Source organism: Vicugna pacos, chromosome 9 (genome assembly GCF_048564905.1).
Source record: "Vicugna pacos chromosome 9, VicPac4, whole genome shotgun sequence".
Lineage (NCBI taxonomy): Eukaryota > Metazoa > Chordata > Mammalia > Artiodactyla > Camelidae > Vicugna > Vicugna pacos.
Window position 1 is genome coordinate 11,781,153 of NC_132995.1, and position 54,865 is coordinate 11,836,017.

Sequence of the window (54,865 nt, forward strand, 5' to 3'; positions counted from 1 at the left end):
TTTCTTACCTAGTTCAGCCATATGATTTAAAAGTTATCAGAAATTTGTACTTGTCATAAAGTCCTTTCTATAAATCTTCTTGAGGATGAAACAGTTTTCAAAGGCATCAGAGTAAAGCCATAACTGCCTATGAATGACTAAAGACTTAAGAAGCATGGTTAAACACCTGGTTACTCTGTAATTGATAAAGAAACCTAGTTACAATAACCAGAATTATGACTGGTAACATTTTAGACATACCAGATTTTTAGGAATTCCATATAATTTTTAGAATATCCATATTAATAGTATTTCTGATACAATATAACTTAAGCAGATTTATTTTTTATTTTTAATACTTCTCATGCAATTTAACATACCAAATGAACCTACTTAGTTTAATATCTCTCTGTGGGATATTTCAGGGACTCTCTGAAGCATCCCAAAGTTAGCTGGAGGTCAAAATAACTGTTTATTTAAATAGACTTTATTTTTTATTTGTCTTTTTGGGGTTTTTTGTTTGTTTGTTTTTTAATGGAGGTGCGAGGGATTGAATCCAGGATCTCATGCTTGCTAAGCACGTGCTGTACCGCTGGGCTATGCCCTCTCCCTAGGTCAAAATAACTTTAATCAGAGTCTGGTATTGGGAAACTTGTTAAAAAGTTTTAAAACACTTGATCAGATAAGATCATAGGTCACTGTGAACCAACACTTACTCCCCAGATTACAATAAAATATTTCAAAGGCAAAATACAGAACAGATCACTTAAGTGGTAAAAGAAATTTTACAATCTGTTGCCAAAAGCAGATTAACATTTTAAGAAAACTTTGTCCTTTTTATAGAGAGAATCAAATTCTAGTTTTACATTAGCTTACTTTTAATAACCAAATCCATTTACTCATTTAAATCAATCTAAATTTAATCAATCATGATCATTAACAAAGCACCTTTTTTCAGGATACCTCTTCCACAAACTTTCATCACTTTCTGCATTCATATTAGTTTGTCCTTTATTTTTTCCATCCAGAAGCAACCAACTCTTAGGACAAAAATATTCCTTTTCCCTTTAACAAAATACAATTCCATTCCTCATAACCTTCTTTTACTGAAAATATTCATCTTACTTTCCTGGCATACTGAGATGTTTCTCTTATTATTTCAGTAGCTTTAATTACATATATTATAATTTTAACCACTAAAAACCTTAATTTCTAATGAAAACTTTAAGAAGTAAGCAATTATGAACTGTCTTTTACATTAGCATTCTGTAGACTGGCAAACATAAATACCAATAATAATTTCTATAAACCATGAGCTTCTTTTTTAATAGAAAATATTTCACTTTGGCACTAAACATATTCATCAACAGTCCCAAATACCTTTAGTTTCTCTGCAAAGTGAAACCAATTCATGTTATAGTACCTTATTTTCTTTGAAAATTATCTAGCTAATAAGCCTTCATCATTTAATTTAATTTAACACAATTCTAAAATTTAATGTTACTAAATATCTGGAGAAATCATTTTTGAGTAGACAATCCTGAAATAATTATCCCTAAACAGTTTACCCAAAAGCTCTTTCTCATTTGCATTTAAGTTACTTACAAGAATTTCATCATACCAAGTTATTTTCCTTGCTGAAAAAATTGGTAACAGATATAAAATTGGACTTCCATTAAACCTAGGTACAATAGAAGTTTTATGCTTAACATTAATGACTCTAAAGACATGTCTATATTAATCAAACCAATAGGTTTAAGCTAGCTTCAATACCAGGTATTGATGACAGGCCAATAAATCAAGAGACGAGGTGTTGGGGCAGGGAATAGCGACTTTATTCGGAAAGCCGGCAGATAGACAAGATGGCAGACTAATGTCTTGGAGAACCATCCTGTTCTAGTCAGAATACAGGCTCCTTTTATACAAAAAATAAGGGGGGGGTGGTTGATTGTTGTAATCTTCTTGCTGCAGGCATTGTTTGTTCTTGCAGCCATCCCTGTCATGGTATCCCTGTAAACCTCCAACAAAACAAAGGTTATTCTCTACTACAATTCAATACTGAATATTTTCTAGATCATGTAAACTTGATTTTCATTCTGGCTAGTTTCTTTTTATATTCTGCATATTTATATAAGCACTTAATTTACATCAGTACACAATGTAAAATCCATCAGTTACAAGAGGTTTGATTCAAATTGGATTTCTGACAGATGGAACAAATCAAAATTGCCTGTCTAGATGGCTAAATATTTTTACTAACTTCTATGGAAGACATCTAAGATTTCTATTTGTCCTTAATAAGCCAAGTTCCAAATTACCTACCCCCTTTCTCAAAATTTACATTTTAAAAAGATGGCAGAAATAAAAATTCCTGGAGAAGACCAAGTAGAACACTTGCATTTCAGAGGCATAGAAAGGTGAGTTCCCCCTAGATGACTTCCTTCCCTTAAGGTTTGTTTGGGTTTTTTTCCCTCAATACTTACAAGTCTCTTAAGTAGGGGAGATTTGGGAGTGGTAAAAGGATCAGTGGGCCTTGGATTATTTCTGGAGCTTCACCTCCTGTCCTGCAAAGACTAGATTTATAAAATAAGGAGGTTTTTCTGTTTTTCTCAAAGAATTGGGTGGTCTTCATGATATCAAAGGACTGACACACCTATTGAAATATGTTGGATTGTTTTACTTTTCCTCATTTAGCTTAGGGGAGAAGGCCTCCCCCAAAATTTCTGTCAGATTCTGAATATCAAGCTATGGTCGATGTAGTCAGACCAGTGGCCTCTCATTCTGGTAATCCATTTACAAACACTTTTCAGGATCCTCCCCAGGTCTAAAAAGTTCTCTAACTATGGCCCTCCGTTCAAGCCTTTGATCTGAAGAGGCTTGTCTACAACCTCACAGGGTCCTATTTAATAGTGCCTTCTGAGTAGAAAGGCAATTCGGAGATTACTAAAATGAGTACTCAAATAAAAGGTAGAGGGGAGCAGTAGTTAAAATTTTAGGTAATTTTTATATCATTGCTTTCATTGGCCTTCTACAACAAATCTTTCAGTGAAGCTGTTTTAGAATTGAGGCTATGGGGGGCTTCCACATACTAATTAAGATAGGTGCAATAGTTTAAGACAAGAGCTTGTTGCCCAAAGATCAGCCTAAATAACTCAGAGACAGGGTCTTGGAGCTTAGAAGAAAACAGACAGCTCTATTACTTAGCTGAGCAAAGAAGACTCACAGCAGGCTGGTGCCTTCAAAGCTGTGCACCCGCCTTGGGGACGGGGCAGGGTTGGTTATACAGCCACAGCTCAAACAATAAACAATCAAAAGAATCATTTTCTCTTCATAAGACTTAGAGAGGTGTCATGATGCCTCCAGGCCAATTCTATAGAAGCTAGAGGTTGTCACTTTTTCAATCTCCTTATCTCAGAAGCATGCAAGGTGTGGTCCTCTTGGTATTGAGCCTACTTTGTAAGGTTACAGTTCTGTGACCTTCTCCCTGGGGAACAACTCAGAAGCCAAGTGTGATTATTACATTTGATTACTGGCATAAAGCAGAAACCATAAAATTAACATTTAGTTTTAATAATGGGCCCGGAGCTGTGAGTAGCAACCAGTCATTCAGGTCAGTTAACCTTTTTAAGGGCAAGCGTAAGAATAAGCAACCTGTTAGTCTAAATGTGGCCATTTTATTAATCCTCCTTCAAGCTCTCTAAAATATTCACAATTTAGGTGTTTCTCCATTTCAAAGGGTCCATGGAGTTAGCCGTACAAATATTTTTCCTTGCTAATCTTATTTTAAAAAAGAGAAAAACACCACTGTTATTTCCAGTAGACTCGACAGGCACAGAAGACTGCCAGCTTTAACTGCATGCTCAAAATTCAGTTTTGGAGTGTCAAAAGAACCCCAACGTGGCCATTTTATGGCCTGATTTCCTTTAGTTCCCAATTAAGTACTTGCAAGCATATATAATTCAATGAACCATTCAAAGGCAGTTATCATCTGATTCTAAGTGATCTTAGCAACTAAAATCTTTCCAACCAGGCAGAATTCATCCAAAGGGCCCTGTGGAGGAACACAAGCAGAATTTCCCATTTTACAAGACAGAAGGGTAATTGCAAAACACAAGACACAAGATACAAAACTCACATGGCCATCACAAATCCAAATGACCAGTTCCGGGTCTTAAACAGACTTTTCCTTTTAAACAAAAGACTCTCAATAGCAGATGCACATCAGAGCCAACTGGCCCAAGTGGCACCCTGGCCCAAAGTGTACTTGATGCCCACATGCGGGGAGCCGATCGTGACGGAGGGCTGCCGAGCACAAAACTTGGGCGTAAAACCCCAAAGTGCAGGGCGCCAGGCTCTGAGATTGAGGCTGCCGAGCACAAAGGTTGGGCCTAAACTCCCACAGTGCGGGGCGCCCGGCTCAAAGGTCAATTGAGTAAGAACAATCTCTGTCCCGCCACCTCTTTTACTAAAGAATGCACCAGGTGCGCTAATGCCTGAGGAAACATCTTTGAGCTATTAAGTTACAAAAGACCTTCGGAGGGAGAGATACAATTGGCACATAAATCAGTGATCCTTTTAGAGAACAATCACCTGAGTTGAATGTATCACCTGAGTTGAATGTATACGAGTCACGAGGTTAGGCTTTATTGCCTACGTGCAGGAATGTATGAGCTAATGGGTTAAAATCATATAAAAGAACCACCTGAAATAAACTCGTCGTCCACTCTTGACCTAGCGTCTCGCGGGCTAGAGTGAGACCCTCTCAACCCCAACTTTTCTTGTCTTGCTGTCTCTTTGTTACGTCTTTCCTTTTCTCAGTCCTGCAGCACAGATTTCTGGACCTGATCGATTGTCGGCTGGCTCCGACAAGTGGCGCCCGAACAGGGACCTGAAATCTGGAAGGAGTTTGCTGCAGTGACCGCCGCGGAAGAGAACGGAGAGCTCTCAGATTTAAAGTGAAAGTGGGTTTCCGCGGGGAGTGTATTTGAGAGTATGGGGCAAAATAATAGTATTTGTACAGATGCTTAGAGTAATGTTAAAAGAAAGAGGAATTCAGGTTACGGGACAGCGTTTGGAGCGATTTCTTGTTTTTGTGGAGGGGATTTGTCCTTGGTTTCCGGAACAAGGTGCTGTTGATTTGGAGGCTTGGAGGGTTGTTGGAGTTCGTTTGAGAGACTATTGTACTGCTGGTGGTCCGGATGGGATGCCGGCTGCTGTTCTCCCTTTGTGGCGGTTCGGCCCAGCCACTGAGGGAGAGAGGTTTGGTACTGTGAAAATGGAGAATGTTGCTGCAGTGGATGCAACCGATGGTCCTTTTGATTCGGAACTGGATCCAGCTCTTGTGTGGGGAACGCGCCATCTTGTTGAACTAGAGTGGAGTGCTGTTTGGCTCCTTGTCGGCCCCTCGCGCGGTCTGCTTCGCAGTGGGGCGGCTTCTCGCGCATTTTTCCGGTTGGGCAGCTCACCTCGAGTCCCTCTTCGGCCCCCCTCGGCTGGCTTGGAGGAGATTTTTAAACTGAACTTTAAAGAAGAAAAGAAATGAAGCTTGGGTGGCTGCTGAAGCTTGATTCCTAGAAGAACATCTTCCGGCTTTGTGAACACCACCTCAGAAGATGATCACAACAGCATCCCAACATGCACTCAAAAAAAGATTGGAAATATCTTGGATATCTATCCCAAAAATTGTGTAATTGGACTATTGATGTTACATTCATTTGTAAAAAACTGTTTCAGTGGCCGGGATCTGATTGGGACTATAAATCTGGACATCGAATAGCTGCACCTAACGGAACAAAATGGCTTTGTGGAACTAATATTTGGCCTTGGTTACCTTGTGGTTGGGTAGGACGCTAGGATTTGTTATAGCCCCTGGTAGAATTGTAAAATCTGTACAGGGGGTTCCTGCTAATATGCCTAATTTACATGCTCGATGGACTCGATCAGCATTTAAATGGTATGACTATCTAGCTGCTATCTTTGTCCCTTCTTTAGGAACTGTGGATATTATGACAAAAGTTAATGCTTTGACTAGCTTTGTTTAAGAGTGGCTGGTGGAAACATGCTTTGGTGATTGTCATAATAATTTTGATCCTGATTTGCATGGCCCCTTGTATACTCTCTTGCTTATTCATCGTCCTCCGCCATATAGCACCTAGGTCTTTATTTAATAAAAATAAAAGGGGGAGTTGCGGGGAGCCGATCGTGACGGAGGGCTGCCGAGCACAAAACTTGGGCGTAAAACCCCAAAGTGCAGGGCGCCAGGCTCTGAGATTGAGGCTGCCGAGCACAAAGGTTGGGCCTAAACTCCCACAGTGCGGGGCGCCCGGCTCAAAGGTCAATTGAGTAAGAACAATCTCTGTCCCGCCACCTCTTTTACTAAAGAATGCACCAGGTGCGCTAATGCCTGAGGAAACATCTTTGAGCTATTAAGTTACAAAAGACCTTCGGAGGGAGAGATACAATTGGCACATAAATCAGTGATCCTTTTAGAGAACAATCACCTGAGTTGAATGTATCACCTGAGTTGAATGTATACGAGTCACGAGGTTAGGCTTTATTGCCTACGTGCAGGAATGTATGAGCTAATGGGTTAAAATCATATAAAAGAACCACCTGAAATAAACTCGTCGTCCACTCTTGACCTAGCGTCTCGCGGGCTAGAGTGAGACCCTCTCAACCCCAACTTTTCTTGTCTTGCTGTCTCTTTGTTACGTCTTTCCTTTTCTCAGTCCTGCAGCACAGATTTCTGGACCTGATCGATTGTCGGCTGGCTCCGACAAGTGGCGCCCGAACAGGGACCTGAAATCTGGAAGGAGTTTGCTGCAGTGACCGCCGCGGAAGAGAACGGAGAGCTCTCAGATTTAAAGTGAAAGTGGGTTTCCGCGGGGAGTGTATTTGAGAGTATGGGGCAAAATAATAGTATTTGTACAGATGCTTAGAGTAATGTTAAAAGAAAGAGGAATTCAGGTTACGGGACAGCGTTTGGAGCGATTTCTTGTTTTTGTGGAGGGGATTTGTCCTTGGTTTCCGGAACAAGGTGCTGTTGATTTGGAGGCTTGGAGGGTTGTTGGAGTTCGTTTGAGAGACTATTGTACTGCTGGTGGTCCGGATGGGATGCCGGCTGCTGTTCTCCCTTTGTGGCGGTTCGGCCCAGCCACTGAGGGAGAGAGGTTTGGTACTGTGAAAATGGAGAATGTTGCTGCAGTGGATGCAACCGATGGTCCTTTTGATTCGGAACTGGATCCAGCTCTTGTGTGGGGAACGCGCCATCTTGTTGAACTAGAGTGGAGTGCTGTTTGGCTCCTTGTCGGCCCCTCGCGCGGTCTGCTTCGCAGTGGGGCGGCTTCTCGCGCATTTTTCCGGTTGGGCAGCTCACCTCGAGTCCCTCTTCGGCCCCCCTCGGCTGGCTTGGAGGAGATTTTTAAACTGAACTTTAAAGAAGAAAAGAAATGAAGCTTGGGTGGCTGCTGAAGCTTGATTCCTAGAAGAACATCTTCCGGCTTTGTGAACACCACCTCAGAAGATGATCACAACAGCATCCCAACATGCACTCAAAAAAAGATTGGAAATATCTTGGATATCTATCCCAAAAATTGTGTAATTGGACTATTGATGTTACATTCATTTGTAAAAAACTGTTTCAGTGGCCGGGATCTGATTGGGACTATAAATCTGGACATCGAATAGCTGCACCTAACGGAACAAAATGGCTTTGTGGAACTAATATTTGGCCTTGGTTACCTTGTGGTTGGGTAGGACGCTAGGATTTGTTATAGCCCCTGGTAGAATTGTAAAATCTGTACAGGGGGTTCCTGCTAATATGCCTAATTTACATGCTCGATGGACTCGATCAGCATTTAAATGGTATGACTATCTAGCTGCTATCTTTGTCCCTTCTTTAGGAACTGTGGATATTATGACAAAAGTTAATGCTTTGACTAGCTTTGTTTAAGAGTGGCTGGTGGAAACATGCTTTGGTGATTGTCATAATAATTTTGATCCTGATTTGCATGGCCCCTTGTATACTCTCTTGCTTATTCATCGTCCTCCGCCATATAGCACCTAGGTCTTTATTTAATAAAAATAAAAGGGGGAGTTGCGGGGAGCCGATCGTGACGGAGGGCTGCCGAGCACAAAACTTGGGCGTAAAACCCCAAAGTGCAGGGCGCCAGGCTCTGAGATTGAGGCTGCCGAGCACAAAGGTTGGGCCTAAACTCCCACAGTGCGGGGCGCCCGGCTCAAAGGTCAATTGAGTAAGAACAATCTCTGTCCCGCCACCTCTTTTACTAAAGAATGCACCAGGTGCGCTAATGCCTGAGGAAACATCTTTGAGCTATTAAGTTACAAAAGACCTTCGGAGGGAGAGATACAATTGGCACATAAATCTGTGATCCTTTTAGAGAACAATCACCTGAGTTGAATGTATCACCTGAGTTGAATGTATACGAGTCACGAGGTTAGGCTTTATTGCCTACGTGCAGGAATGTATGAGCTAATGGGTTAAAATCATATAAAAGAACCACCTGAAATAAACTCGTCGTCCACTCTTGACCTAGCGTCTCGCGGGCTAGAGTGAGACCCTCTCAACCCCAACTTTTCTTGTCTTGCTGTCTCTTTGTTACGTCTTTCCTTTTCTCAGTCCTGCAGCACAGATTTCTGGACCTGATCGATTGTCGGCTGGCTCCGACACCCACAAACGATCCTCCATGGCAAATGCACATCAGAATCTATTGGCCATAAAGGAAAAGCTGCCCAAGCGCACTCTGGTAGATGTAACCTGTTCCTAGAGCTCATCAGCTTGTTCCAAATGAGATGCAGCCCAAAGTGACTCACCCCGAAACAATACACTCAAAAACACAAACAGCAGATCCAAAGGACTGTCCAATGGAATTGAAGCAGTACCTCACATTTTGATCTTTTGTGGGCATACGCTCCTACACACACCATGAGATCTGAACCTCAGCCAGGAAATGGAAGCCTCAAACCTCAAAGCAGGCACAAATTCAGTGCTGACACAAATCAAAACAGCAGCTTCCTAGTTTCACTATGTGACTGCTATCGATCCAGTCAGCACCTATCAAATGGGAATTCTCTCAAGCAGAGAGCCCCGTCAAGTGGGAATCCCTTGCCTGCCTTAGGGAGTCCCCAGATAGGGTCGAGGCGGCCTCTGTCATCACCGGGAAATTTACCCTAGTCCTGGCTGAGGAGTCTCGATGTCCCTAGCATTCTTTTCTCTCTCAAGTTTTCAAGTAGCCAGAGATCTGGACTGAGTTTGGAAGAAGGAAGAGTCCTTGAAGCAAAGTCTTCAGCAGTTGCTGGGGCTCATTCTCCTCTGCTCCCGTCCACCTGCCTCAGAGTCCTGGCCATTGGTTACAGCAACCTGAGTAACTGACTTGGACACAGACCCTCTCCTCTCCTGTTCCAGATTACCAGGGTGATCTGGCCTCGCAGGGCTCCTTTAGCTATCTGCCTTCCCAAGGGAGGGTGGTGCAGGGGTTGCCCTTAGAGCATCCAATCAAGCTGAGGTGTCTAGGGGTAGGAAAGAGGAAAGGGGATCCCTTTGTGATTACCAGAAATTGTTGCAGAAAAATCAGCCTCTGTACCCCAATAACTAAATTGAGTCAGAGGCATAGTTTTGGGAGGATAGAAAAGAAAAGCTTTATTGCTTTGCCAGGCAAAGGGAGTCATAGCAGGCTAATGTCTTGAAGACTGTGAGCCCATCTTGGGTTCGAGGTCTTGAGATTTTATAGAAAAACTGGATGGAACAGAAAAGGTGATAACAACAGGGGCATCTTACAGGGTGCTACATTCCCCTTAACTTCAGTGAATCTTTGGGGGGAGCTCCAGAGGATTTGTCCATTCTGAGGTTATCAGCCTGTTACCTCCTTCCTGGAGCATAACCTCTGGGTTAAAGTTATTCTCAGTAAAGAATGAATCAGCAAACATTTCTGGCATCAGGGAAGTCAGTTTGTTAGTTTGCTTCATAATCCTTCATTGTCACAGAGTGTAACTACTCGTGACACATCACTGCTTGCTCAAGTCTTAAAAGTCTGCTGCTAAAAGTGCATGTGCAATGCTTGTGTAACAATTTGGTATAAATAGTAAAGTGTATAGCCTATAAAATGTTTCCCCTTTAGCATTCCTCTGAGCCTGTTCACCATATCTGATCAGTTTTCCCCCAACATGAATAACTAGGCAAATATGAGAAAGCTCTGGCACTAAGGGACATGATCTAGACCCACAGCAAGCAAGTGATGGCCACCCTGACTGACTTCGAAGGACATGTTTTGGTCTGTTGAAAGATTTGCAATCAGAAGGGGAAATGATGGGAAAATCTGCATGTATTGAGATAAGGGGAAGTCTTTCTGGCTCATATATGGTTTAACTTAAACTTTGCTGACCAAAGCATCCTGTTTTTGGCCTTTCAGACATGCATTGTACATCTGCTTTGGCCATTAAGGAGAGAAATGCATTTGAAAGTTAGAATGGAATAGCTGTGGCTCAGACATCCAAGGTAAAACTAGGTAGTCATTTTGGACATGATTTCAGACAAATCTCTCTATTGCTGAGAACTTGAATTTTCTGAGCTATGTCAGACTTGGGACTCCACCAGCCATTCTCAAAGCTGTGTCATGGTGATTTCAAGGTCTCCTCTTCTAATTAGTACATTTTTAGACAATGAAATTGTATTATATCAGATATTAACAGGAGAGAATTAATGTGTAGTGGCCAGTAGCCCCTGTTATGTATAAATAATACCTCTAGAAATGTTAAAATCCAAATGTAGAATAATTTGAAAGGCTACTTTGTTACTAAATATACATGAAAAAACACTCCAAAACCTATTTTCCTAGTTGTCATCTAAAATAGGAGGACCCTTTTGGGAAATACTACAAAGATGCACTTTGACTATTACCTTCATTATAATATGTCTATTATTTTCAAATGTTTCTCTAGATGCTATTACCATAATACAAATATTAATACTAAGCTTGGAATTTGGGACTATTTCCAACTCTGTATCCATTCCCTAAATTAGGCAGGACTACGCCCCATTTCAGTCGGAAGCAACCAGAGCTCAGTTGTCACACCATTCCCCCAAAGAGCTGGGGAAAGATTGAAACAGAGATGGAAAGTAAGACCAAGTTCCTCTGCCAAGTTTATGATTAACTTCTCTTGCTCCACACCTGTTCCTCGTCAAGACTAAGGAGTATCAAAGAAAAGGGAGGAACTGTAAGCGAGTAGGACTCTATTGTCATCAGGACCATCTGATATCTCTAATGGTGTTTGTAACTGCTTAACTGTATAATGGCTTAAAGGGTTTTTCTCATGCTTTTGCTGACTAGGGTTGGGCTGGAGAGGAGGGAGGCTTGGGTGCTCCACCCAGCCCCCTCGTGGTGCTGGGTGAGGGGATCATGCTTAGTGCCCTGCTTTTGCCCCCAGTGCCTTGCTGTTGACCCCAACACCTCAGAAATGACAGTAGGGTATTGTTCCGGCTGTAGGCCTCAGCCTGCAGCAGGAAGTCCTGGGCCTCAGTCTGCTTAAAAGGCTAAAAGCATTTACCAACCTGACTTTAAACTGCACAAGTTTTTCTCTAGAGCTCTTTTCCATGGAGCCCCTTCCTTCTAGGTGTAAGAATATTAAGAAAGTCCCAAAGCTGGAGGTGAAATTCATACCCAGCAGAGGGAAGGGGACTATTGCATCCGCAAAAACAAGAACAACTTTGCAACAATTTGTTACTGTGTGTACAATCTCTATGGAAACCAGCTCTGCCCCTTGAGCTCTTGAACTTTTACTGTAAACCCCCTGCCTTCTCTCCCCAGCAGGCTCACAGTCTTAGAGGCACTAGCCCACTGTGACCTCCTTTGCCTGGTAAAGAAACAAAGCTGCCTTTTCTACTTCATCCAAAACTCTGTCCCTGAGTCTCAACTTGATAAGTGGGGTACAGAGGCCATGTTTCGGCAACAGTGGTAGCACTTTTTGTAACAGAAAAATACTTGAAACCCAAATATCCATCAATAGTGGACTGATTGAAAAAAACAGACAACCCAGTAAGAAATGGGCAAGCGATCTGAACAAGTACATTACTGAAAGTACAAATCCTGAGAAAGCTATCTAAATAGCCAATAACTATGTGAAAAGTTCTCAGCCTCATTGAAAATCAAGGAAATGAACATTAAAACCACAACCCAATACCATTACACCTCTAGAATGGCTAAAATTACAAAGCCTAACAAAACCAAGTATTGGTGAAGTTGTGGAGCAACCAGATTGGTCATACACTGATCACAGGAGTTGAAACATGTTTTGTGGCAGCTACGAAAGCTGAGCCCAATGATCCAGCAATGACCATTAGGAATGCCACAGCACATCCCAACAGAAACTGTGCACATATGCATCAAAAGATAGTATTCATTAGCCCAAACCGGAAACAGTAGTGGGATAATACATAGTGATTTTTAACCAAGTGAGTACCATGTGGCAATGAAAATGAACTTTAGTTATGTGCAGAAGGATAACACTGAGAGAAGCCAGTCACAAAACAATACAGGTGGGAGAGGGGCAGGGGAGAGGTATAGCTCAGTGGTAGAGTGTGTGCCTAGCAAGCACGAGATCCTTGGTTCAATCAGCAATACCTCCATTAAAAATAAATAAACAAAAATCTAATTAGCTCCTCCCCCAAAATACATAAATAAGTAATTTAAAAATAACAAATAAATATTTTTTAAAAACCAAACACTAAAAAAATACAGATATATGATTCCATTTGTCTAAAATTCAAAACAAGCTAAATAATCAGTGGTGATTGAAGACAAAACAGTGGCTCCCTATGGGAGATAGAAAGTGGATAGTGATTAGGAAGGAGGATTAAGAGTGCTTCTGGGATGCTGGAAACATTCTCTTTCTTGACCTGGATGTAGGTTATAAGGATGTATTCATTTTTAGATAATCCAATGGGCTACATACACTGATGATTCGTGCACCTAATATGTGTGTCATACCATCCCCACTCACACAGGCACACACACCCACCACACTTAACACCCCGTGGGCTCTGAAAGGAGTGAGACGGTCCCAGGGGTGTCAAATCCAAAATATTAAATTGTGAGCCTTCCCACCACCACCCCACTTCTGGGGGCTCTGGCTGCAGAGAGCAACAACGAGTTTTGAAGGGGGAGGCTTCTCTCTGGGGTCAACCAGGGGAGACATCAAAGCTTAGAAATCGGAGGGCAGAATCACCCCTGATTCTTAATCTAATCTTCTGCCCCCTCATCATTCATTTCTCTAAGCCTCTCAGGCTAAACGAAGGGTATCTGACATAGAAGATTTTGGCATCTTGGTTTGCAGTAGCTAGATTCCTCCTCAGGAATCCCAGCAACCCCTCCTCCCAGTCCTTTTCCTCAAGGACCCAGGCACCCCTCCCTGCAAAGCCCCCAGTCTGCACGGGTCCCCTCACTCCTGCCTGTTTCTTCATACCCCTGGCGCTTATCCAGTCTCCTGTTTACTCACCTCATTTTCCTGGTTGACTTTGGGTTCTAGTAAACTCTTAGCCTTTATCTCTCCCTCTGGGAACCTGCCCTGGGTGGGGGCACTGACAGCCCCCACCCACCCTGGCCACCCAGCGGCTCAGACCTTGGTGATAAGAGAGAAGTCCTGGGGGCAGCAGCTGCTGGGGTGTTGTCCCAGAAGACACACAGGCTTTGCAGCTGCTGTTTTCAAGGGAGACTCCTCAGCAAACAATGAGTCCTTGAGGTTTCAGGGAGGAGCAGGTCATGGGTCAGGCCAGCCCCTCAGGAGGAACAGACTCCATCTCAGAAAGCCCACCGCTGCTCAGCTGTCTCTGTTTCTGCTCCCGGTGTGTGACCTAGACTGCCGTCTCCTATCTTGGGCAGATTTGGGGATGATGGGGGCACAGAATCACCCAAAAATTGTTCAGCTAGTCCTTTCTCAGGAATAACTAAACTAAACAAAACAAAACCACTTCCTGGAAAGCAAATTCTCCAGAATGTACCCAGGCAGCCCTGCTGGTCTAGGCGTGGCAGTATTGTGTCCCACTCCACAGTCCTGGGGCAGGTGCTCAGATTCGCGCCTACCTCAGACACCTGCCCCCTACCCTGAGTGTTTGGATAAAGGATATGGGTGGCTGGGAGCCAGGGATCAGCTTGTGGGGACTGGGGACCTGGATGTGGGTCCTTTAATATTGTTCCTGGCAGGTACCAAAGGAAAAAGAAATCTAGCCATTGAACCAGCAAACAAGACCAAATATCACCTTCCCTTCCTGCTTCCTGCCCCCTGGGGACCCAGGTCCAGGCCCTCAGCACCCTGCTCCCCAGCTGTTTCTCTCAGGGACACCACCCTTCCAGGACTGAAATTTCCAGCAGGCTCCCTGGGCACAGCCACCAGCTGTTCTCACACCCCTCTCAGGACTCAGGCATTCAGGCTTGCCCTCCACCCTTCCCAGGCCTTCAGGGTCCCCATTCCAGCTGGCCCTGGGATCAGTAGCCTCCTCCAGGAAGTTGGCACCATCTGCCTAGCAGGTGACCCAGGGTGTGACCTGAGGAATCAAGAGACTCCACTATATAGCCCAGCCCAAGGGCTAGCCCCACAGCTCCAAGAACCTGCAGGTGAGAGATGCTGGGTCCCCTTTGGAAGTGGGACATCAGGTCCCCTACCCTTGCCACTAGCTCCAGGACTCCCCACCCCCCATACCCACTCGATGTCCAATTCCCCATCCTGCCCCTATCCTCCCCCTCCCCACCCAACCCCTAGACCCACTGGATGTCCACTTCCCCTTACATACACACACTGGCTCTTGGGTCCAACCCACCTCAACCCTGGTACCTAGGTAGCCCTTGTCCTGAGACTGGGCCCTTTTGTCCTCTCGGGGACAGTCTCCACCAGGAGGGGCAGACCGGCCTCCTATGACTCCCGCTCTTTCACCATTGCAGACATGGGTTCCTTTTGGAGCTGGTGGACACTCTGGGCTGGAGCAACCCTTCTGTGGGGTAAGTCAATCAGAAAGTCCAACTATGTCCTTGTTCCAGACTAGGGAACTCAGCCTGTACCCTCCACGTGAGCCCCCTCCACAAACGCACCTCCCAGAGTCACCCAAGGCCAGCAGAGATGGCAGAGAGGCCCCTTAGGTTTTGCAGAGAAATGTGGTGGAATTCACCCATTCTCTGTTTTAGGGGGAAGCAGGTAAAAATCTTAGTCCCCAAATTCAAGTAGGTAAGAACTACCACTTTCTTGATGTTCTGCAACTCAACTAAAGTTTTGACTCTGAGCCTTATTCTGAGAAGGTGATGGAAAATGTCACTAAAGCCTTTCTTGGTGGGGGGGCTTGGTATCTAATTCTCTAGGGTTATGTCTGGGACTGGAGTCTTAAGTAAAGCCAAAGTTTGGGGGGAAGGATGGGATATCAGGGCCCTCTACTTACCAGTCAACATCTACTTAGGTTACTTTTGAAACGTTCATTGCCCCTGATCTCCTGGCCCCGTGGGACACTGGGATGGCCTTCAAGGCTCCCTTTATTTGGCAGATAGTCCTTCTATAACCCCTACACTCTCTCTAAGACCCTGTAGAGCAATCTCTCTCTCCCTGCCCCTCCCCCTCTCTCTTCTCAGCCCCGGATAATCTCTTCCTAGTTGGGGATGTTGAAAAGTGCCCACTGCTCTCTATTTCTAGGAGACATTTTGTCCATGCTCTCATAATCCCCCTTTTCCCTTCACAGAGCCCCCTAATCCTGTGAAGACAGAAATCACAAACTGGCACCTGAATCCAGGCCAGTTTGGGCCCATAATGCTTACTTAAAATAATTTTGATTCTTTTTTAATTGAAGTATAATCGATTTACAATGTTGCATTAGTTTTTGGTGTACAATGTAGTGGTTCAGATATACATATATTCCTTTCCATATTATTTTTCATTATAAGCTATTACAAGGTTTAAAACAATTTCAAATTGGAGATTTCACATGGAAGTTCAGGTAGCTAGTTTCTCTTGAAAAATGCTAAGATCTGGCATTAAAAAAAAGATGGAATCCATAAACCATCATGATGACAACGGGTTAAAGCTAGTGGCAACACCCCACTTGCCATGGCGTCTGAAGGCTCTAGAGGCACCGTCTGCCCGTTCTGTTTCACACATTTACGTCACTTGCCTGGTCCTGTCAGCATTTGAGTTTGAGATCCCTGTCTTAACGTGTTCAGGCTTTTGGAAGACAAAGGCTAGAAGGGCTGGTAAGTGAACACTGCATGAATAAGGAGAAAGGAATGAGAAGGGAGAAAGTAGACGCCCCAGTTAGTCAACATGTGATCCAGGCACAGGGCACGAGGTTACTTCTCTGAGGGGGAGGATTGAATAAGAGGACCCACAACTACATTTTCTCACCCTAGGATTGACCCAGGAGGCCTCAGTGGACCCTAAGAACAGCGGTGGGGAGGAATTCCTCACGGCCTTCCTGCAGAACTATGAGCCCAGTTACAGCAAGGCCTATCTCTACCTCCTCCTCACCAGCCTGTCGGACAGCCCCACCTCAGTCTCCGTCCTCAGCCGGGTGGATGGCACCTCACAGAAGGTCACAGTGGGGCCCGGACAGTCAGTCATGGTCAACATCAGCGCCAAGGCTGAGATGGCCGGCAGCAATACCTTCCAGCATGCAGTGGTGGTCCACTCTGACCGCACCATCTCTGTGCAGGCAATAAACGCTAAGCCCTACACAGCGGATGTGACCCTGCTGTGGCCTGTCCGTGCCCTGGGCACTGAGTACTTCGTGCTCACACCATCTAGCACCTTGAACCAGAATGTCAAGGAGTTTGCTGTCGTGGCTGGTGCAGCCGGTGCTTCTGTCAGTATACAGCTGAAGGGGTTGGTGACATTCCAGGGCAAGTCCTACCAAGCAGGCAATGTGCTGAATGTGACTCTGGAGGCCTACCAAGTGGCCCAGGTACAGAGCATGGCTAACCTCTCAGGGTCAAAGGTCACCGCCAGTAGCCCTGTGGCTGTCCTCTCTGGCCACAGCTGTGCTCAGAAAAACACGAACTGCAACCATGTGGTGGAGCAGCTGCTACCCACGTCTGCCTGGGGCACCCGCTATGTGGTGCCCCCTCTGTCTTTCCAGACCCACTATGATCTGGCCTATGTCATGGCCAGCCAGGCCACAAAGCTGACCTACAACCTTGGGGGCACTGCTGGCACCCGTGAACTCCAGGCAGGTGACGTGGCAGAGTTTGAGATCCAGCAGTCCCGGCCACTCTACCTGTCTGCAGATGTGGGCATCCAAGTCCTGCTGTTTGGCACGGGTGCCACCAAGGATGGAAATACCTATGACCCCCACCTGGTTCTGCTCCCAGACGTGGCGGCCTACTGCCCTGCCTATGTGGTGAAGAAAGTGCCAGGCTCTAAGGGTGTGGCCCTGGTGGTGGCGCCGACCGATGCTACTGATGAGTTGACCATGGATGGGCAGAGGCTGGGGGCCAAGCTCACCTGGGCCCCTGTGCCAGGCAGTGAGTTCTCATATGCTGAAGTGGATCTTGGTGTTACTGACAGTATCCACGTGGCCACAGCCACTGACAGCTTTGAGCTGCTCGTCTTCGGGCTGGACCAGCCTGTGAGCTTTGGGACAGCTGCTGCCTGCAGCCAGAGTGAGTAATAACAAATGACCTCTGGCCCTGTCCACCTGGTGACCCCTTTGCCACCTCTCCTGCCTGCTCTCCTTTCCCTCCCTCTCTATACTGTTCTGTGGCTTGGCTCAGCTGGGCTATCCCCCTCCTCATCTCTGCCCTCCCCGCCATCCTTCCTTTCCTTAGAGCTTCCTAGGCCCTCTCCCCAACAACCACTGTACCTACCCCCCAACCTCGACCAGCAGGAACAATACTCTAACTAAATGTTTAGTAACTGGTGTGATCCAGGGTCCCAGCTAGTCTGAAGAGATGCCAGCTGGAGCATGGCAGCAGGGTCCTAGAAACCCCCCCCCCCCACCAGTGTCCGGCATCAGCCCTTTGTCTTTCGTTTTTGTGGGGCAGGGGCATTGGGGAGGCCAAGGTGCAGTGAGGGAGGAATCTTTGTGGGTGGCAGGCAGGGTCAGGTCAGCAGCTTCTTACCAATCCGTTTGGAAATATTTTGTTTTTAGCAACTGATATGCAACTATAGCTGTTGCTAACTATCACTCCCCCTACACCTCATATAAAGAATGCCTGAACTCAGGAGGTCTAATAATGATGGCTACCATGTGCGGGGATTTATCTCTCAATGTACCCACTCTAGGTGCCTTGTACGTGTAGGACATATGTAGGACCTGGCCCTGTGGGTACTCTCAGGTCCAGCCTGTTGAGGAACTGCCACCAGCAGTGCAGTATTTGAGGGCACAGATGCTAAAGCCAGACTTCCCACCTCTGCGTGACCTTGGACATGTGACTTCACCTCTGTGGCTCTTTGTAAAATGAGAATAATGACTGCACCCTCTCCCAGGATTGTTACGTGACAGTCTAATGAATTAACATTTGTAGAGCATTTAGTAGGTATCTGGCGAGTGAGTAGGGCTACCTAAGGGTGAGCTATTATTATGAGCAGACAGAAGGTAAGATTCTGGGAGGCAGGGGAAGAAGAGCTGTTTCTTCCATGTGGATCCCCATCCCTCCCCCTCAGAGCCAGAACCCTAGACTAGGAGTCCCAGCACTGCCAAAAATGCCCCTCCCACCCACTTTCCAGGGCATGGAAGTCACCCAACTTCAAAGGGCCATGTTGGGCTGGAATAGTAGAGTGGGGAAGGGGCAGGTGATTGGTTATAACAGGTAACACTCAACACCCACCTGGGATCAGTTCCAAACCCTACTTGTGTTTTAGCTTATTTAAACATGGCCACATCTGCTTCCCCAACTATCCCTGTGAAGAAGGTATTATTATTACCCCCATGTTACAAATGAGGAAACTGAGGCACAGAGTTTACAGTTACTCATCCAGTGTCACATAGCTAATTGGTTGAGCCAGGATGCTAACCTAGGCAGCCTGACTCGACGGTTATTTCTATTCTGTTGAACAGTCTCTGTTTTCCATTTTCTATCCTTAAAAAAAGATTCCTCAGTGGGGGAGGGTATAGCTCAGTAGTACAGTACATGCTAGCATGCATGAGGTCCTGGGTTCAATCCCCAGTACCTCCATTAAAATAAGTAAGTAAATAAATAAACCTAATTACCTCCCCCCAAAACAAAAACAAACAAAAAATAAATTTAAAATTATTTTTTAAAAAAAGATTCCTCAGAAGAGGGAGACCACATGTCTGTTGACAAAGCATATAAGGAAAGTTAGTTGTTAATTTTTAAAAAATAAACCTAGCTCTAGAAAGATAGGTTTAAAAAAAAAATCCGTTACCCTTTTGACCTGAGTAGGAAGGTAGGGAAGGGAGGAGGAAATGGGAGGAAAAAACCCACAAATTAACCTTTCCATGATTGTTCCTGCCAGTGGTTCTTCACCACCTGCCAGTCCTTCTGGGCTAAGCTGCGCTAAACTGGGGAACCAGAAAACCTAAGATCAGATCAGGCCTGTGCCATTCTCTCCCTGTGAGATTCCAACCTGTTTCCCCACTTCTGAAATGGGTAGTTGTGAGGCAACTGCCCAGACTCTCCAGGCGGAAGAGCTCCAGGATTCCCACCCGCGTGGACACTCCTGACTCTTTCTCTGTGCGCACCCCCTTCCCTCCCCAGCCCGGATGACCCGGGAGAGGACCTCCTGCGAAGGCAAGCAGTGCGCTTCCAGGCAGCTCTGCCAGGTGGTGGACGGGCAGGCCAGGTGCGTGGAGGCCTCTGTGGCCACCTGCCGTGCCCTGGGTGACCCCCATTACACCACCTTCGACGGCCGCCGCTACGACATGATGGGCACGTGCTTGTACTCCATGGCCGAGCTGTGCAGCGACGACCAGACCCTGCCCGCCTTCAGCGTCGAGGCCAAGAATGAACACCGGGGCAGCCGCCGCGTCTCTTACGTGGGCCTCGTGACCGTTCGCGCCTACAGCCACGTGGTGTCGCTGGTCCGCGGGGAAGCTGGCTTCGCCCGGGTAAGGATCCAGAGGAGGCTTCAGGGTTTAATATCCATGAGCCGCCCGCCAGTCAGAAAGAGGAGGGAAAGCCTGGATGTCAGTCGCCAAACCCAGGCCCTTTGCCATGGGGTGAAGGGTGCAGAGAAACGGGCCAAGGTAGTGGGACCTGGGGAGGGGGGATTTGAAAATCAATGGTAGAGCCTTAATCCCCTTTTATCCAGTGATTCTATTTCTAAAAATTTTAAGAATGCTCAAAGATATTGTTAGAAAAACAGGTTTATGCCAATATGTTTATAATGGAGAGACAGAGAGAAAACAAAATGTCCAACAATGAGGGGTTTCTTAAGTGACCAAACACTAAAAATTTAGTGAGCACCTACTATGTGCTGAGTTTGTTTCTTAGCACTTTCCATATATTAATACGTCTAATGCTCACAGCAATCTATGGGGGTAGGCTATTAACACTTTTAGATGAGGAAACTAAGGTCCAGAGAGAAGAATGACTTCCCAAAGGCTTAGGGCTCGTAAGAGATGGAACTGGGAACACTGGCAGGGTGGCTCCTGAGTCTCTGTGTTAACCTCTAGGCTTTTCTGCCTCTGGTAAATGCATTACTACTTAGCCAATATGAGTAAGAGCAGTATAATAACAGCAAAATAAGTAAAAGCAATCATTTCCCCTTTTTTCTACCATGTTGTTATAAACATGTTCAGACATCCAGAAAAGCTGAAATCATTGTACAGTGAACACTCCTTTGCTGATCACTTAGATTCTAAACATTTTACTCTCTTTAGTTTATCACACATCTGTCGTCTGTCCATCCTTCTGTCCATTCAACCATCCCTCTTATTTTTTATGCATTTCAAAGTAAGTCCTGGACATCAGCACACTTTACCCCTAAAAACTTCAATATGCACACTGTTAACTAGAATATAATATTTTTATACTTCTTTTTGCTTGCATTTGAAGTAAAATTTATACATAATAAAATCCACAGATCTTAAGTGGACAGTTCACTGAGTTTTGACAAATGTTCAAATGAAACCTCTGTTAAGATAGAATATTTTCATCTCTCTGGAAAATTCCCTCATGCCCTTTCCCGAACAATGGCCAACCCACCCAAACGGCAATCACAGTTCTGATTTTTTTCCCACCATAGATTAGTTTTGCCGGTTTAAGAATTTCATAGTAATGGAACGGTCTAGTGCAGGAAGCCTTTTGTGTAAGGCTTCTTTTGCTCAGCATAATACTTTCAAGTTTCTTCCATGTTGCTGCAGTTAGTTTTTTTAAATAAGTAAAGCATTCACAGTGCAAAACAAAAAGGCATATTGTGGAAGATCCTGCTTTTACATCTGTCTTCCCCTGCTTTCTCCCTGCTTCCCACAGGTAATTACTTGTACTGATTTTCTGAGTATTCCTCTAGGGTTTCTTTATGCCAATACAAGCAAATATCAACATACTTTCTTACCTCTCCCCTTTCTTATCAAACAGTACTGTACTTGTGCTCTGTTCTTCACTTGAGTTCTTGCACTGAACAGTGTGTTCTGGAGCTGTTTCTGTAACAGCTGGGAGGGAGCCTGCTCTTTCCTTTTTGTGGCTGCATGGCTTGCCGTCAGATGGATGCATCAGGATCCACCTAGCTCAGTTCCCTGTGGATGGATGTTTTGTTCATAATGGAAAGCAGTAGTGTAGTGAATATTCTTGTGTCTCCTTCATTCTGTGAGAATGCAGGTGGCTCTGTGAGGTTAAAAACCAAGTGATTTAAGCAGATGTTCTTGGGATATAGACAGTTTGAGTGCGAGCTCAGGAGGACCTCAGATCCCTTGAACTTGTATACAAAATTTCGCATAGGCTGTGCAGTTTTATAGGAAGGGGGTCCATTGCTTTTACCAGATCCTTACAGAAATCAATGACTTTGCAAAGGTTTAGAGTTCCTTGTAGGATTGTGGTAGAATGTTGACAAGATGTTGTTAGGAGAGAAGAGGATTTCATGACATGGTGACTTCAGCGTAGTCTAATTATTTTTTTTTAAATATAAATGTATTTAAAGATAGGAAAAGAACCTGACAGGATTTGTAAATACGAGTATGTGTGCGACTACAGCAATATGGGTGATTTTCTCTTTTCTCATTTTTTGCTCATGTGTATTTTGGAAGTTTCCTGTAATGAACAAATACTACTTGTGTCACTTAAGATGAAGATCGCTGGTCTTAGTGGTGAGACGGATTTGAACAGTGGACCCTGGACTGAGAGCCTATAGATGTCGGGCCGAGGCTGTCTTGGTCATTGCCCAGCACAGACCTGGACACACAGGACGGCACTTGGAGGCGTTGCTGACTGACTGACTAACTGAACGAATGAATGATCTATCTTACCTTTCGACATCGCTCATGCTGTCCTCTCTGCTTGTTACTCCTTTTTTCACAACTCATCCTCTTGACAAAGATGAGAATGTGTGAAGAAAGAATAAGAAAGAGATGCTCAGAAAGAGGAAAATAGGCCCAGAGAGAACACACTCCTTATCTCCTAGCTGGACTCTCTCTCCACTCCCCCTCCTGGTTTTCGTGACTCTCTCTCTCTCACTGATCTTTTACAGCCTAGTTCAGCTGTCCCTTCCTCCAGGAAGCCTCCCCTGACCTGAAAGATTGGGTCTGGCCCCTTTTCTAGGCTCCCCTAGACTTCTGTGCCTCCACTATCCCAGCCCTGGCCACTCTTATCTGCCACTATCTAGTGATGGGTCTGTCTCCCTCATTGGACCGGGAGTCCCATGAGAATAAGGTCTGGGGTTGTCTTGGCCATTAGTGCATCTCCAGGATCTCCCAGGCCAGGGCCAGGCCCAGAGTCAGTGCCCAGTGAACATTATTTAATACAGCAATGGCTTCATTCCCTTACTGAGTGCCTGCTATTCTACCGGGCACTGTTCTAGGCACTGGAGACAAAGCAGTGATCAAAGCAGACAAAAATCCCTGAATTCATGGAGCTGACTAGTTGAGTTAAGCACATGATAAATATCAGGAATTTGCCAATTACGTTTTAGAAGGTTAGAATATAAAGAAAAAAAAAACAGAGCAGGGAAGGGGACTAGGGAATAGGGAGGGGCTGCTGCATAAGATAGGGTGGTCAAGGATGGCCTCACTGAGATGGTGACATCTGAGCAAAGCTCTTGTAAGAGGTGAGGAAATGAGCTGTGTGTCCATCTAGGGGAAGAATGTTTCAGGCCACAGGGAAGGCAAGAGCAAATATCCTGAGGCTCGGTCGGTGGCAATAACAGGAGAAAGGAATCCCCATGCAGCTAGAGCAAGGGAAGTGAGGGGGAGATGAGGGGCTGAGGGCCAGACCCCACAGGAATCTGACCATTCCCTCCTCACTCCCTCTGCAGATCGACAACCAGCGCTCACGCCTGCCTGCCTCCCTGGCCAAGGGCCGCCTGCGTGTGTACCAGAGTGGGACCCAGGCCATGGTGGAGCTGGACTTCGGGCTGGTGGTCACCTATGACTGGGATGCCCAGCTGGCACTGACCCTACCCGTCCGCTTCCAAGGCCAGGTGTGCGGACTGTGTGGCAACTATAATGGCGACCCCACTGATGACTTCCTTACATCTGACTATGAGCAGGTTGCTGATGTTGTGGAGTTTGCCAGTAGCTGGAAGCTGGACGACGAGGACTACCTTTGTGAGGACGGCTGCCAGGACAACTGTCCCTCCTGCACCCCCGGCCAGGCCCAGAACTACGAGGGCAGCCGTGTCTGCGGCATGCTGACCCAGCTCGATGGCCCCTTTGCCGTCTGCCATGATGCCCTGGACCCTGAGCCCTTCCTGAAGGATTGTGTGTATGACCTGTGTGTGGTCAACGGGGACCGGGCCAGCCTGTGCCGTGGCCTCGGCGCTTATGCCCAGGCCTGTCTGGAGCTTGGCATCTCTGTTGGGAACTGGAGGTTGTCAGCCAACTGCCGTGAGTGATGTCCTGGTTAGGGGGCTGGGGGCGCATGATGGGAGGCAGGAGACCACTTGCATCTGCTCAATATCTGAGCATTGACTCTGGTCCCTCCTGGAGCTGGACCATGCCAGGCACACAGCTATGGCCAAGATGGCCAGGCTCTGCCCTTAGTGAGCCTAAAGTTGGGGCAGATGTATCACTAGACAGTGACAGTCCGGAGTAGTCAGGGCTGGGATGGGGGATGTTCAAGGGGGGTATGGGAGACCAGAGAAGCTTCCTGACTCAGCCTTAGGGGGTTAAGGAGGATCTCCTAGAGAAAGGGATGCCCCATCTGAAGCCTGTAGGAGGACTGGAACTAGACAGAAAAAAGGGGGTGTAGGCAGGAAGTGGGTTCCAAACTGAGAGAAGGGCATGTGCAAAGTCTTGGCATGAGATGTAGTCTTCAGAGTCCCAAAGCAGACATGTGAACATCTCTTCGTTTATAACCCTTCCATGACTCCCCAGTGTCTTCTGGATAAAGTCCAAGCTCCACAGCCAGGTATCCGTTCACTGAATCATTCATTCACTCATGTATTCATTCAACATGCATCCCTTGAGCCCCTATCTGGCCCCATCCCTGTGCTGGTGATGGGCACAATGGGGATCAACGTGCACCTGTCCCTGCCTTTTTGAGGCTCCCAGAGAAATGTTCAAGAGGCAGAAAAGCTAGGGCAGAAAAGAGGAGGAAGCTTCCAGGCCCAGGCCCAGGGCTTGAGACAGGGACTCCAGAGAGGAGTAAGTCTAGGTGAGACACTGATCAGTGCCTATGTCATTGATGTGTCCTCACTGCTCAGTAAAACTCTCCCCGCCCATCTCCTCACCACTGAGTTCCCCAGTGCCTGGTGCAAAAGAGGAACCAGTACTTTCATCTATCAACCGAGTAATTTCCGTGGTGTTTATTGGGCATCTCCTGTGAGCCAAGCCCTGTCCTTGGTGCTGGAGATTCAGCCGTGTTTGAGACAGATCAGGTTCCTACTCTCACAGAATTTATAATCCTAGTGGGGAAGACAGACAGTAAGCAGTAAAATATGAGATAGCTTCAGAGAGCAAAAGAAACAGAGTTCGTGTGATAAGAGCAAACGGGAGGCTCATGAAGCGATGGCTCAGGGAAGGCCCTTCTGAAGAAGTGCTATTGGAGCAGAGACCAGGATGAGGCAGTGGAATCAGCTAAGTCATAATGCTGCTCATGGAGTGTCTCTACATAGATGAACCCCTGATCATATCAGGACTATTATTATGCCATTTTACTGATGGGGAAACCAAGGCACAGGGAGACTGGAGTCACACAGCTAAAAAGAGGAGAGCTGGGATTTGAACCCAGCCCATCTGGGTTCCAGTAACCTTCTCTTGACCATGTATTACACTGCCTTCTGAGGAAAGGCCAGTATGGGCAGAGGGAACGGCGACTGCAAAGGCCCTGAGGCAGGAGTGTGAGGACCAGAGAAGAGGGACAGAGTGAGCCATTGGGAGAAAATATGAGGACAGAGGGGGTGATGAGGGCAGATCTGGCTCATGGGAAGCCTCATGGACCAACAGGAGGACTTCGGGTTTTACCCGGAGCAAGCCAGAGCCAGAAAAGAGCTCTCAGCAGGAGAAGGGTGTCCCCTGAATCACAGGATCCCTCTGGCTGCAAGTGAGGAATAGGATGGGAGAGGGGGTGAGAGCAGGAGGGAGACCAGACAGGAGGCTGCCAAGGTGAATAGGACTAGGGTGGGGACTGTGGTGAAAGGAGAAGGGGGCAGATTCTGGAGAGATCTTGAATGTGGAGCTCACAGGATTTACAGACAGGCTGGTTGTCCAGTCAGTGAGGGTAAGGGAGTCAACTTACTCAGTCAACAAACTGAGGTTTGGGGCCTATGCACTGTCTGGAAGGCTGGAAGTGCCTTTAACTGAGATGGGAGCTCTGAGGGAGGAGGGGGCTTTGGGGAGGGAAGTCCAGGCACGTTCCCAACTGAGTGTCCCCTGGAGGAATGGCTGTGCTGACCTGCCCCGCCCTCCCGTGTCCCCACAGCCCTGTCCTGCCCAGCCAACAGCCGCTACGAGCTCTGCGCCCCCGCCTGCCCGACCTCCTGCAACCCCTCGGCGGCGCCATCCAACTGCTCTGCGCGCCCATGCGTCGAGGGCTGCGTGTGCCTCCCGGGCTTCGTGGCCAGCGGTGGCGCCTGCGTGGCGGCCTCATCCTGCGGCTGCATCTTCCAGGACCGCCTGCTCGCGCCCGGCCAGACAGTGTGGGGCGACACGTATTGCCGACAGCGCTGCACCTGCGACGCCGCCACCCAGCAGATGATCTGCAGCGACACGCAGGGCTGCCCGACGGGCGAGCGCTGCCGCGTCCAGAACGGCCTCCAGGGCTGCTACCCCGACCGCTTTGGGAGCTGCCAGGCATCTGGGGACCCGCACTACGTGAGCTTCGACGGCCGGCGCTTCGATTTCATGGGCACCTGCACATACCTGCTGGCCGGCTCATGCGGCCAGGTCGCCGAACTGCCCACCTTCCGGGTGCTGGTGGAAAACGAGCATCGGGGCAGCCAGACCGTGAGCTACACGCGCTCCGTGCGCGTGGAGGCCCTTGGTGTGAAGGTGGAGGTGCGCCGGGAGTACCGCGGGCGAGTGCTGGTGAGCAGGGGGCAACCGGGGCGGGTGGAGGGGTGGGGAACCCCCCTTAAAGACTAGGGATCTGGCCCCTGGGGCAGGTGGGGATCTGTTAGAAGACCTTATGGCCAGTGGATAGGCTGAGGCCCCCAAGCCGGATGGTGCTCTCTCTCTGGACACCTGGCTCTGTATCTCAGTGCCTTGTTCTGTCCTCTGTCAAATAGGGTAATAAGAGAGTGCCTCCCCATGGGAGCAGCTTCATCAGACGATTGTGAGTTAATATTAGTAGGATGTTTAAAAGAAATCTTGGCACCCAGCAAGTGTTTTTAACATTTTATCGTTATGAACCCTCCAAAGTTACAGATTTATGCATTTTCTGGAGAGTGATTGCATTTCAGAGAGTAGGATGACATGTGAAAAGTTGGAAACTAGAGGTATGCCTGTGGGATATAGAGTGTGTGATGGGGATGGGTGGCTCATAGATGGGCCCACATCATTCAATCTCTGTAACAACCCTGTGAAATAACTAATCTTATTAGAGGAGAAAACTGAGGCACAGAGAAGGTAAGTCACCTATTTAAGGTCACACAGCTAATGAGTGGCAGAACCAGGATTTGAAGCCAGGCTATCTAGCTCCAGAATCCTTACTCTTAACCTCTACATTCGGCTGCCTCTCTTGAAGAAAGAGATGGAACAAGCAGGGAGAGAAGTGGATGGAAGAGTATTCCAGACAGAAGGAACAGTAAATGCAAAGGCTTTAAGGCAGGAATAAGCATGAGGGGTAGAGGAACAACATGGAGGCCAGTGGAGCTGGAATGGAAGGAAGGAGGGGAGAGCGAGGTAGAGGATGATGTAGGGGATGGCTATGTTAGAGGCTTTTGATTTAAGCTGAAACCTGAAAGATGAGGAAGACACCACCAGTGAAGGGTGATCCTGCTTAGTAGTCCACCTAGGCAGAGGGAGCAACAGGTGCAAAGACTGATGCTGTGCTGGGCTTGAAGAGTGTAGAAGAAAAGCATGGGGCCAAGGAGGCTGCACCTGAGACAGTGAGGCTGGGGAGATGGGGCAAAGAGGTTGGTAGGAGATGAGGTCAGAAAAGTGAGGACAGGGCCTGATGGGTAGAGGGAATTGATTTTAAACTGAAACTTGAAGGGTGATGGGGAGGCAGCCAGATAAAGAATAAAGATGTGGAAGGGGGTAAGAAAGTTGCAAGCAGAGGGTACAAAAAGTGCAAAGGTCCTGAGGCAGGGCTGAGCCTGGTGAGTTCAAGAGAATATCAAAATACCTGCATGGCTAGAGATGCAAGGGTAGGGAATGAGGCAGTCCAGGAGAATTCAACTGGAGAGCAGTGAGGCTCGGATCGTGTATGGCCTTTTAGGCCATTGTAAGGGGTTTGGATCAAAGCTGACACCTAAAAGATGAAGTAGAGGTGGCCAAGGAAAGGGTAATGGGTTGTATTCCAGGAAGAAGTCACAGCAAGTGCGAATGCCCAGAGGTGAGAGTGCACTTGATATGTCCTGGGAGATAGCAAGGAGCCTGAGTGAGTGATGTGGGAGGTGGCACAGGCACAAATGTAGACAGAGCCAAGGTTAAGCAGGACCTTCTAGGAAAGGGGCTTGGATTTAAGCCAAGTCCTGGAGGATGAAGGGGAAGCATCCAGGAGGAAAGTTGTAGGCAGTGTTCTTGGCAAAGTGAAAGGCCCTATAGTTAGACTAAACTGGGAGAGTTAGAGCAATATCAGGAAAGCCAACGTGGCTGGAGCAGAATGAGGGGAACAGTGGGAGGTGAGGTCAGGGAGGTAATGAGGGGACAGATCCTATATGCTTTGAAGGCCATGGGTTAGGGATTTGGATTTAAGCTGATACTCAAAGGATAAACAGAGGTGGATGGTGTGCCAGGCAGAGGGAACAGCCAGTGCAAAGGCCCTGAGGTGGGATCAAACATAATGTGTTCAAGAGAATAGCAAGGAGCCCAGAATAGCTGGAGCTGAGTGAGGGAGGAGTGGGCCACAAAGCCATGAATACCCTGACCCCTTGGCCCTCTCGCATCTCTACCCAGGTGGACGGCGTCCTTCAGTACCTGCCCTTCCAGGCAGCAGATGGGCAGGTGCAGGTGTTCCGCCAGGGCCAAGATGCTGTCGTGCGTACGGACTTTGGCCTGACTGTCACCTACAACTGGGATGCCCATGTGACGGTCAAGGTGCCTGGCAGCTACTCTGGGGCCCTGTGTGGGCTCTGTGGGAACTTCAATGAGGACCCAGCTGATGACCTGGCTCTGCGAGATGGAGGCCAAGCTGCCAATGCACTGGCCTTTGGGAATAGCTGGCAGGAGGAGACGAGGCCGGGCTGTGGAGCGGCCCAGCCAGGTGACTGTTCCCAACTGGACTCCCTGATGGCCCAGCAGCTTCAGAGCAAGAAGGAGTGTGGGATCCTTGCTGACCCCGATGGGCCCTTCCGGGAGTGCCACGACACGCTGGACCCACAGGGTGTTCTGCGCGACTGTGTCTATGACCTCTGCCTGCTGCCAGGCCAGTCTGGACCACTGTGTGATGCACTGGCCTCCTATGCTGCTGCATGCCAGGCCGCTGGCGCCACTGTGCACTCCTGGAGGAGTGAGGAATTTTGCCGTGAGTACCGGGAGTGACAACTGGGGGGCCTAGCCTTGTGTATATTCATTAACGTATATATATCATTAACTCATTTAATTCTCGTAACAGCCCCATGAAGTAGGGGCTGTGGTTATATCCATTTAACAGATGAGGAAACAGAGGCTCAGAAAGGCTATTACCTGCCTGGGATCCTGACAGCTAGGAAGTCGCAGATGCAGTAAATATTTGTTAAGATGACTGAATACATCTGGTGGCCTCAAGTCTGATTCCCATTTGGCAGCTGTCATTCAGAGATGAACAACAGTGCTGCCCTTAGAAGGAGACTGGTCCCCTTTCCAGTTCTCCTTGGACCCCATCTGGCCTAGGTCCCCCACCCCCTCGGAAGCCCCTTCATGCCCCTTCCCAGCACACTAAAGTTTTTGAACTTCGTGTAAGTGGAACCATACATCTCTAGTTTTTTATCCTAAATAATTGCAAAAGATGTAATTTCTAGCAAATAGTAACTTTTAACTTTTAAAAATCTTTTTATTATGGAAAAAATTTTAACATACTCAAAAGGAGAGAGAACAGGCTAATAAACCCTCATATCCATCACCTAGTTTCCACAATTATCAACATAACATTGACATTTTGAAATGAAATTCTTCCTTGACTTATGTCACTCTTTTAACTGTGTTGAACAGGTAGACACCACACAATGGCACACATAGAAAAATACATGATAAATCCATGAATGTCACATCATTCCTCTTTCTCCTTCAACATATATTCATTCATTCATTCAACAAATATTTGTTGAATACCTGCTGTATTCCAGGTGCTGGGGATACAGTGGGAAAGAAAATAAGAAAAACAAACAAGCAAACAAAACCTTGCTCTCCTGAACTGACATCCTAAGGGTTTCCAGTTCTAGCAGAATTTAACCTGATGTAATTATCTACCTACATTGAAAGCCTCAGTTTTGATCACTGCATCAGTTAGTTTTTGCTGGGTAACATCAAATTTATTTGGAGATGGAAACATCCCCCAAATTTGGTGGATTAACACAACAAGTATTCATTATTTCTCGTGATGCTGTGGGCCACTGAGCTGTTCTCCTAGTCTGGGCTAGTGTGCACTGTCTGCAGGCTGCTGGTGGCTCCGTCGGGGCTGGATGGCCTACAGTGGCCTGAGTCACATTTGGCAGTTGTTAGGCTGGTCGGTTGGGAGGACCTCATTCTCTGTTCTGCCGGGCCTCATTTTCCATCCGGCTAGCACAGTGGTCTGGAGGTTCCAAAGAGCAGCAAGAGGGGGCAGCGTCCAGTGGGTGAGCAGGGCAAGCACACTCCAGGCCTTGGCTTGGTGTCACATTTGCTAACGTCCCATTGGCCAAAGCCAGTACCGCAGCCAAACCCAGAGTAAGGGAAGGCCATCGTCAGTCTGTCACAATCCCCATCATACTTCTCTGCCATAAATATATACATGAGTGAGCAACATTTACTAATTTTTAGAAACACCTGAGACCATAGACTCTAAGTGTTAAAAAAAAAAAAGGATGGTGTGAGTTATCATTGCAAGTATCATTAGTACACAACTGATAAAAATATTAAGGATAAAAAACAGAATGTAACGGAAAGGCAGCTCTTAATGAGATGGGTGGGGCTTTCTCCCCAGTCATTCACGTCTGTTGTTAGAAGGAGACAGGGTTCAGCATCAATCCTATTTTTCGTTTTTGTAGGTAAGATACTAGGAAGCGGGTGGAAGTGGCAGGAGTTCTGATAGGGCAACGTCACTCCATCCTCTGAACTCCTTTTGAGTTGTAGGGAAGTCGGTCACACTGAGAGTCACCATAAAACTTACTTTTTATGACCTCTGAGCAGCCGATTCTATGGGGCCCTCCTTCTGTTTTGTCCGGAGCAGAGTTGGAACTACCAGTATTGATTTGTCATCCATTGTCTCCGACTTACAGCAATATTTGAAATTGTCCCTTCATGGCCCCAGAGGTTTCACATTCCCATGGCAGCACACCGTGTGAAGATTCAGGATGGGTGGGGACTGCACGGTTCTCTTCTGTAAAGTGGGAGAAGCGAGTTTGCAGAAGGGACGGTGGGAAAGGAGATGCGCCTCCCAGGTGAATAATTCTCAGGCCGCTGGTTTCAGGAAGGACACGCATGATTAGAGCTAGCACTTGTGTGGCACACTTCCTGCTGGACAGGTCCTGTCTCAGTTACAGTTTACAGTTCTCATTTCATCCTCACCACCACCCGGTGAGGTGGGATTGTTCTTCTTCCTATTTTACAAAATGAGGAAATGGAACCACAGAAATATTAAGTAACTTGCCTGGGATTACACAGCAGGGCAGCACGATTTGAGCCCAGGCAGGTTGGCTCCTAAATCTGTACTGTTAATTGCTGCATTCTGTGACCTCTGTAGAAATTAAGAGTCTCTTATTTCCTTAAAACTGGTTTTGCCCTTGGACCCCTTGGAAGTTCTAGAAGACTGGGTTATGAGACTTCAGGGAGAGGGAGGCCTGGGATGGGATGTAAACCCATACGCCCAGCACCAGCTTCAACTACTATGGGTATTTTGCGATTCTCATTCCTCTATCCCCTCCACTGGCCCTTTCTTTTTTTATTTTGCAGAAATATTTTAAAGGAAATTCTAGACATGTGAGTTTTCCCACAAATACTTTAATAAACATCTCCAACAGATAGGACTTTTAAGAAACACTACTACAGTGCTGTTATTACCAAATAAGAAAAATAACACTAATTCCTTAACATCATCTAAAGCCCAGCCTAGGTTCAAATTTTCCCAATTGTCTAAAAAATGTATTTTTTCAGTTTACTCAAATGTGGAGCCAGACCAAATCCACACTGCTTTGGGTTGATTTCTCTTTAATCATTTTTATTTTGTAATAGTCCCATTTCTTTTTTCTCCATCATATTATTGTGAACAATTTCAAATACACAGAAAAGTTGAAAGAAAGTTGACAGTGAATACCCAATACTTAACTACCTAGATTCTACTATCTGTTTTACTATACTTGCTTTATCATATGTCTCTCCTTCTATCCACCCCTCTCTTTGTTCATGCCATTTATTGGAAAAAACAGATCATTTCCCGTACAATTTCCTACATAGCTTACACACACACACACACACACACACACACACACACACACCTTACATGCATATGCATGTTTAAAATACGTACCACAGATCCACAAATTGTTACCAATTTGAATACGGTCATTAAAGACACTACAGATAAGCCCGGGCCATGGTTAAGTTGGAATAGAACCTTAATGATCAGGATTAGATTAACTGTGTTGTAATCTGTGACCCAGGTCCCACTGAGCAGGGGGCTCCTTTCCGCTGGACCGCTTACACGTGTGAGCGTGTGTGAGCATGTGTGTGCACAGCGTGTGTGTCGGGGGCCCACTGTGTCACTGGGGAGCAGGGATTCTTGATGCTGATGGTCGCTCTCCCTGCAGCGCCCAGCTGCCCGCCCCACAGCCACTACGAGGTGTGTTCCTACGGCTGCCCGCTGTCCTGCGGAGACGTCCCAGTGCCCGGGGGCTGCAGCTCCAACTGCAAAGAGGGCTGCGTGTGTGACGACGGCTTTGTGCTCGACGGTGAGTCCTGCGTGCAGCTGCCCTCCTGTGGCTGCGTGTACCAGGGCGCCTACCACCCGCCCGGCCAGACCTTCTACCCGGGACCGGGTTGCGATTCCCTTTGCCACTGCAAGGAGGACGGCCTGGTGTCCTGTGAGTCCTCCACCTGCGGCCCACACGAGGCCTGCCAGGTGTCGGATGGTGTCCTGGGCTGCGTGGCTGTGGGCTCTGCCACCTGCCAGGCGTCGGGAGACCCCCATTACACCACCTTCGACGGCCGCCGTTTCGACTTCATGGGCACCTGTGTGTACGCACTGGCTCGGACCTGTGGCACCCAGCCTGGCTTGGCCCAGTTTGCAGTCCTGCAGGAGAATGTGGCCTGGGGCAATGGGAAAGTCAGTGTGACCAGGGCGATCACTGTCCAGGTGGCCAACTTCACCCTGCGGCTGGAGCAGCAGCAGTGGAAGGTCACGGTGAGAGCTGGGGCAGAACGTGAAGGGGAGGGAGCCTGGGGTAGAGGGCGATCTGTGGGTGGGGCATGCGCAGCATTCAGTGGGGTGGGGGGTGCAGTGGGTGCAGAGGTCGGACTGGATGTGGGAGGCATGAGGTCCCTGCGGAGAGGAGGTGCCAGTCAGAGCCTACAGTGCGGGAACCAAGGAGGCAAGAGGCCTTGGGGACCTAGACCTGCTCCCATGTGGCTCAGTCTGCCCTCTCCCTGCCCCTAGATTATCACTTCTGGATGTCTCTCCCACTCCCTCCTTCCTTCCATCATCCCTCCCACCCCAGTCCCTGCCCCAGCCACCTCCTGGTCTCCTGGCCAGTGGTAGAACATCATGCAGTCAGTGGCTGGAAAGGTTCAAGGAAAGAGGACAATCTGCAAGTGACCCCATCACCCCTTAACATCCACAGCAACAGCAATAACAGCAGTGATGGTTTTTACACGGCTGACCCCAGACCCTGTTGGCTGCTAAGCACTTCACATCCCCAGTGTCATTTTATCCTCACAACAGTAACTGGAAGTACCATGATTTACTTTATTTTTTTAGAGGGGGAAGCTCCATCACTAGCCCAAGGCCCTCTAGCAAAGGCAAGACTTGAATCCAGGATACTGTGCCAGGAAACAGCACACTGGACCCTGGGTGCTCTGGGGTGACACTTTTCTGACGGAGAAGGATTTGGTCTTCTATGGAAACTGGCATTTCTCTTACACTAGACGGATTTCCCCAGAGATTCCACATAGTCATTGTACTAGTAGCAGTATTGACAATGAGGATGCTGATCAGTAGCTGACTTTTTCAGGGGCTCACTATGCACTGAACATGTGTTAGATGCTTTTATATAGTCTCTCATGTAGCCAAAGCTCCTGGAAAAGTGCCTGCCATATGGTTGGCTCTAAATTAATATGAATTGTGAGTGTTCTTGTTATTTACATCTCACTGAATCCCCCAGGTTCTCTCTTGGGTAGAAATTACTGTTAGCCCACTTTACAGATGAGAAAACTGAGGCACAGAAGTTGCGTCACTTGTCCTTAACCACTACTCATCCCTGCTTGGGAAGTATGGTGGTTGACTGTTTTTAGGAGATTCAGTCAGGAGCGTGTCTTTCTCCTGCCTTCTCTGATTCCTCACACTTCCAAAAGGATCTAATGCTCATCGCATCTGCCTTCAGGAAGGATGAGCAACTGTCTTAATCGGGGGTGGGTTTACGAGGCTTTGTTGGTGCCCAGCAGCCTTCAACTGAAAACCACTAGTTCTTGACTCATGGATTAGAAGTTCATTTCCCCCAGAAATTTAGCCTGACTTTCCACCCATGGGATGCTTAAAGCAAAAATTCTTAGCACTCACTCCTCAAAATAAAAACCTCCAGCTATGGCTAATAATAACAGCGAATGCTCCCAGAACACCCATTCTGTGCCAGACACATTCCTCAGCACTTTCCAAATTTCAATATATCTAATCCAAATGAGGTACCTAATCTATGGGGTAGGTACCTCATTCCCACACAGTAGATGAGGAAACAGAAACAGAGGTGATTCGCCTGCCCAAGTTCGCAGAGAGTAAGGGGCAGAGATGCATTTGAGCCCAGGCCGATGACTCTGGAGTCAATCACTGCACTGTCTATCACAGCAGTAAGAGGTGAATAAACGATAGCGGGTAAGGGTGGAGCTCCACTGAGACCTGCATCTGTTCTGCTGTAACAGGTTACCACCAACTTGGTGGCTTAAAACAACAGAAATTTTCTCACAGTTACGGAAGCCAGAAGTCCAAAATCAAAGTGTTGGCAAGAGCTGCACCCCCTCCAAAGGCTCTGGGGTAGAATCCCCCCTTGCCTCTTCCAGCTTCTGGTGGTTGCAGGTGTTCTTGGTTTGTGGCCACGTCACTTCTGCCTCTGTCTTCATCATCACATGGCCTCCTCCTCTGTGTGTTTCTGTATCTTCTCCTCTTCTGGCTTCTTTAGGGACATTCTTCATTGGACATAGGGCCCACCCTAATCCAGGATGATCCCATCTCAAGATCATTACGCTACTTGCATCTGCAAAGACGCTTATTCCAAAAAAGGTCATATTCTGAGGTTCTGGATGGTCATATCTTTGGGGGGCCACCATTCAACCCACTACAAGACCCTATTATTATGCCCATTTTAGAAATAATGGAAACTAAGACCCAAAGAGTGTGGTCATGTGGATCTTCCATGTCGGGCAGGGGCTTGATCTTGGGTCTGCCCTCTCAAAGGGTACCCTCTGAAGCACAGCATCTCCCACCTCCCAGGTGAACGGTGTGGACATGAGGCTGCCAGTGGTGCTGGCCGAGGGCCAGGTCCGTGCCTACCAGCATGGCTCGGATGTTGTGATCGAGACTGACTTTGGCCTGCGAGTGGCCTACGACCTCATGTACAACGTGCGGGTCACCGTCCCAGGCAACTACTATGAACAGCTGTGTGGCCTGTGCGGGAACTACAACGACGACCCCAAGGATGACTTCCAGAAGCCCGATGGCTCACAGGCAGGCAGCTCCAATGAGTTCGGCAACTCCTGGGAGGAGGCAGTGCAGGACTCTCCTTGTCTGCCACCGCCCACCTGCCAGCCTGGCGGGGACTGCGACTCTGACTTTAATTGTGAACCTGAGCTGCAGGAGAAGTACGAGCAGGAAAATTTCTGCGGGCTCCTCACCAGCACCACTGGGCCGCTGGCCACCTGCCACGAGCTGGTGGATCCCCAGGGTCCCTTGCAAGATTGTGTCTTTGATCTCTGCGTGGGGGGTGGGAATGAGAGCATTCTCTGCAACAACATTCATGCCTATGTGAGTGCTTGCCAGGCGGCTGGAGGCCACGTGGAATCCTGGAGGACCGAATCTTTCTGTCGTGAGTGAGGGGCAGAGCAAGTGGGAGGCAGAGGCACAGAAGGGGCAGACCCTGGGCCCTGCAGCCCCTCACTCCCGGGGGCTCTGACCCGCACCCCCTCTTTGCAGCGATGCAGTGCCCCGCTAACAGCCACTACGAGCTGTGTGCGGACACCTGCTCCCTGGGCTGCTCGGCGCTCAGTGAGTCTCCACAGTGCCCGGATACCTGTGCCGAGGGCTGCCAGTGTGACTCCGGCTTCCTCAATGACGGCCAAGCCTGCGTGCCCATCCAGGAATGCGGCTGCTTCAGCAATGGGATCTACTATGAGGTAGGAACCCAGTCATCCCGGGCAGAGCCGGGGGCTACATGCTGAACCCCCCTCCCACTACCCATCAGCCCCACAGCCTGTCCACTAGGCCTCCTGTATGTCCCTCCCACCCATCCTTCCCCTCCCCATGGCCCTACCATGGTCCAGTTTGTCCTCTCCCAGTTTGCTCCCTCCCAGCCCTCACTTTTGCTCCCTCCCTCTGGACCGCTGTCCTCACGGTAGCTGGAAAGACCTTTCTGAATATGACCATAGGTCCTGCAACTTGAAACCCTCCCCTGGCTCCCCAGGTCATGTTTCGGCTTTGAATCCCAGGTCTAGATTTTGTCTCTGTTATACCAGCGGCTAACTCCCTTGGCTTCCCTCTCCTACTCTCTCAGAGTTATTCCTTTTCCTTGGATTTGAGTGTGTGTTCATCTAAAGTCAGTCTCCCTCAAGGATTTGAGGGCTCTGTGAGGATATGGACCCTCTCTGTTTTTCTCCTACTATGAATGATAATACTGACAGCAAATAGGTAGATGATGCTTACTATGTGCTGATTACTGCTTTAAGTGCTATATGTATAATATACATGCATTACATGAATATATAAGCTTTGTATTATAAAATTTTTTACACGTGCAAAAGTCAAGTACAATACTTCTCCATGTACTGCCACTCAGCTTCCAAACTAACCAACATTTTCCCAGTCTTGTTTCATCTCTACCCCTGTTTCCTCTCCAGTCTGGATGTTTAAAGGAAATCCCTTTTCATTTCATCTATACTTTATATGTATTGGTAATTCAGTTATATTTTCAGGAGTTGGTGCTTTTATTACCTGTAACTTACAGGTGAGGAAACTGAGGCAGAATGAGGTTAAACAATTTGCACAGAGTGATATAACTCAGAAATAACAGAAACAGGCTTCAGACCCAGGCAATCTGCTCCAGAATCTTTGCTCTTAATTCCTATAATGTATCATTTCTCCTACACAGCAGACATTCAGTGGAGATTTTGGAATAAATAACTGAGTGAGTAAATGAATGAAAGTGAATGAATGAATTTGACCCCCAAGGCCACAGACAAGGGGCCATCCTGCTGGAAGATGTCCCTTTTATGTCCTCCAGACCCCTTTGTGCCCAGAACACTGGAGTTGCTAGAGCCAGCTCCCACCCTGATAGCCATGTCCTCTGTCCCCCTTGCAGCCCGAGCAAGCAGTACTCATTGACAACTGCCAGCAACAGTGCGTGTGCCACCCCGGAAAAGGCCTGGCATGCCAGAACCACAGCTGCAGTCTAGGGCAGGTGTGCGAGCCCTCTGGAGGCGTCCTGAGCTGCGTCACCAAAGGTGCTGGGTTGGGGCTGGGGCTGGTGTGGCTGGGGAAAAGAGGACAGGGACTCTGGAGCTGAGGCTGGGGTGACCTGGATCTTCATGATGGGAAGCACAGAGGACTAAAGATTGAATTCTCAGACCTGGGGACCCTTAGGCTGGAATTCCTGGGACCAGGGGCAGAGGCCTTCCAGGCTGGGAGTCAGGGACCCTTCTGGTAGAATCCAGGCTGTGGGGACCCTCAGGCTGGGTTTCCCAGGGTAGTTGGCAGAGACCTTCAGTGTAAGGCAGGGGCAGGCAGACTTTTTCCCTAAAAGGCCAGATGGTCAATATTTAAACTTGCAAGCCATATGGTCTCTGTCACGACTACTCAACTCTGCACTGCGGCGTGAAATCAGCTGTAGACTATGTGAGTGAAGGGATGTGACTCCAGTAAGATTTTATTTACAGAAACAGGCAGCTGGCAGCACATAGTTTGCTGACCACTGGTTTGTGGGGTTAGGCTCACGGCTTCAGACACCATGCCCCAGGGGTAGGGGAGACTGGGGCCTACAGGGACAGGGCAGGAAGCAGAGTCCTGAGTTCTCAGGCAGAGACCCTACCAAGGCCAGGATCTTGGATACAGGACCCACCTCAAGTGGAGGGTCAAGATTTATAGGGACACAGTTTCAGATAGGAGACACCCTCCCCAGTTTAAGTCTAAGACACAGAGCACCCCCCAGGACTGTTTCTTAGGGTGAAGGGCAGGGAGTAAGTCCCTTATTCCCAAGGATAAGGGATATACCTCCAGAGCTGATTGAGCCCTCAGGGCTGATGGGCAAGATAACAGGGGCTCCCAGGGACTGGGGTATCATGGTCGGAGTCCAATCAGGAGGCAGAAGCCACACAGTAGCTTAAATAGGGAAAGTTTAATAGGATTCTTTGCTTGTAATAGGGATTGACTTCCAAGGGATAAAAAGAACGCTAACGAACACAAGAAGAGCAGATGTAGGGAGCAACCCTGGCCCCAAAGGCTACAGCAGAGGACCCAAGGAAGGGAGGAATTGGGAAGAGGGCTCCCAATCCAAGGCCAAGACACAGATCTTATTGAAGGGTGATAGGGAGCTTGCGCCGGCTGGTCAGGAAAACTCCATTGGGATTTTTGCTGGTAAAACTCATTGGGAAGCTGCCTGCCAGAGTGACTCGCTGGGAAACCAGCTAGAACCAGTGGACCTCCCTGGGTGGGTGTCCCCCATACTACTGGCCCTGCTCGTCACCAGGAGCCGGGAGAACAAATCCTGCTGGAAGCATGACCAGACGCCCCTTCCTCCTGCTATGACCCTCCAGCGCCCTCTGCTGACAAAGCCTAACTCTCTCCGTGGATTTGAAGCTAAGGGGCAGTCGATAGAAAATTGGCGCAGGGGGACAGAAAAGGAAGTTTAAGACTGGGGTTGGGCATAGGGGTTGCAAAGACTGGGGTCACAGATTCAGTAGCCCTAGGGACAGCATATTGGACAAAGAGTCCCTTGGAGGTAGGGCCTCAGAAATGAGTTTTCCCCCAAGGCCAGGGTTTCAGGTGCAGCAACCCCAGGGAGATCGAGTCTTGCAAAGAGCGATCCTGAGGCCCATAAGCCTTAGATACAGGGACCCCAGCGTCAGGGTCTCAAATGCTGGGGCCTCTGTGGTTAGTTTTTCACCAGAAAGTTCCTGCAGTACCTTGGTCTTGGGCACAGAGACCTCCAGGACCTGGTCTCAGCTGGTGGCCCCCAGGAGGCTAGGAGCTCAGGGATGGGGGAACCCGGGGCCCAGGCCTTGAACACAGAGAACCCTGGGCTGTGGGTGTCCTCATGGATGCCCACGGGGCTGGCGTCACAGACACAGGAACCCCTAGGGCTCTGGCCTCAGACCTCAGTCTTCTGGGGCTGAGATCTCAAGCCAGGGGACCCCAGAACCTGGGTCTCAGATGTAGAGACCCTAGATTCTGGGTCTTGGCTGAAAGGACCTTGGGTCCTAGGTCTCAGACAGCAAACTGCAGGGCCTGCATCTCAGATGTGGGGACTTTTGACAGGGTCTTGGACACAGTCCACCACTTGGCCTGAGTTTCAGACATAGAGGGGCCTCAGCGCCTGGTCTCAGAAACAGCAGACTGTAGTGCTTGCATCTCAGATATAGGGACCCTGCAATCTGGTCTCACACACGGTAACCCTTAGAGCCAGTATCCCTGGCACAGCCTGGGGCTGCTGCTGGGAAGCAGCTGGCCTTACGCTGGGCAGCCCCTGAAAGTCCTCTCTCCTCTGCCCCCAGACCCGTGCCACAATGTGACGTGTCGGCCACAGGAGACGTGCAAGGACAAGGATGGCCAGGGCGTGTGTGTGCCCAACTACGAGGTCATGTGCTGGCTTTGGGGCGACCCACATTACCACTCCTTCGACGGCTGGCACTTTGACTTCCAGGGCACCTGTAACTATGTGCTGGCATCAACCAGCTGCCCAGGAGTCAATGCCCAGGACCTGATACCCTTCACTGTCACCACCAAGAATGAGAACCGGGGCAACCCTGCCGTGTCCTTTGTGAGACTGGTCACTGTGACTACCCTCAACACCAACATTTCCATCCACAAAGGCGAAATCGGCAAAGTCCGGGTAAGGATGGTCCCTTGAGCCCCCCAGTAGGGTGGGAAGGGTCCTGCCGGTCACAGTTAGGAGCTCATACTCTCTCTCTTCCCTTGGTCCTGGAACAAAGTGTCAGCAAGAGCAGCAATAATTATAGCAGAGACATCACCCCTCTACTGGGAATTAAATGAATCTAGCCCTTTGTTAAGGGCTATAATGTAGGACTTCAGAATTTGCCTTTTTAGAGACCTGGGTTAGAATTCTTTATGAGCTGGGTGATGTTGGGCAAATGACTTGACTTGGTGGGCCTCCATTTCCTTATCCATGAAGTGGTGATCATAGCAGGCCTTGCCCCACAGTAAGGTGATGCATGTATGTATGTAAAGTGCTCAGCTGAGGGCCTGACCCAGGTGAACACCCTTGAATATTTGTAAGGAAACAAATGAAAGGCCCAGAGCCTCCAACATGGAGAGAAATTCAGGGAGATGGAGAGAGAGAGAGAGAGATGGGCTGCCCTTTCTGCCCAAGGTAAGGGGGATGCAGGTTAATGGCAGCTCACAGGGAGAGAGAATGAGGTATGGAACAGGGTAAGCACTCAATAAACAATGGGGAGAGAGTGGAAGAGATGCCCAGACACACAGAGAAGCACAGGAAATGAGAGAGGAAGGCAGTAAGTGAGTTAGACCCAGAGAAAGACCCAGAGAGAGATAAACCCAGAGAGCGAAAGTAACACACATATTGGGGGTTAGGGGGCTGGAGTCAGAGAAACTCAGAGAGACCAGAGTGAGAAAGAGAGGTCAAGATGTAAAAATAAAAAAAGTGGGGGGGGGGGACAACAGGGAGAGACAGAGAAAAGAGGTAGATGGAGATCAAGAGAGAAACCCAGAAAAAGCAGCAGAGTCGGGTTTCATTCTCCAGGGCCTGGACTAGAGCAGAAGTCCGTAATGTTTGTCAAACGACTATATGACCGTCAGTGGTGAGGAAGGCCTTGGCAGCTCCCAGCCGTGGATGAGGGAGGGAGGCAGGGGACCAAAGCTGGGCCTCTGCATCTCAAGTGACCTGTGTTTGCCTCCCTTCCCATCCTCCTGCAGGTGAACGGTGTGCTGACAGCATTGCCTGTTTCTGTAGCCGGTGGACAGCTTTCAGTGACCCAGGGCGCATCAAAAGCAGTGCTGACCACCAGCTTCGGGCTGCGGGTCAGCTATGACTGGGACTGGCGCGTGGAGGTCACGCTGCCCAGTAGCTATCATGGCGCGGTGTGTGGGCTGTGCGGGAACATGGATGGCAACTTCAGCAACGACCAAGCCTTCCCGAACGGCACACTGGCTCCCTCCATACCCATCTGGGGTGGCAGCTGGAGGGCCCCAGGCTGGGACCCACTGTGCTGGGACGAATGTCAAGGATCTTGCCCAACTTGCACCGAGGACCAAATGGAGGAGTATGGGGGCTCTGGCTTCTGTGGACCCCTGGCCCCTGGCACCGGAGGCCCCTTTGCCACCTGCCATGACCACGTGGCCCCCGATAGCTTCTTCAAGGGCTGCGTTCTGGATGTCTGCCTGGGCGGTGGGGCCCACGACATACTTTGCCAGGCTCTAGCCGCCTATGCTGCGGCCTGCCAGGCAGCTGGGGTTGTCATTGAGGACTGGAGGGCACAGGCCGGTTGTGGTAAGTGTTGGGGGAACAGAGCAGGAGCTAGGGCCCGGGGTCCTGCCTCTTCCAGGCTGGTTTGGGTTCACTCCAGTCCTTTTGGGTCTTTTTGTTTCTTTCTGTCTGTCTGTTTTTGTTGTTGTGTCTCAGTCTCTTGGCGCTCATATTGGCGTCTCCCTTTGTCTCTGTATGTTTCTCATTCTCTATCTCCCTGTCTCTGACCGAGTCTCTCTTTGTCTCTTGCTCTGTCTCTCTTGGTCTCTGTCTCCTTCTACCCTATCCTCAGACCCCACCCCCTGACACCATTCTCTCTCTTTCTCTCTCTCCCACCCCTTCATCCACCCACAGAGATCCCCTGCCCCGACAACAGCCACTACGAGCTCTGTGGCCCACCCTGCCCGGCCAGCTGCCCGTCTCCTGTGCCCCCCACAACCTCAGCCCCTTGTGAGGGCCCCTGCGCTGAGGGCTGCCAGTGTGACTCAGGCTTCGTATGGAGTGCCGACCACTGCGTCCCCCTGGATGGTGGCTGCGGCTGCTGGGCCAACGGCACCTACCACGAGCCAGGCAGCGAGTTTTGGTCTGATGCCACCTGCTCCCAACAGTGCCAGTGTGGGCCTGGGGGTGGCTCACTGGTCTGCAAGCCTGCCAGCTGCGGGCTAGGTGAAGAATGTGCCCTGCTGCCCTCAGGCCAGCACGGCTGCCACCCTGTCAGCACAACTGAGTGTCAGGCCTGGGGTGACCCTCATTACATCACCCTGGATGGGCACCGATTTGACTTCCAAGGCACCTGCGAGTACTTGCTGAGTGCACCCTGCAATGAACTACCCTTGGGGGTTGAGAACTTCACCGTCACTGTAGCCAATGAGCACCGGGGCAGCCAGGCCGTCAGTTACACCCGCACTGTCACCCTGCACATCTACGGCCACAGCTTCACCCTCAGTGCCGGCTGGCCCCGGCAGCTGCAGGTGAGGGGTCTATGGGTCAGACAAGAGCATGTGCCAGCCCCGGGGTTACCTGGGAAAGCTAGGGATCCGCCAAATACCCCGACCACTTTTCACAGGTTAGTGGGCCAGATGGAGGGGTTCTAGCTTTGGAGCTAGATGGCTTGGAGCAGTGTCTTTCCTATCTCTGAGCCTTTATTCCTCTGTAAAATGGGTCTAAGTGCCTGCTTCAGAGGGTAGTGTGAGGAGTCAGTGACACCGTGTCTATAGATGCTCATCATTATTACTACGACTATTATTATTACAAGGGGGGAGGTCACATGCTCAGGGTACCTGCCCCCTCCACCCCAGAAAGTGGGTCCAGGATTCAAACCTGTGCCCGTGATGTTCACTACGCTAACCCCAACTCCGCGCCCGCAGGTGGACGGCCAGCTGGTGGCGCTGCCCTTCCAGCTGGATTCGCGCCTGCACGCGCACCTGAGCGGAGCCGACGTGGTGGTGACCACCGCCGCCGGGATCTCGCTGGCTTTCGACGGAAACAGCAATGTGCGCCTTCACGTGCCAGCGGCATACGCGGGCACCCTCTGTGGCCTGTGTGGGAACTACAACCAGAACCCCAACGACGACCTGAACGCGGTGGACGGGAACCCTGGCGACTGGCAGGTGGGCGGCGCTGAGGGCTGCGGGGAGTGTGTGCCCGGACCTTGCCCGGAGCCCTGCACGCCGGAGCAGCAGGAGTCCTTCGGCGGCCCCGACGCCTGCGGCGTGATCTCAGCCACCGACAGCCCACTGGCGCCCTGCCACAGCCTCGTGCCGCCCGAGCAGTACTTCCAGGCCTGCTTGCTGGACGCCTGCCAGGCTCAGGGCCATCCGGGAGGCCTCTGCCCTGCCGTGGCCGCCTATGTGGCAGCCTGCCAGGCTGCTGGGGCCCAGCTCGGCGAGTGGAGGCGGCCTGACTTCTGTCGTGAGTACTGATCCTAAATGGGCCACATAGCAGGGGTCTCCACGCCTCTCCCCTTCACAAGGCTTTAAGATAAGAGCCTTTTCCTCCGGGGGGCTTAGGCACCATCCTGCTTCCCCAGAGCCCAGATATCTTCTGTCAAAGAAACACCTTTGCATTCACACATGGAAATACGCTAGGTCACATATTGTAATGGGGTGGCTCAGATACTCCTGGTCAGAATCCTTCAGTCCAGTTCACTCTCCGGGATTCATGAACTCAGATGAGTGTGGCTGACCCTCTCCAAACCGCACAGAGAGGTACACCTGGTCAAGTCAATTCTCTCAGCTACTCCTAGTCAGAGACCTGAAGAATTACACCTGGTCAGATGCCCCTAGACAGGGAAATACACAAGGTCAGATAGAATTGGTCTGATAATCTCAGACAAGGGTTCCTCTGGTTAGAGATACCTGGTTAGATTTACACTGAGATACACTTAGGCACTAGATAGTTACACTTACACCTAAGTAGAATCATGACCCTGACATAGCCCCCGGCAGATACATACAGATTCGTGGTCAGATCATGGGCAGTTCCCCTCAGGCCAATCTCCTGGTCACATTTATCCTGTCAGCTTCACCCAATCAGATTCGTGTGGTGAGAGTCACACGCTGACACAGACCCTGTCGGAGAGAGTCCCTCAGAGGCTTCAGGTCAGACAGGTGTACTTTGGTGGCATACAAGGTCCATCTGACCCCACAGCACAGCCAGATTCACAGACTGAGATACAGTTGGTTCTAATCTTGCATATCTCGGTCAGATACACATGGTTAAATTCACCCAGTCAGATTGACTTGATCTTCAGAAATACTTGATCAGGTTGATACACCACTTGGTCAGAGAGACTTGGCCCCCAGATCCCCACACTGAATCGCCCACCTAGACGTACGGGGTCAGACACAGATCCCTGGACAGATTCACTCAGGAAATATGCTCAGATTCACCTGGACAGGTTCTCCCACTCTGTGCCTCCCCGGGTCCTCCTCCCTCCCATCTGCCCGGCTCACTCCTCTCTTGTCCCCACAGCCCTCCAGTGCCCCGCCAACAGCCACTACAAGCTCTGCGGTGACTCCTGCCCTGTGAGCTGCCCCAGCCTCTCGGCGCCCGAGGGCTGTGAGCCCACCTGCCGTGAGGGCTGTGTCTGTGATGCCGGCTTCGTGCTCAGTGGAGACACCTGCGTGCCTGTGGGCCAGTGTGGCTGCCTCCACGAGGGCCGCTACTACCCGCTGGGTGAAGCCTTCTACCCAGGTCCTGAGTGTGAGCAGCGCTGTGAGTGTGGGCCCGGTGGCCGGGTCACCTGCCAGGAGGGCAAGGCCTGCGGGCCCTATGAGGAGTGCCGGTTACAGGACGGCGTCCAGGCCTGTTACCCTACAGGCTGTGGCCGCTGCCTGGCCAGCGGGGGCATCCACTACGTGACCCTTGATGGACGTGTCTATGACCTGCATGGCTCCTGCTCCTATATCTTGGCCCAGGTCTGCCACCCACAGCCTGAGGATGAGGACTTTACCATCGTGCTTGAGAAGAACGCATCAGGAGAGCCCCAACGTCTGGTGGTCACTGTGGCTGGTCAGGTTGTGGGCCTGGCTCAGGGACCAAACGTAAGTGACATGGCCTTGCTCTGGGAGGCTGAAAGCACCATGACCCCACCCTGGGAGCTCTGAGGGGGACAGGGCCCACCCTAGGGGTTTTTAGAGAGGTGTGACCCCACCCCAAGGGGACTAATTGAGACACTGCCCTGCCCTGGGGGCTGCGGCAGGGACACAACCCTGCCCTAGGAAGTCTGTGGGGGACATGGCTCACCCTAGGGGTCTGAGGGGCCTGCCCTACCTGTGGTTCTGAGTCCCTGACCTATCTGGCCCTTCCATCCAGGTCACTGTGGATGGCGAGGCCGTAGCCCTGCCTGTGGCTGTGGGTCATGTGCGGGTGACTGCCGAGGGCCGGCACATGATTCTACAGACAACCAAGGACCTGCGGCTTCTCTTTGATGGCGATGCCCACATCCTCATATCCATCCCTAGCCCTTTCCATGGCCGGCTCTGTGGCCTCTGTGGGAACTTCAATGGCAACTGGAGTGACGATTTTGTCCTGCCCACTGGTGTCGTGGCCTCCAGCGTGGATGCCTTTGGAACAGCGTGGCGGGCGCCCGGCTCCTCTGAGGGCTGTGACGAGGGCTGTGGGTCCCAAGGCTGCCCTGTGTGCTCGGCAGAGGAGACAGCCCCATACGAGAGCCTCGAAGCCTGCGGGGAGCTCCGGGACCCTAACGGCCCCTTCTCAGCCTGCCATGCAGTGGTGAGCCCCTCGGAGTACTTCCGCCAATGCGTGTACGACCTCTGTGCCCAGAAGGGCAGCATTGCCGTCCTCTGCCGCAGCCTAGCAGACTACATGGCAGCCTGCCAGGCAGCTGGTGTGACCATGAAGGCCTGGAGGACGGATAGCTTCTGCCGTGAGTGTCCATGGGCCCTAGGGAAGACTTCCACCCAAGCTTGGGGGCGCCCCCTATCCTGCTCCCTGTCCTGTCTGCATCTCAGGAGCAGCCCCCAGCTCCTCCCACCACACACCTTGCTGGCTTCCCTCCTGCCTGCCGACTGACCCTTCTCAGACTCCTTTCAGGGGCCTGCTCTCCTGAGACCTCAGACAGAGTTCTTCTCAGGGCCCATCTTGGACCCTTTCTGTGGGGACCTGGGAGGGCAGGTCGGGCAGGCCAGAAGCTCACATAATAAAGCCTGAGTCTGTGCCTCACCCAGACCCCCCAGGATGGGACCATATCCTCAGACTCTTCCAGACAAGGCTGCAGCTCCCTCAGACCCCCAAGACTCTACCTGTTAGATACTCCCAGTCAGAGATTTTTTGTTCCCTTCATACCCCCAGGGCAGGGCCAGGTCTCCTTCACTCTCCTCAGGACAGGACCTAGGTCCAGGCCCATCATCCACCCCCATAGCCTTGATTTTGTCATCAGTGCTGACAGTGGATGCTGTCTATCTCCAGCTCTGACCTCTGTCCTGCCTGCCAGCCTCAGGGGTAGAGGGGCCTCCTGGATACTTTCCCCTCGGCGTCCCTAGGGTCCCTCACACCTCCTGTGTTCCCATATGACATCAGCATCTCATCTCAAACCTGATCCTCCTATTCCCTTACCCTGGTCTTCATCTCAAGGTAGCTGCACCATCCACCAGTTGCTCAGCGGAAGCTCACCCTGGATGCTTCCCCTGGGCCTTACAGCTCCCATCCTGGCCCTGACCCCTCTGCCTCTGCTTCCCCAGTCCTGGCCCTCAGCTTCTGTCTGTATTTCCCCAGTGTAGCCCTGAGCACACTGGGCTATTACTATCTGTCCCACTGATATGAGCTCACAGTGTAGGGCCTTGAGCTATCTTCATTGCTTGTGTCCCCAGCACCACTAGCCCAGAGCTGGGTGTCCAGTACCCCTGTTCATTATTCGGTGTTCAGGTGCAGGCATGACCCCACCCTGCCTCTTCTCTCCACAGCGCTCCAGTGCCCTGCTCACAGCCACTACTCCACCTGCACGCGCTCCTGCCAGGGCTCCTGTGCAGCTCTCTCTGGCCTCACGGGCTGCACCACTCGCTGCTTTGAAGGCTGCGAGTGTGATGATCGCTACGTACTGTCCCAGGGTATCTGCATCCCTGTCCAAGACTGCGGCTGCACGCATGACGGCCGGTACTTGCCGGTGAGCAGGAACTTAAGGTGGGCAGGGCGGGTGGAGGAGCCTGAGGGAGACTCAGAGTTTCTGTGCTGACCCCCTCAAGGTTGGGGGCAGAGAAGCCACCATCCTTTCCCTGCTGTGTGACTCAGTGCTGGTAACGTCCCTATATTAGTTTCCTGTGACTGCTGTGGCAAATGACAGCAATTTAGTGGCTTAAAACAAGAGAAATTTATTTTCCCACAGTTCTGGAGGCCAGAAGTCAGAAATCAGTATGACTGGGCTGGGTTGGCTGGGCGGCACTCCCTCCAGAGGCTCTAGGGGAGGATCTGTTCCCTGCCTCTCCCAGCTTTTGGTGGCTGCAGGAGCTCCTTGGCTTGTGGCCATGTCCCTCCAATTTCTGTTGCAGTGTCACATTCCCCCTCCTCTTCTGTGTGTGTTGTAAAATCTCCCTCTGCCTCCTTCTTATAAGGATATACAAGATTGTATTAAGGCCCACTCAGGATAATCTCTCCATCTCAAGATCCTTCATCAAATCTGCAAACACCCTTTTTCCAGATAAGATAACATTGACTGGTTCTAGGCATTAGGGTCTGATATCTTTTGGGGGCCCTTATAGGGCCTGCTACAGCCCCCCTCCCTAAGCCTCATTTGTTTCATCTGTAAAATGGGGTTGATCATCATCCGTGCACCATAGGTGTCTGAGGATTGGCTGTGATTGTATATGCTAGGCACCCACTGAGCACTGGGCCTCACCCTCCATGCTCATCACAGTAAAAATAAGAGTAATTTTCAGCAGCACAGTAGGTAGCACAGCTATCAATCTTTTAATGAAGGGAACTGAAAGTTAATAGTTGATTTATTTTTGTGATTGATATTTTTTGAGCTCTTACTATGCACCCAGTTTGTTACAGATGTTAAGTCATTTAATAGTCACAATAGTTCTATGAGACAGGCACTATTGTTATTTTTCCTGTTTTATGGATGAGGAAATTGTGACAAAGGGAAGTCAGCCCAAGGTTACCGTTAGCAAGTGGGGAGTCTGGGACTCATGCCCCAGCAGCCTGGGCTCACCATCCGAACTACTAGGCTGTCCTACTTCTTCAAAAGCATATTTGTCAAATAAAGGAAAGACAGATTACCACACCCTATCCCCATTCATCCCAGTTTCATTAATAGCAGAAAGGTAGGCTAGAGGGTCTGGAAGTACAGGACTTCTGGGGAAGGAGATGCCAAGCTTCTACTCCTCTCTTAAGGTCTCGCCACCTACAGGAAGCCCTCCCTGATCCCCTAGGCCGAGTTAGGCACCTCCTCTGGACTCCACAGACCCCTGTGTTTCCCCATCCCAGCCTTGACCACTCTGCCTGTGCTAGATTTCTCAGATTTGTGGATTTGGCATTCAGAGGAGAGGTCTGGGCTGGAGGCACAAATGTGGGAGTCATCAGTATAGAGATGGTCATTATTTTTTTAAATTATTTTTTAATTAAATGTATTCACCTCGTTTAAAGTTCTCAAACTTTTAAAGAATTCAAACTTAAAAAAAATTGCAGACTACTCAGCCATAAAAACCGACAACATAACGCCATTTGCAGCAACATGGATGCTCCTAGAGAATGTCATTCTAAGTGAAGTAAGCCAGAAAGAGAAAGACAAATACCATATGAGATCGCTCATATGTGGAATCTAAAGACTCATGGACAGAGAATACAGACTTGTGGTTACCAGGAGGGTAGAGGGTGGGAAGGGATAGACTGGGATTTCAAAATTGTAGAATAGATAAACAAGATTACACTGTATAGCACAGGGAAATATACACAAAATGTTATGATAAATCACAGAGGAAAAAAATGTGACAATGAGTGTATATATGTCCATGAATGACTGAAAAATTGTGCTGAACACTGGAATTTGACACAACATTGTAAAATGATTATAAATCAATAAAAAATGGTAAAAAAAAATTGCAGGAATAGTACAAAGAACTGCATATCCTTCCCTCAGGTTCTTTGACTTTTTGCCAAGTGCTTTATCATCCTTTCTCTCTCTACATGCACGCACTATTTTTTTAGGACTATTTGACAGTGTGATGCAAACATAGTGCCCCTTTACCCCTAAATACTTTAGCATGGGTTTCTTAAGAGTAAGGAAACACATTTGATATGACCACAGTACAATTCAAAGTCAAGAAATTAACGCTGATTCGATACTGTTATCTAATCTAAAGATTTTATTCGAATTTCACCAATTGTCCCAGTAATGGTCTGTAAGACAATTACCCACGCCCCATCCCCACCCCAGGCCGGGGTTCAGTTGAAGATCAGATACTGCTTTTAGTTTTATGGGATTTGGTGACATCACCAGGTAGTAAGTGTAGTTTAGAGAAGGAACAGGTCTGAGGACTGAGCCCTGGGCAGGATAGTGTTCAGGATTTGGGAGATAAAGAGGAACTTAAAAGTGCAGTGAAGAAAGAACAGCCCATCAGGCAGGAGAAAACCAGGAAGAAGTCCCTTTCCTGGAATTGGGTTTCAGGAGCCCCGTGTTCTGGGCTGTGGGTACCAGGGCTCTGGGATGTCTCCAGTGCCCACTCCTACCCATATCAGTTAGCTTTTGCAGGGCTACAAACTTCCCCCAAGACATAGTCGCTTAAAACAACTGTTTGTGTAGTTCACAATCCTGCAGCTCTGCAGTTGGGGCTGAGCTCTGCAGTTGGGGCTGGGCTCTGCTGGGCTCTGCTGGGCAGTTCTTCTGCCGTCCCCTGGACTGGCTCTTACATCTGTAGTCCCCCGGTTGGATTAGCTGAGGTCTGGCTGTCTCTCTTCCATGGGTCTCTCATCTTTAGGCAGGCCAGGGGCTGAGCAGTGTTCCGAGAAAGAGAGGGTAAAGCTGTAAGGTCTGTTGAGTTACTGGCTTGAACTCGGCACAGCGTTGCTTCTGCTGCATTGTTGTGACTAAGACACAGTCTTAAGGCCAGCCAAAATTCGTGGAGAAGGGGAAATAAACTCCATTTCTTAATGGGAGTTGCTGCAAAGTCACTCTGCATGGATCCAGAAGGTTGAAGGGTTGTGGCCGTTTTTGCAAATCCACCACACCGCCATAACGTAGCCCCTTTCTGTGCACAGGTCAACTCCTCCCTGATGACCTCCGACTGCAGCGAGCGCTGCTCCTGTTCCTCAAGCACCGGCCTGACGTGCCAGGCAGCCAGCTGCCCAACAGGCCATGTGTGCAAGGTCCAGGCTGGGGTCCGGGACTGCTGGGTCTCCAACAGTCTCTGTTCCCTCTCTGTGGATGGCAACCTCACCACTTTCAACGGGGCCCGCACTGCCGTCAGCTCCCCGGGCATCTATGAGCTCTCTTTCCGCTGCTCAGGACTACAGGAGACCATCCCTTGGTACCGTGTGATCGCTAACGTCTGGCCCTGCGATGACAAAGCTGAAGCTGTGGGCCTTGTTCACATCTTCTTCCGGGATGGGCTGGTGACTGTGACCCGGAACAACAGCGTATGGGTAAGCCTGGGCCCAGGGTGAGTGTCTCCTCTGGGCTCTGTTCTTCCTGTTGCAGTGTCCTTACATTCCTGGCTGCCCATCTGTCTTACTACCTGTTTTTCTTACCCAGATCTCTGCAGTTTGTTTCTCTGGATTTATATTTGTCTCAGCACTTCAAACTTAGTCCCTCTGTTCTGGCTGAATTCTTGAGGAGTGAAAACACATTTAAGTAACTTATTAGTTTTTATATTAATGTTAATGAAGAGTCTATTGGTTGCAAGTGACAGGAAACCAAATTCAGAGTTCCTTGAGCAAAAATGAATGTATTGGCCCACATAACTAGAAAATCCAGGGATAGAGCCTCAGGAGTGGCTGGATCCAGGTGCCCCGGCAGTGTTATCTGGATTTGTACCTCTATTTTTCAGACTTGCTGTTCACCAGATCAGCTTCATTCTCTGTGACTCCTCGCAACAAGACAGGGATTATTATTATTATCCCTATTTTGCACAGAGGGGAAACTAGGGCCCACCCCCAAAAAAGTCATTTATTCAAGTCACTCAGAGAGTGCCTGGGAGATCCAGATTTTGAACCCACCAGCGCCATGCTCTGAACCACTTTGATGGGAATGGGATGCTGGTGGTAACTGTGAGGATACATGGGACCAAGACGGATTCCAAGTGACATGCCCAGTGGGGACGTCCTCTGGACTCTGTCCACTCCAGGCCACTGAACCTTTCCCTCAACTGTCCTTCAGCTTGATCTTTGGGCCCCCTTAGGCCTGTCACTGTCTCGTAAGTCCATTCCAGCCCCAGTGGGCCCTCTCTTCTGCCTCTTGACTTCCACTCGCTTACAAACGTCTTGCATTTGCCAAACCCCATGTTTCTCAGCACCCCAATCCCAAATTTCTGAGAGAGAGAATCTGCTTGGCCTAACTGAGGGCTGATGCCAGCTCATCGTCTAATCAGCCGTGGCCTATGTAACAGAGCCTAGGACCCAAACACAGATGGCAGGCTGCTCTAAAGTTCCCATGTCTCTGTTCCATGGCCTGTTCATTGATTGCAGGGACATCCACTGGTGTCTTCTGGGTCCAGTGGAGAGATACAGCCAGTGCTCCACACATTCCTCATCCAGTGGATGGTCTATATCCCTTCACCAATGCCTGGAGATGGTCCAAGACTCAGCTTCATGTGGTCCCTGGAAGCAGGGAAGCTGGGAAGCTTGAGTCCTCTCTTCAGTGTAATCTGGACCAGTCACTCCTTTTCTCTGGCCCTCTGCTTGATTCATAATTCAGGTGAACAGACCCCTACTCCTGCCTCCTCTTGCTCCTCTATCAAGAAACAGTTCTCTACACAGCAGATAGATGTTCTAGAAATGTGAGTCAGATCAGGTCATTCTGCTGCTTAAAATTCTTCAGTGGCTTCCCAAAACAGCATTCTAAACTTAAGCTACCTCTCTTCCAGGGCCTGCAAGGCCTTGTATGATATGACTTCTGCTGGCCTCTCCAACCTCATTTTCTACAATTCCTTCCCTCATTGGCTCTGCTTATAATAGGCCAAACTGGCCTTGATACTATTCATACAGCCAACCAAGCTTGTTCCAACCCCAGAGCCTTTGCATTTGCTGTTCCCACTATCGCAATGCTTTCCTCCCAGATTTTCCAAGAATGGGTTCCTTTTCATCCTTCAGATCTCGGTTCTGGCATTGCTTCTACAGAGAGGCCTTTCTCAACTACCTACAGATACCCTCCCTCTCTATCCCAGTCTCAATGCTGTTACTGTCTTTTATTTCCTTCAAGGCACTTATCACTCTCTGAAGTTATCCATTAATTTCTTTGTTTGTGTTGGTCGTCTTTCTCCATTACTAGAATATAATCCTCAGGTGGGCAGGGATCCTGTTTATCTTGGTCATCACTTTGTCAGCCAGTACCCAGATCAGTGCCTGGCACTAGAGGGTACGCAGGAGAAGTTTGGTTTGGCGAATACATTCAGCCCTGTTCCCTCTGCACCAGGCCATGTGCTGGGTAACACAGATAACATAGAGCCAGTTCTTATCCTTTAGAGACTGATGAAACTTTCCATCCACCTCTCCAACTATCCTTCACTGCATCCATCCATCCTTCTTCTCTCCCTCCTTCTAGCCATCTGTTCTTCCACCTCTTCCTTTTTTTCCTTCTTTGTCTCTCTCCCTCTCTCCTTTCCTCCATCTTTCCATCTATCCATGCATCCATCTCTTCAGATCTATCTACCTGTCTTTCCTGTCTACCAATCTCTCCAATCTGTGGCAGAGGAAGAGTCATATACAAGAGCATTTAGAAAAAAATTTTACTTTGAAAAAAGTAAGCTCGCTAGGGCTTCTGACTTTACAAGGATTAACTCATCAATGAGAACAGACAACAGTTATTTAAAGGAAAAAAATTCACAAGGTTACTGAGTCCACAGCCTATACTAGAGAAACAGTCATTTTCTCACATGATTATTGTACTTGCTGGATCATGACTTGTCTTCAGACATCAGCATTGAAAAAATAAGGGATGAAGTTGCCCTGTTAGGGAACCAGTAACTTACAGGACACGCTCAAGGTTTCTTTTATTTTGAAAACTAGACTCAGACAGGATGATGCTGGGGTTTGATTGTTTATCTGTCTGGTACAAGTGCTTCCCTGCCTCCACCCCTGGCTGCCCTTGGAATGTTGTGTGCACACCTGATTATCCATTGATCCATCTCTCCATCCATCCACTCTGTCATTCTGTCTATCTGCCCAAATTGCCAACTATCTTTTAAGTATTCATCTTTCCATAAAGGACATCAATCCAGGTCTTCATCTCTTTCAGCTTCTGCTTCTGCTTTTGCTCCTTGAGTTTGTTGTCTTGCTGGGGGTCTCCATCCAGATAACAGCTCTTCTGTGGTCCCAGCCTCACCTCTGTTCTACCCACCCCCTAACCCCACCAACCACCAGGTGAATGGTCTCCCCGTGGATCTCCCAGCTGAGGTGTTAACATCTGTGTCCATGAGTCAGAATCCTGATGGCTCCGTGCTAGTCCAGCAGAAGGCAGGGGTTCAGGTGCTGCTTGGCACCAATGGGCAGCTGGCTGTGGCCGTCAGCGATGACCACGCTGGGATGCTGTGTGGGGCCTGCGGAAACTTAGACGTGGCCGGGACCGATGATGAGCATAACTCCAAGGGGGAGACAACACTGGAGAACTGGAGAGCACAGGACTTCTCCCCCTGGTGAGGGAATGTAGCTTGGAAGCCAGGCTACATGGGGCAGGGGCACCTGGGCCCTCATGGGAAGGGGGCAGTCAGGGTGGGTGCTCAGTCTACACGAAGAAGTGCTAAGTGTGTGTCTCTTGCAGTCACAACTGATCAATCATCTACTGGGAATGAGGACGTCAGAACCTGAACCCCCTGGTGATTGCAGTAATCGAAGGGTGCACTGTGTCACTTTGTGACTGTGTGCCCCTACCCCACTCTACCCCTTTGATGAGCCACTGAGGCCAACTGTGAAAGCATTGAATAAATATCTTAAGCTAAACTGCATACCAACGCATCTAATTTATGCCTCTCATCCCTGACTTCCCGTCCTGAACAGCAGGTGTCAGATGCCTGAGGAATCTGGTACATGATGAATATTTATTAGGGGGTGAGAGAATGGATGGATGGATGGATGGATGGATGGATGGATGGATGGAGATAGATGGGTGGATTGGGAGGGGATGGGTAGGGAAATGAGAAAATGGGGAAATGGATGATTAGAAGTATAGATGGCTGAGAAGATGAACAATTGGATGGAGGGAAGAAGTAGA

The 54,865-nt window shown here is 49.3% G+C and overlaps 1 protein-coding gene across 1 annotated transcript; it reads left to right on the forward strand.

Moving 5' to 3' along the window:
* Positions 1–14,928: 14,928 nt before the first annotated feature.
* On the forward strand, positions 14,929–54,580 carry FCGBP (Fc gamma binding protein). The gene is made up of 20 exons (XM_015248575.3): positions 14,929–14,984; positions 16,374–17,621; positions 19,680–20,029; positions 23,389–23,959; positions 25,995–26,599; positions 28,634–29,201; positions 32,659–33,251; positions 35,547–36,138; positions 36,246–36,445; positions 37,627–37,768; positions 40,034–40,371; positions 41,433–42,006; positions 42,337–42,953; positions 43,350–43,893; positions 44,956–45,527; positions 45,799–46,372; positions 47,409–47,608; positions 50,701–51,084; positions 54,019–54,290; positions 54,416–54,580. Exons 1-20 carry the CDS (start codon positions 14,930–14,932, stop codon positions 54,423–54,425), a joined length of 9,009 nt encoding a protein of 3,002 aa, XP_015104061.2. The 5' UTR covers position 14,929; the 3' UTR covers positions 54,426–54,580.
* The last annotated feature ends 285 nt before the right edge of the window (positions 54,581–54,865 follow it).

Coding starts and splice junctions, on each gene's coding strand:
- FCGBP (XM_015248575.3), top strand. CDS start 14,930: ATGGGTTCCTTTTGGAGCTGGTGGACACTCTGGGCTGGAGCAACCCTT. Junction 23,960..25,994: donor GAGGTTGTCAGCCAACTGCC/GTGAGTGATGTC, acceptor GTGTCCCCACAG/CCCTGTCCTGCCCAGCCAAC. Junction 42,007..42,336: donor GAGGGCACAGGCCGGTTGTG/GTAAGTGTTGGG, acceptor ATCCACCCACAG/AGATCCCCTGCCCCGACAAC.